Raw genomic sequence first — 69,092 nt, forward strand, 5'->3', positions numbered from 1 at the left:
TTTCTAGTACAAAAAATAATGAGAAAAAAAGAAAAAAAGAAAAAAGAAGGAGGAGGAGGAGATAGAGCAGCTCACTCTTCAAGGGTGGTCCCGGCCTCAAATCCAGGTGCCTCAACTTACTAGCGGTGTGGCTTTGGATGTGTTTTTTCATTTCTCTAAGTTTCAGTTTCTCTGTTTGTATTAAAGGGATAATAAAACCTACCTTGTAAGATTATTGTGAGAATTACCTGGGTGTGATGGTTAATTTTATGTGTCAACTTGACTGATGGATGCCCAGGGAGCTGGTAAAACATTATTTCTGGGTGTATTCCTGAGGTGTTTCCAGAAGAGATTAGCGTTTGAATCACAGAGTGAGTAAAGAAGGTGGCCCTGCCCTCACCAGTGATGCAGCGCCATCCAATCCATGGAGAGGTTCACATAAAAAACAAAAGTGAGGGCAAGTATAGAAGAGTACCAAGTAATAGCACCCAGGGTGGTAGGCACGGCAGAAATCACCAAGGTCAAAGTCGAAGGGAGTCTGGGAACAGGTGTGATAGGCCGGGGTCCTGCTGCTCCGCCTTGCCCCAGGGAAACTCCGTCCTCCTGGAGCGTAGGGCAGGTAAGGAGGACAGGTGAGAATGGGGGCCTTCAGTTTCCATGTGCCCCACTCTACTGGGGCAGCAAGACAGGTCTCACCTTCCCAGCCCTGCACCCAGCCCCGGACCCCTCCCCACTCTCCATGGAAGGAAGGACAAAGGCCGCCGGTCCCAGGTGTCCAGACACCCACCCCCAGCTAGAGTCTCTGGGGGATGGGAGGTGTTGGAAGCTCCCAGGTGTCCAGCTGGGCAGCTTTGGCTTATCTTGCCTTGGTGGGTCCCCACAGTGAGTCCCCGTTCTGCTGCGATGACACCCATCCCAGAGGGAGCACTGGGCCTTCCCTAAGACCTCCTGGCTGCCTGCCTGCTGCTGCTAACACTCTCAGGTCTGCAGCAGACTGAGGGCTCCCTTGGACCAGGACCCCGCACCTGTCCTTCCTTCCTGCTGGCTTTTCCTGCAAACCACCCTAGAGACATTAACAATCCTCTTAAATTTCCTTTAACCATTTTTCTGAATTACAGCCCCTGTACCCTGTTTCCAAGCTGTGATGTTGTGATTTATAATAAGGAAAGTATATCTGGTCTTCATCGCTGTTCCTGGTGCAGAGTTCCTAAAAAAAAAAACAAAAAAAAAAACCCCCAAAACAAAACTCGTGGAATTTCCTAAGTGACAAGAGTCACCCAAGTGGAATGGATGTCTTTTGTTATAACTGGTCCCTTTCAGCTACACCTGAATTTATATTAAGGAGGTGACTTTTGGGAAGCTCCTAGACAGCCTCAGGATGGGGGCTCATTGGCTCTTTCGGCCCCACCCCCAACCTTAGGGAGGGGAGTGGGGCTAGAGGTTGAGCTGATCACGAAGTGCCAATGAGCTAATCAACGACGCCTGCTTAGTGTTTGCCTGAAGTGACGGGGGGTGTTAGCTAACACCACGGGGTAATCATTTCGCCATATATGTGTGAATCAAATCACGCTGTTCACCTTAAACTTACACAATGTTACATGTTGATTACATCTCAATAAAGCTTGAAAAAAAATTTTTTCCCTATAAAAAATAAAAGTCTTGCCTCTAATGAAGCCTCCTTAAAAATCCTTAAAGTACAAAGTTTGGAGAACTTTCATGATTGGTGAACAAGAACACAGTCATGTGCCAGGAGGGTGGCGCACCCCAAACTCCACAGGAGCAGACGCTCCTGTGCCCGGGACCCTGCCAGGCCTTGTCCTGCATGTCTCATCACCTGCGTTCACCTCTTTATTAGCATCCTTTACTAGCCTTTGTAATAAGTGAGTCGTTTAGTAAGGAAAGTGTTTCCCTGCATTGCTGGGAAACAAGCTGCTGGACAACTAGCAGCTGGAAAGAAGCCACTCCTGAATGTCCATGAGCTTAAAATACTGTATTCACACTTACTTGCTTAAAATGCATATGCTTGCTTTGTTTTAGTGTTTTACACAGTAGATGCAATTTGTGGTGAGCAATCCTGACATGGACCCTAAGGGCACGAAGGAGGGCAGATACTTCCTTAGGGTGAAACAACAGACGGTCTTGGAAAGCCAGATCATCCATTAACAGAACTTGGTTTTGGCATGAAAGCTGCTGTTGAACCCAGGGGAAGTATCTGCTGTCTTGAGATGTCCCAGAGGCAATGACGGGATAGACTCATAACTACCTTGTCTGTTACTAGGCCAGCCAGTGGCCCAGTTGACGGCAGCGTCCCCAGCACAGGCCCCCCGGCGCTGGTCTGAAGGGCGTAGCTGTTTGGGTGGTGGAAGGGGGTCCTGCAGGAGAAAGGCCTTGGACGGGCTCTAACGTTTGCTGTGCCTTATAATGCATGGGGCTGCGTTCAGTTAGCACAAGGAATCCAGGGAGCTGTTTCCTGTTTAGGGTCTGAGGGAATAGAGGCTCAGGAAGCTTCCGTGCTGTTACATAACCAGCACCTGTCAACGGGCCAGGAGTCTGGGATCCAGACTCTAAATCCACTGCTCTTTAATCATGTCTTTTTTTTTTTTTTAAATCGAAGTATAGTCAGTTTATAATGTTGTGTCAATTTCTGGAGCACAGCGTCACGTTTCAGTCATACATGTACATACATGTATTCCTTTTCATATTCTTTTGCATTATGGGTCACTACAAGATATTGAATATAGTTCCCTGTGCTGTACAGAGAGACTTGTTCACCTATTTTATATATAGTAGTTTGTATCTGCAAATCTCAAACTCCCAATTTATCCCTTCCCACCCGCTTCCCGCCCCTGGTAGCCATGAATTTGTTATCTATGTCTGTGAGTCTGTTTCTGTTTTGTAAAGAAGTTCACTTGTGTCTTCTTTTAGATACCACATATAAGTGATATCACATGGTATTTTTCTCTCTCTTTCTGACTTACTTCACTTACAATGATGATCTCTGGTGCATCCATGTTGCTGCAAATGGCATTATTTTGTTCTTGTTTTATAGCTGAGTAGTATTCTCTTGTATACCACAACTTCCTCTTTTATTCCTACATTTTTTAATTGAATTAGAGTCAGTTTACAATGTTGTGTCAGTTTCTGGTGTAGAGCACAATTTCTCAGTCATACGTGACTATACATATACTCACTGTCACGTTCTCTTTCACTGTGAGCTACTGCAAGATCTCGTATATATTTCCCTGTGCTACACAGTATAATCTTATTTATCTATTCTGTATATACCTGTCAGAATCTACAAATCTCGAACTCCCAGGCTGTCCCTTCCTAACCACCCCCCGGGCAACCACAAGTTTGTGTTCTATGTCTGTGAATCTGTTTCTGTTTTATATTTAAGTTTATTTGCCTTTTTCTTCTTCCTTTTTTTTTTTTAGATTCCACATATAAGCAATCTCATATGGTATTTTTCTTTCTCTTTCTGGCTTACTACACTTAGAATGACATTCTCCAGGGACATCCATGTTGCTGCAAATGGCATTATTTTGTCATTTTTGATGGCTGAATAGTATTCCATTGTATAAATATACCACATCTTCTTTATCCAGTCGTCTGTTGATGGACACTTAGGCTGTTTCCATGTCTTGGCTTCTGTAAATAGTGCTGCTATCAATGTTGGGGTGCGTGTATCCTTTGAAATTAGAGTTTCTTCTGGATATATGCTCAGGATCGGGATTGCTGGATCATATGGTAAGTCTATTTTTAGGTTTTTTTGGGGGGAGGGATTAGGTTTATTTATCTATTTACTTATTTATTTTTAATGGAGGTACTGGGGATTGAACCCAGGACCTCTTGCACGCTAAGCATGCGCTGTGCTATTGAGCTATACCCTCCTTCCTATTTTCAGTTTCTTAACATACTGTCCTCCACAGTGGCTGCACCAAATTACATTCCCACCAGCAATGTAGGAGGGTTCCCTGCTCTCCACATCCTCTCCAGCATTTATCGTTTGTGGACTTTTTTTTTGTGTGTGTGGACTTTTGAGTGATGGCCATTCTGACTGGTGTGAGATGATACCTCATTGTAGTTTTGATTTGCATTTCTCTGATAATTAGTGATATTGAGTATTTTTTCATGTGCCTGTTGGCCTTTTGTTTGTTTTCAGTGGAGAATTGCTTGTTTATTTCTGCCCATTTTTGGATTGGATTTTTTTTTTTTTTGCTATTAAGTTGTATGAGCTGTTTGTATATTATGGAAATTAAGTTCTTGTCAGTTGCATCACTCGCAAATATAGTCTTCCTTTCTATAGGTTTGCATTTATTTCTACCGCCTGGGTAGACTGCCCTAGGAGAACATTGCTAAGATTGAAATCTTGTCTTGTTTATTTTTCTGTATTTTTGGGGCCCTGGCACGAATGCCTGGAGCCCTAATAATCCCAGGGCGGGCACCAGACAACTGGGTACAGCACCTATGCCCCAGGGCCCGCTGAGGTGATCCACACTAGCCAAGCCCAAAAGTGTCCATCTTGTGTCACCTGTTCCTTCCCTAGGAGGCCTCAGGAAAGGCTCTGCCCACAGGTCTCTCTCTCCCTTTGCTTCCTGAGTGACCCTGGTGCTTCTCTGTGGCGTCCCCCCGGCATGGTCTGTCCCCCTCCCCTCAGGAACTGTGAGTAACAAACCATCTTCAATGGCAGTATCTCCAATCTGATGGCCTCCCTAAACCTGAAAAGTAATATGTATATATATGCATGACTGGGACATAGTGCTGTACACCAGAAATTGACACATTGTAATTGACTATTCTTCAATAATAATAATAATAAAAAAATAAATAAAACCTACCTTTTAAAACAGGGATGTGGCTCCCAGAGGCCAGGAGAGAGAGATGTTTGCACAGGTGACCACCTGGGATGTACGTCCAGGCGGCAAAGTGTCATGAGTGGCCAGAGGAGAGGTCTCTGCACCCTCTGGATACCGAGGCTAGTGGCCAGTGCCGAATGCCCCAGGAAGTGAATACTGCTGTGGCCCCATTTGGCTGAGGAGGCTCAGAAAGGGGAAATTGTTTGCCCGCGAGAGCTGGGACGCTGAACCAGCTCACCTGTCTTGGGACAGTGAAGGGATCCCACGAGAAAACCCCATGTGAGCTCGGTAAACTCTCTTAATGACAAGTGTCATTCATACAGTGACATTGAAAATGTGCTGGTTGGAGAGGGGGCAGGGAGAACAGGTGGTCTTTAAGGGGGGTCATTGTCTGGGGTCACGGAGGGCGCCAAGTCCTGGCCTCAGTCCTGCCTCCTGAAACAGCCCCATCCTGGAGGCTCTTCTCAGCATCCTGGGGGTTTTAGTTCAATTTGGACATTCCTAGTAGAGGGAATTCCTCCTACAGGAAGATCGGCAGCAGGCGGAGGTGGGACGGGGGGGTGGGGCTGGGGGGTGGAAGGAGGGCCCATCAGACCTGGCTTCCAAACTCGGGCCTCAGGCTGGCCCTTTGGGAGAATGCCTTCTCTCAGATTCCTTCAGAGATATGGAAGGTTTTCTCCAGGAAAACTTTTCTTATCAGATGAAAGACCAGTTTCAATGTCAAGTTGTGGGCTGGACAATTAAATAGAGTCGGACCTTAAAGGGGCAGGCAACTCATGCATTTCCATCTGTATGCATTGCACTGGCCTGTGAGAAGAGAATTTTCTGGAAGGCGAGAAAGTGCCTGTGACAATTAGTCACAAACATGTCCCTGACACTGATGCCTACCCTTGCACACCCACTAGTGCAAAGCTAGGTGGGTACAGTTAATGCCCCCACTTTGCAGACAAGGAAACTGAGGCACGTACCACCTTGCTGGGGTCACAGAGGGAGGAAGCGGCCCTGCTGGGCTGACGGAGGCTCTGCTTTGAATGATTCCGATATCCCCTCAGTTCTTCACTTGTCCAAACTTTCAGCCCTGAGAAGACCTCCCTTGACCTTGGTTGAGAGAGGAGACTCTGAGGAGGGAGGGTAGAGCTCAGTGGTAGAACGTGTGCTTAGCATGCACGAGGTCCTGGGTTCAGTCCCCAGTCCCTCCATCAAGTAAATAAATAAATAAATAAACCTAATTATAATAAATAAACCTAATTACCTCCCCCACTCAAAAACAAGTTTGGGAAGGCTCGGCAGCTGAACAGCTCAGCCCTGGCCGCCCACACGGGAACTGGCTGCAGAACAAACACCGGCATGGGTCTGGCTGCCACCCAGACCCAGCGAGTCAGAACGTGGCGGGCCGGGGCCTGGGGGTGGCTTTTTTAAAAACTCCTGTGTGCACACTGGCTCCTCTGCCTGGGCGCCCCGGGAAAACAATACCTTCCAGCACCCCACTGGTTCTGGGGTCCTACTATAGGCGTCAACCCAACCTGCACCAGGTTTTTTGTGACTGAGAAATAAAAATTTCTAATGTCTCTTCGTGTGTAAAACAGTGAAAAGCGATGTTCCCCTGTGCTGGGCGGCTGGTTTACTGCACCTCGGCCGCCCTGCCATCGTCCGTGTCCCAGCCTCCAGCCCTGAGCTCCCACCCCCAGGACCCGGGAGCACTGGGCACCACCCTGCTCCTCTGTCTCCCCGAGGAAGGGGCTGCATCTCCCCCTCTTTCCCGATTTTTGCTGGCTCCAGGCAGCCCCCACGCCAGGTAATGATACTTTAAAACGATCCCTCGATGAAGTGATCTTTGTCCCTCTGAGATCATCCCGGGACAACCCGATAAAGACTCGGCAAGCCCTGAGTTTTTATCAGGAGGCGGGAGTAGGGCAAGACCCTATCTGGCCATCCTGTTCTGCACATCAGGGCCTGGAAGCCTCGGCTGTGCTCCGAGGGGGGATGGTGTGTCTCTGGCAGCCGCAGCGGGAGGAAAGGAAGGAACCAGATGGCGGTCTTAGGGGAGGTTAGGCAACCTGGGTGTGTCCCTGCTGGGTTGTCTGTCCAGAAAGTGGGTAAAAGGGCACCCAGCCTTCCAGGTGTGTGGCTCTTATCTCCGAGGAGCAGCCCCAGAGGGTTTGTGCCTGCCTCAGATGAAGTCCCAGGGCTGGAGACAGTGGGAGGAAGCTGCCATCCCGCCTGCGGGGACCAGAGCAGCCCAGCCTGCCCTGCAGAACAGTTCACAGCTTCAGGGCTACTAGGCTCTCTTACTGTGGTCCCGCCAGACGCCAGGGACTCCACCTCTTCCACAGAACCCCTAGCAGCCTTGCCTGACACCGCCGAGCAGGTTGCACCCACCCTCTTCCTCCCTCAGCCCTGGTCACCGCACCCAGCCCTACCCCCCAGCGTGGCCTGGGACCCCACAGATGTCTGTGCATCGTGGAAGGAGCCACTTCAGCCCTCTGGGGGACCAGCCCCTGGTCAGCAACAGTGCAGAATTAGCGATTTGGACAGAGACATGCAGGCAGCTGCATCCTGGCCAGGTGCCAGGTTCCAGGTGTGTTAGTGGATGCTGGGTACACATTAGTGAATAAACAGGTACATCCTTCCTCCTGGAGCTGGCAGCCCAGTGGGGGAGGGCACAGGGGAGAAACCAGGGACAGATAAATAGATACATGTGTGCAGATGCCAGGAAGAAGACAGGGAGCAGAGACAGTGTCCTGGGGGAGGGACCGACCCCCTAAGGTGGGATAGCCTGGTGGCCCATCTGAACGAGTGACACGTCTCAAATAACAGCCAGGCATGCTGGTTAGCAATGGAGTTGACAGTCTGATCAAAGCCCTCGTGCCTGTCCCTGGGCTGTCCTGCATCCCATTCCCTTCCAGGCTCTCCTTACAAGCAGCAGCAGCCTTGGAGGCCGTCTGTGGTTCTGAGAGGGTGGGCCCTGCAGTCCAGCAGAGCCAGCTGGGCAGGGGGATGGAGGGGCTGCCTGAGCTGGGGAGCTAGGTGAGGCTGAGGTTGTGCCAGCCGGGTGGGTGGCTGCATTCACAGGGGCAGAGGGGGGCACAGGGAGGCAGGTGGGTGCTTGGAGGCCTGGGTGAAGCCCACACTGCTGACCGAGCTGCAGAGTGTGTTCCTGTGAAAAAGGAAACAGAAACCCTGCCTGGGCATGCCCAGCAGGCAGCGGATGAGAGGCTGCGAGCGGTGGGTGGCCAGAGCCTCCTGCCAACCCCCAGGTGACCCGCAGTGTGTCCAGGTCACCCACTGGGAACAGCTGGGAAGGAACATTCCTCAAAGACAGCCACGTGGATCCAATTTTTGCTTTTTTCCCCAAGTCAAGTGATGTGACTCATTAACCTAGTTTGTTTCTTTTCTCTATTAAAAAAAATTGTAGTAAATATACATAACATACAGTTTATCAACCTAGTCATTTTTAACTGGCAATTCAGTGGCATTAGCAATATTCATAATGTGCAACCATCACACTGTCTACTTCTGGGCTTTTTCCTGACCTGAAACAGAAACCTTGCACCTAGTAGGCAATAACTCTCTCTTCCTCCCTCCCCCAGCCCCTGGGAACCTCTGATCTACTCTGTGCCTATGAACTTGCCTATTCCAGGGACTTCACATAAATAGAATCATACGGTATCCGTCCTTCTGTGTCTGGCTTCTTTCACTCAGCACACTGTCCTCAAGGTCATCGGTGCTGTAGCAGGTGTCAGAATGACATTCCTTTTTATTGGTGAATAATATTCCATTGTATGCATAGACTACACTTGTCCACCCATCTCTGGAGGGACACGAGTTATTTCTGCCTTTTGGCCACTGTGAATGATGCCCAGTCCAGTTCTGAAAAGGAGTGAACTTTCACCAGTTCAACACTGATGTTAATGCTTTGTAGACATGCCACCCGTTCCCAGAGCAGTGGCTTTGCCTCTTTGTAGAAACACAGATGGTGACTATGGGCCAAGCATACACTATTGTCCAGAGTCCTCACAGTGGTCCAGGGGGGTGGGTACTAGTATTGGCCCCACTTGAGGGGTGAGGATGTTGAGGTGGAGGGACTGGGCAACTTGGCCAAGATCACATGGGTCTCCTGGGGGTGGGTCTGGGGCTCATACCCAGGTCTGTCTGGATCCAGAGCTAGCCACCCCCTGCCCATGTCACTAAGCTGTACTGCCTGCCTGTAGCAGATGATTTCAGAATCTGCTGTATTCCAAGCATATGGATGTGCATAAGTTGAAGAATGTGGAAAGTGATTCCTGTCTTGAATGTTTTACTACCTGCACGTGGAAAAAGGACCACAGGAGAAGATGCCAAGCTGGCCGAAAGAACTGGGAGTCAGGCCCTGGGATCCAGAGCCTGGACTCTCAGATAGAGCGGTCTGCACAAGCTACAGTGTGTAGACCGTTATCACAGATCCCCAGCGTGGCAGCGTCAGGGAGGGCACTCCACCCTCTGAGGTCAGCCCACCACCCTCCAGCCCACCTGGGGTCACCTGCAGCCAGTAACCAACAAGGCCAGAAGCCAGGATCTCCTGGTCAAGGACTGCTGCCCCCTGCTGTACACAGAGGGCACTGCAGGAGAGGGAGTGTCCCAGGGGCCTGGCGGGCATCCCCGGGGTGACTGGGTGCCTAGAGGGGCAGGAAGAGGGAAGGGAGAGGGGGAGGCCGCCTGGTGCAGGTCCATCTGCCGTTCTCATTTCCACATCACAGGGACCAGCCCTCATGGGACTCTGGGAGGAATCTTGCAGAAGGAAGTATGAACTTATGGTTTGATAAAAAGTTTTATTGTGTCACTTGAAAGCCCTAATTACTCTTGGAGGAAGGCCTGGCCTCTGTGAATGACACAGAACAGGGAGCCTGGGCTGCCTGGGAGCCCCTTCCTCCCCACACTCACCCACCAAGTCCTTCCATTTGCCCTCCACCCCTGGCCAGTCTGGGTCTAGGATCCCTCCCTCTCTTCTTTAAAAATTTATTTATTTATTTATTTTTTGGGCGGGAAGGGAAGGTAATTAGGTTTATTAAACAAAAAAAGTTTTTTCAGTGGAGGTACTGGGGATTGAGCCTAGGACCTAGAGCATGCTAAGCATGCACCCCCTTCACATGTGTTAGCTGCCTGCCTGACCCACCCCAAAGCCCTCTGGGACAGGAGGCTGCTTTCAGGATTAAGTTCGAAACTCCCCTCGCCCCTCTGGTGTGTCTCTGCTTCCCGTCCCCTCACACTCAGTTCCCAGAATGTGCCAGGCTGCCCTGGCTCTCAGGCCCCAGGGCCCCACCCTGGCCACCCACAATCAGAAAGCCCCCCGCCAGCACCATGACCCTCCCTCCCTGCCGGAGCCGGTGGAACAAACCAGAGGCTCTGCGCCCAGAATGCCTGGTTTGAATCCCAGCTTCTTAGAAAAGCAAGTCACTAGAAACAGGTACCCCGGATGACTGGGCGTGGAATTTGCCCATGTGTCTGTCCATCTCTCCTGGAAGTGGAATCTAGGTCGTCTCTCCCGGCATCAGCGCCCGGGTCCCAGCTGCGTTCCCGCAGCATGCCCCTGAGGTCCTGCCGCCCGCGGTGCGGGCTGGAGGGCGGCCTGGCTCTTACGCAAGCACCCGGGCTCCAGCCCTGGGAGAGCCAGGCTTGTAATTCCGCCCCAATTCCCGGCTCCCCTGGATCAGGGAGGCTGTTGCTCACTAACCATGAGCTCACGGCCGCGGCGCTCAATCTAGTGCATCTGTAACAGGGCCGAGCTTTTTACGTCAGCCCTTCCTGCAGCAGAACACGGAAGCTCGGTCTCCTCAGAAAACGAGTTTATTTTCACACTTCCGTCAGTGTCAGCAGGGCGTCAGCACAAACGTGCAGCGACCTCAACGCTGTTTATCCGGAGGACGGTCTGGGGGTTCACAGTAACTGCGAGAGAGAGGGAACACGGGGACGGCGTGAACACGGGGTCTGACACTGTGAACGGGCTACAGCAAGACCGTCACCTGCCACTCTTCCCACCAGGGCTCTGCCTCGCACCGGCCCCCGCCACGTCGCACGTGCTGCAAATGCTTTGCCGCGACGGCTGACCGCCTGGCCGCTCACTGCGGGGGCCCCAGCAGGAGCTGCAGCCCCGGGGGGCCTGGAGGCCAGGGCTTTGCCTCCCCCGCGTGCCCAGGGACCCCTGCACTGCGTGGCGGGGACACCCCACCTGGCTACCTGGAGGCAAGCGGAGGCGGCGGAGGGTGAGAGAGGCTCCCTGCTGACCAGATTCTGGGAAAGCCGACGCGACTGTCTCTGATGTACTTTATGTTTACCACCAAGAACTGCGAGCGCTGTCAGCTGTCCCTCAGCACGTGCAGGGGGCTAGTTCCAGGACCCCCGAGGGCACCACAATCCAAGGATGCTCAAGTCCCTTACATAAAACAGTGCATGTTCGCACACAGCACGCACACACCCTCCCGTGCACCGCAACCCAGCTCTAGATGCCGTGCAGCACCTCACACTCTGTAAAGCTGTGTAAACAGCTGCACGTACAATGTGAATTCTATGTAAGTGGCTGCTAGCACAGTACGTTTTGCTTTGCTTTTAGGAAGTCTCTGCAATTTTTTTTCCTAAAAACTTTCGATCTATGGTTGGTTGACTCCAGATAGGAAATGCGGGGATACAGAGAACCAAGTACACATTTCTCAAGGTAGGAGTCTACAGTCGGCGAGGTCCTGGCCTGGGAGCCCCTACTTTGTGGGGCGGTGACTTCCAGTGGAGCCCTCGCAGGGACAGCTCTGTTCCAACCTGTGTTCCCACCTAGATGGGAACAAAAGGTCACCCAGGGTCGAGGAGAACAGGGAGACGCAGGCTGGGAGCAGCCGGGCACTCCCTCCAGGACAGGATAGCGGGAAGGGGGCAGTGATGGCCGGAACGAGAGCTGCTGGCTTCCCCTGACCCCGGGTGCCCCCCGCCCTGGTCCTGGCGCCCACCCCGCAAGGCTGGGCAGGGACACTGGGTCTCCCGCCCCCACTCAGGACACTCGCTCCCCTCTCGTCCCCGCCCGAGCCACCTCCTTCCACCATGCCCCCTCTGCGGCGTGGACCGACTCACCCTCTCCATCCACTTCCCACTGACCTGGCCCCTCTGCTCCCTCGTGCACTGCCACCAGGCCTCTGCCCTGGCGGCGCCCCTCAGACTCGCTGCTCCTGCAGCTCCACCTCCTGGCCACCGCCAGCCCCTCCTGCAGCCCCCTGCCGTGGCTTCAGTTCTGTGGCCCCCCCCACTAGAACCAGCATCACGCAGCTTGCTCTGGTCCACACAGGGGCTCTGTCCCTTCACCTCTCTGCCCTCTGACCCCACACCTTCCTGCCTCCATGCCCTCTCCCTTCCCAGCAGCCCCACCTGTGAAGCCCGTCACTAGCTCTTTAAACCGCCAGCACCGCACGCCCCTTCAGCTCGGGGACAGGATGGAGGGGCCTCCCGTCCCAGGCTTTTCACTCCCTGGGCTGGAGCCCACCCTCCTCGCTGTCCCGCCAGCCAGACGCCCTGACAACCACACCCTCCAGGGGCCACTGGACTTTAGGCCTCACCTCTGCCCGGCCTCCCTGGAGGCGGGTCCAGACTGCCATCCTCTGCTGGGATCCCCTCCTTCAGGCTCCAGGGCAGCCTACCTCCATCCTCTGAAAGCCTCTCTCACAACTTAAAACAAATCAGCCCTGCCTGTGTCTCCCAGCACAGTCCTGACCTCACACCCTTCCTGCCACCATCTCTTCCCTTTAGTCACCTTCCAAGGGTGCTGGCCCCACCCGCCTCTACTTCAGGGACAAACACAGAGGCCTGAAGCACCACAGAGAGGTGAACTTGGCACAAGAACCCCGCAATCCCTTCCTCCTCCTGCTGCCCCTCCTCCCCAGAGGGGCACACCCAAGATTCTGTGTGTATCACTCTTCCCTTAAGAGACGTGCACCGTGCACGCGTGTGTGGACACGGGCATGTGCCTGGCCGTGTAGGGCCAAGCACTGTCCACCTTTAGGTCGTGTAACATGGCATCAGGCTGTGTGTAACCGAAGATTCACTTGCGCCTCGGAGAAGGGTGGCCATCACTGCTCTGCTAGACTGTCTCACTGAGAGAGAATCTCCCATCTGTCTGTCCACTTCCCGAGGTGGACATGCGCGGTGCCGCTGGGTTTTCCAGCATGCCAAGCTACCACGTGGCGTGTTCCCGTGGGGCGAGTGGTCCCCTGGCAGCCTGTCTGAGGCTACGCAAACGCTGGGGCAGTTAAGGATGACCCCGCCTGCCCCTCCCCACCAGAGCCGGGAGACGGGCAGACCTGACTGGTCTCTGTGGCCCCGAACCCCCGGCAGCACCAGGCAGAGGGCAGACCTGGACTGGCCCAGTGCAGGACGTGGGGGTACCACCCAGACAGGACCCGAACGCAGCCAGCTACGCTTTTTCCAACTTACTTCTTTTCTTTCTGTAGTTTTTCCTTTTCTTAAACTTCATACTGATTTTTGGCCATGACTCTGTCTTTTCAATGACCGTGGCTTCTACTCGAACAAGATCCTTTCTAGGAGGGAGGAAAGTGAACAGCGATGCACCGTCTTGATTACTTTTCAGTTTTACTAATGCTTTATGTAAGAATTTCTAAATCAAGATTTACTTTCTTTCCTGCTGGTTATCAAGGCGATACGCCCTCCCTGCAAACACTGTGAAAACTACAGAAAAGCACAATAAAGAACAGTGTGGTCTCACGGCAGATCTCAAGAGGGCCAAACCACAGTGAGTCAGTAACAGACCCATGCTCTCCACTCGGGACACTAAGCACCCCCCCATTAGGAAGTGTAAGCACCGTGAGTTTGGGGTTGGCAGCGAGCGTGGTGGGAGCCCCTCTGCCTGGCCTCCCCAGCGCCCACCGCGCCCCCGGCCCAGCAGCTGAGAGCCCGTTACCTGAGGAGCGGCGTGCCGAGCAGCGTGAAGTCGTCGGCCCCAACCAGCAGGACCTGGAATCAAACAGGCTCGTTACCAACAAACAGCCCAAAGCTGCTAGGACAGGCAGTGACTTGAACACGCTGGGAAGCGAGACAGGCGCTGGCTACCTGCCATCTAACTAACAGCTCCCTTAACCCGGAACAGAGGGGACACCGGCCGATGACGCGGCGGTGCACGGGGGCGCCGGGCTGCCTGTGGAAACACCCGAGCCGTCAGACCAGGACACGTGTGACTCCACCACGCCTCCAGGTAAGCGGGGAACCTCCTATGGAAGCGGTGTCTTTGTTAAAAAACCTTTTATTATCTGAATACGTAATAATACGTACAGGGGGAAAATGTGCAAATCAGACTGTGGTGTTTTTTGAAGCAGTTCACAGTCCTCCTGACACTGCAAAGATTTAGGTTCAAGTGTATTTTCAGTAACTGAAAATCCCACACGGCCAAGCAGCCACTCCCGCCGCCGGGAAACTGTGATGCTGAGCATGGCCTCGGTGCGGACAGCTCTGCGCTCCAAGCGCGGTAGTGCTCTGCGACACGCTGGGAGACTGAAATTTTACCGATCAGAAAAGAATTCGACTGTACTAAACTTGAATAACCAAAGACAAAGCCTGTTTTACCACAGCACGTGTGCACTGTGCCTGCTGGGCGACGACCAGTGATGAAACACCAGTGCGGCGGCTCTCAGCAGGGCGCATTCTCCAAAGCCGGTCCCCCAGGTTCTGAAACACCATCTGCCTTGGGTGGGGCTTCCCGTGCTTTTGCTAGCATTGAGATGTTTCAAAATAAGATATTTTTAGAAATCTCACAAATACACTCCAGGAGTCTCTGGTTTATTTTAGAGGAAAAAGTAAATGTGCTTTTGTCCGGGAGCTCATGGTGGAGCCACTGGGGTTGCCAGGAAGGGGACGGCTGTGCTGGCGGCTGGGCCAAGTGGTTGTGCTTGGGTCACAGACCGTGAGGTCACCTAAGAAGTAACAAGCTGACGCTCTCCTGGATGTAAATGTGTGAAGACTCCATGATTACAAAGCAAGGGGGAGTTTTAAATTATAAGGAAAACCATATGTTACATTATCTTATATCAACAGTTAAATATGTCCCAGAAAAATGATCCAGTGTAGAGACCTTGTATTTTCTTAATAGTTTCTTAAAACATTTTATTGTGCTTTTTATTTATTTTGGTTTTTTTTTGGAGGAGGGAAGTAATTAGGTTCAATTAATTAATTAATGGAGGTACTGGGGACTGAACCCAGGACCTCGTGCATGCTAAGCACACATTCTACCACTGAGCTATACCCTCCTCCACTTTTATCTATAATTTTATAAACAGAAGTACAACAGGCAAAAACCAAATGGACCCCTAAACACGGCAAACTGGAGGGCAGACACTTAGCTAAGTGTGCAGGACAGACCAGGCAGCTCCGAACAGTCAGTAAGGCGACCAGCGCCCGGGGACAAGCCTCTGAACCAGTACTTTCTGTTCAGAACCAGCAGCGGCCGTCAAAGAAACCTAGCGTCAGAGGGATGTTCCAGCTGAAACTGAACATTTTCTCCTTCTAAACATGGGCGTGAAAATTCTTTACAACCTTAACTGGGATTTTCAATATCTGTGATCAGTTTTCTCCTGTAAGGATGTGCTAAGGAGACGTGAGACAAAGCCACAGACGGGAGGTGTGCTGGCTGTCTCCCTGGAAGGAGGGCCATCCCAGTCAGGGCCGCCCTCGGGGCTGTGGCGCAGCTCTGCCCAACCGCCCGGCCCTGCCCGCGCCCGCTGGGCCACCCGCCGCAGCCTGGGGAACGGTGCCACCTTCACCTCCGCCTTGAGGAAACCTCCCCAGAGGTGACCCTGCAGAGCAGGGACCAAGTCCCCGAATACACAAGAAACAGACAGTCTCACCTTCTCCAGCCGAATCCTCTCTCCACAAGCAACGTCTAACGCGCCTTCAATTAAAATCAGGTCCTCAGAGGTCACCTTCCACTGGTGGCCGGCAAAGTGCACTACAGCGAAGAGCCTGCCGTACCGGCCCGTGGCGATAAGCTCGTTCACCCTCCCCGTGGCCTCTGTGGGGAGGAGGGCGGTCAGGGTCACAGCCAGAAGGCGGCAGCGACGTCTCCACTCCCGGTGCCCTCCGCTCCCTGCAGCTGCACGGCTCCGAGCGCCACAGAGTGGGTGGCAGCAGGGCATGTGTGGGCTCCTCCTCACCCTCCCGGGGAGGGCCTGGTGCCCGGCACAGGGTGAGCCCACTGTCCCCAGGAGGGCTGGCACCTCGGCACGTGGGGCTCTTACAGATGGAGGCCCCCAGACGTGGCACCCTGTGGTCCTCTGGCCTGAGCACTGGCATGCCTGGCCCTGTTTCTCTGCTCTGGGGTGGAGAAGCCTTCACCATGTTTGGTTCCCAGTTATTACTAATAAGGAGCCAGGGGTCTGGTGAAGCGAGAAGAGAGGCCTTTGTGCAAACAAGGAAAACCTAGGATTCCACCTCGTGGTGGAGAGTCCACCTGCATGCCTCTGCCCACTAGGGATCCCCGCCCCGCTCTCCCCACCTCCCCTCAGGTCCCAGCCTGCCCAGCCGTGCCTGGGGCAGCCGCGTGGAGACAACAGGACACAGATCCGCCCTGGAAACAGGTAAGACCCCAGCTGCACCGGGTCAACAGGGAGGAGCCTGGTCCGAAGCTTTATTTATCTCGCACAGAATCCAAAACAGTATTTTAAAAAACTGGGGTGGGGGTGGTGGCAGATAGATAGTGGCGGAGCACATGCTTACCATGCACAAGGTCCTGGGTTCAATCCCCAGTACTTCCATTAAAAAAAAAACCAAAAAACAAAACCAACCAAAAACCTCAAACTGGAAGACTGGACAAATTACTATGATTTGCAGCTTTTGGAAGCTAAGGATCTCACACTGCCTCCTGGGGACACTGGACATGGCAGCTACACCGCCCTCCCCACGACACGTGCTCCATCTGACACACCCCTGCCCAGCACGTGGACGGGGCTGGTCCACTGACGACTGCACGCTGTTCCTCTTCCCTGAACCCACGTTTTCACCAGCGGCAGGAAGACAGAGCTAGGCCCAGCCCCTCCCCTCGCCCGCATCACCTGCCTGCAACACGGCTGCTGCTCTTGGAGGATTTGCTCAATGAGCGTGGGTTTCAATTCTAGTGCTGGGTGAGTGAACCTGAGTGTTCACACCGTGCCGTGTCTCGGGCACCCAGAAAGTGCGATCCTTGTTGTGTGGCCAGGGGGCCACCTCTGTGGCGGGAGGAGGGGTGTCACCCCCTAGTTTCTGCCTCTCTTACCTGCATGGTGCCTGGTCTCCTCAACAGGGTCTGGCAGAACCACCTCTGGCCAAGGTGGAGAACTCAGCGATGTTTTAGGAACGTATCTGTAAAAATATTTGGTGCATGCAGGTCACTCACGTGAAGAGACAGTACGAAATCTCTGAGCAAGGGCTGTGCCCAGGACACTAGCGGGGACAAGGGCCCAGTGCATCCTGGATGCTCACGTTGCTGGTGGGGTTGCTGCCCTTGTGGTCAACAGGGGAGCAAAATCTGCCACCCCAGCTGTCTCTGTGGCAAGTGGATTACTTCCAGTGGAAAACAATCAAGGCCCAAAAGACTCAGAAAGAAATCCTGACCGACGGGAGGCAGGCCGGCCTGGGTCTGAAAGGGCTGAGATGGAGGGCCTGCCCCGCAACACAGCATCACCACAGACAGCTGCCAAGGACAGAGGCCTCTCTGCATCCCGCGTCTGCACGGCCCAGCAAACACTTATTTACCAAGCGTTTGCTTTTCCATCTCCAGGTGAACTGCCTTCCCCTTGAAGTCCCAAAGCACTGCCGTCAACATCCTCTGTCTTTAGCTGGAGACGCTGCTCAAGGCGAGGGCTGCAGGCACTTTGACGAGTTACTCGTCTCTCCCTGGGTCTCCCCCGTGTGTGCGTGTTGCTGTTAACCTGTCTCCTGTCAGCTCAACTCTTGGATTAGCCAGAAGATCCCAGAAAGGCCCGGAAAGTTTCTTCTCTCTGACAGTCACGGTGAGGAAGACGTGCAGGAGGCCCAGATGCTGGCGGGGACGTGTCACACTCGCCCCCTGGGTGGCTATGACTGTCTAGCACAGACCCCGCCTTTGGTGTAATCCTGAGGACAGGCTCCCACGCATCCACTTAGAAGGGCCACGCATACTGTGCGACAAAGGCCAATCACCCAGTAATCAAAACAGGCATTCTAAGCATTCTGTTCCAGAAGAGACCCTCCCTGGAGTAGCTGAGGATCCCAGGCTGTGCCCCAGCCCACAAGGCTTGGGTTCCCGGTGTCCTCGGGGCACACTTCCTCCCAAGGCCCGGGCTGTGACGCCCCACCCTTCTCTCGCTTCCTTACACGACCCTCAACACAAGAGCAAGCAGCTCTCCCCGCTCGCCTGGCACCCAAGGGCCCAGAAAGTGGGGCGTTGATACCTTCCCCTCCCTCTCGCCCAGTGGGACCCCTTCCCATGTTCTTCCCCACCCAGTCACCCCAGCCTCCAACTCCCACCATGGAGGGGCCAACTCTTCCTTCAGGCCCCAGGGGAGGCAGGCAGGCCATGGTCTGCACCCCAGCTCTGCCACTGACCAGTCACATGGCTTTGGCAGGGATTTAACTACTCTGCATCCTGGATTCTTCGAGAAAGTGGGAGTAAAACCCCCTGCTCTCCAGGGCTGCAGGGGGCCCAGCGGGACGCGGCAGAGTTGGGGAGAGGAGGCCCACCATCGTCAACAGTCTGCCCCGCCCCACGTACTGATGTGATCGGAGTGGGTGCAGGGGTGGGAGAAGAAGGGGGGCCTGGACACAGAAGGGGGTGGGTCTCCCTAACTCCCTGACCTGTTTTGGACACGAATTCCTGGAGTCTACAAAGAAGGGAGAGGTCGGTGGGGCTCAAATCAAATTATTCAGAACCATTTTGAAGCTGTTGTTGCTGTCTGCCATCAGAAAGCAAAGGGCTGGTCCTTCTACTCCAGGGCTGGGTCAGGACAAAAACAGGGAATACCCCACCCCAGGGCCAGGTGCCTCGGTCATGGTCACGGCTGGTGCGGAGCCCAGGCCCGCGAAGTGAGCGGGCCCCCTCCTCACTGGGGCTCGCTGGCTGTTTTGGTGTCACCTGGCCTCTACATTAAATCCCCTCCCCCCGCCATGCTGTGTCGGAGCACCTGCTACCAAGATCTTACAGCGGCAACAGGAAAACTCAGCTAAGTTCACAGAAACACCCACTAGGTCTGCTGCCTCCGTCTTAATTCAGGGTTTCCCTTTCCCCTTTAGAGAAACAACAGAGCCCTGGGTCTCCCACTGCTGAGAATCTCAGGTGCGCAGCTCACCACGTGCCAGGAGCTGTGCTCAGCTCCTGAAAGGTAGGGATTCACTCGAGGCTCACGGAAACCCATAGAGAGCTGATAACATTGCTTCCATTTTGCCGAAGAGGAAACAAAGCTTTGGGGGGGGGGGGCACACAACCTTAACCCTGGCTCAGGGACCAGGGCGGGGCCGGGTTGGGACCTGGGCGGCTTCCTGGGGGCAGAACCACTCCCAGTATCACTCCTGTACATTCCCATTGAGTGCGACTCTGTCAGATTTACCTTCCTTGGTTTGTACTAGTTTTACGGTTTTTTTTTTTTTTAAGGACAAATAAAGACAAAATTTTACCACTGAATATGCCCTTTCAAGTCACATAAGTTTCTCCTAGAGATTCTGATACAACCTTTCTGTGATTTGACCTTCCCAGTTAAAAATGTCCAATTAGAAGTTAAGATTTTCGTTAAAAAGACACGTCTGTCCTTGGACTCTTGAGGTTCTCTCTGTATTTCTATATGTCAAGGACCTAAGAAAAATATCATCAAAAGAGTTGAAAGAAAATGTAAATATTTTTAAAAATCCAAACATATGAAGTTTTGACTTTAGAAAGACATAGGAAAAAGAGTCATCAAAACCCACATTTTGATATTACCCTTGTGGAAATGAACCGCTCTGTGAACTGAACCTTCGAGAAGCAGACCACAGGGAAGCTGAGGGAAGAAGAGAAACATGGGCGTTACTAACTGTGTGCAGACTGCCCCTCATGATGCTACGGGCGCGAGTGCTGTGACTGTAGCTGGTACCGGATTTAAACCACCACATCACAATGCGTCTGCGGAAGAATCTAGGCCAACACAACTCAAAGAACACCACTTAGAGTTACTGGTTGTTACTGCAAGCGTCAAGATGCATTCATCACACCATCCTAAAGGGCCTAAAGCTTAATCACCTACCCACTAACCCATTTCTTGACCACTAAGTGCCCACTGAGTTCAGGCTCTGTTTGGTACCCAGATGCAGAAGCAGCCCCCAGGATGGCCCGATGAACATGCCTCCTGGTGTTCGCACCCCTGTGTTGTCCCCCGTATGGAGCTGTGACAGGATGGCACTTCCAAGAGAAAGTTCTAGGAGAGTACTGCTGTCTTGAAAGCCCTCTCTCATCTCGGCTGTAGGGCCAGCACGCTGTGAGCTCGGAGGCCTCCTGCCAGCCCCAAGGGAGGGGTCTTGGAAGCAGACTTGGCGGCCCCAGCTGACAGCCTGACTTGACGCAAATGAGCGACCCGGAGCCAGGAGCGCCCGGCTGGGCTGCTCCGGCGTTCCTGTCAGAAGTGGTGGGACGTCATAAACGCTAGTTATGTCAAGCTGTGAAGTTTTGGGGTGATTCGGTACTCAGCAGCAGATGAGAAACCCATCAAGGGACAGAGGCGCTCAGAGTTTCTCGAGAGGGCTCAGCAGTAAAGTGCACAGCGCGTTAGTGCAAAAACAGAGGGTGCATTTCTCAATAACCACTTAAAAAAATTGAGCTCTAATCTACATACCATAAAATGCACCCCTTTAAAGCTCACTCATTAGCAGCTGTTCCCAATTCTTGATCTCCTGGGCTGGTTTCCCCTCCCTCTGCCATTGGTGTGCTTGGGGTTTAGACCTTGGACCTAACCTCCTCTTTACCTATGGCCATTCCTCTGGTGATTGGCTCGAGCAGAAAGGCTCTCAACATCACTGGTGACTCCCAAGTTCACACCTGCAGCCTGAGCTTGGATATGACAACCACCTGTCTATCTGCCGTCATCACCTGCGTGTCAAACAGGTACCTTGAAACCTAAGAGAGGCTCTTGGTCTCGCCCTCATGCCTGCTTCTCCCATGCCCCCTGCATCTCACACAATTGCCTCCTTCCAGGTGCTCAGGCCACAAATCTCAGTCACCTATGACCCTTCTCTCTCACCCCTCAGCCAACCTACTGGCAAACCCCCCGGCTGCTCTCCAAGAAATCCAGCTCTAACCACCTAAATCCCCCCATGCCGCCCCCACCTTCCGCCTGGATCATGGCTAACACCCTGCCCTCCATCTTGCCTCCCTCTTTGTACAGTGGTTCAAGTGATCCTGTTAACACTTAGGTCAGGTCATGTCACTATTTGGGGAAACTCTCCAAGAGTGTCCCATTTTGTGCAGAGAAAAAGCCAAAGTCCCCACAGAGGCCGACAGGGCGGTGGGCTGTGTGCTCCCCTCTGCTTCCCTGAGCCCACGGATGTCACGAGCTTCCCCTTAGTCACTGCACACCTGCCACTCTGGCTTCCTGGCTGTTTCTGGAACAGGCCAGGTACCAGAGCCTAAGCCTTGACTGCTCTTCCTTGGATACCCCCGCCCCAGGTATCTGCCAGGCTAATTCCCTATTTTCTCTGGGCCTCCACTCAAATACCATCTCAGCAGAGAGGCCTTCCCACCATCCTGTTTAAAAAGGAACACTTTCGTCCCAACTCATGCTTTATTTTTCTCCATTAAGACTTACCAACTTCTAATATACTATGGAACTTGCTTCTTCTTAAACATTGGCTGTCTCTTGGCACATCCCTCTCCCTCAGAAAGATAGGTCCATAAAAGCAGGGATTATTGTTTTATGTTTATAACTGATGTATTTGCCATACTTGGATGCGTGTTTGACACGTAACAGGTGCTCATTAAATGGTGAATGAATGAATGAATGAATGAAATCTACTCTGCAGAGCCATCAAATGAAGCCCCTGCTGGGATACTCCATGACTGGGAACTCAGCACCTCTCCTGAGAGCCATCCTGCTGTTGAAAGCTCAGCTAGAAAGTTTCAGCACCTGATCTGCTTCCCTGAAATTCTTACCTATGGTCTTAGCTTAACCCTAGACCCCACAGGTAACTAATGTGATCCCTCCCTTCGAAGGGGACCAGATCCTTTAGATCTCTAGATGGTGACAGCATCTTTCCCTCTCGTTTCCTTCATTCACTCTTCAAGGTCCTGCCCGTTCACCATTTTGGTCCCTTCTCTGTACTCAGTTCACTGCATCCATGTTTCTCTCTTAAAACGGTGGGTCTAGAATGCAGCATTCTGGAGGTGGTTTTACGTCAGCATAATGGAATAAGTCCCACAGCTTCTGTAGAAACACCCCTACCTGCTTAAACCCGAGTTTTATCAAGGACAATGGCAAGCACACCAGAGTGAAGAGAACAGAAACAGCGAGTCCTAAAGTGTCTCTCCCCAGATTCAAAGTTACCAGCTCAAGGCCAAGCTTGGCTCATTTACAATGGCCTCTGGCCCAACCTTCTGTGACAAGACAAGCCTTCTTTTAAAAAATACAACCACAACATCATCATCACACCTGAAAAGGGAAACGATTCTTTTTTCATCATCAAATAGACATTCTGGTTAGGATTAGGACATTCATCTCCATTTTCCAGATAAGGGCAATGAGGTTTTGAGAGTGGTTCGCAGCCTGGGGGCAGAGGTTAAAGTACAGGCTTTGGAGCCAGACCAAGTTGTCTGATTCAGTCCTCTCCACGTCCCTGCTGTGTGACCATAGGCAAGTTACCTAACTAGTCTGAATCTCAATTTGCGCCTCCGGTTAAATAGAGCCCATGTAGACGCTGGAGAGGTACTGTCAGTATTTAAGCTACTTAAATACTGTCAGTATTTAAGCTACAGTATTTAAGTTACTAAGCTAATAACCAGGCTCTGAACCCGGGTTTCCCCCGACTCCAGAGCCCGCGCGCTATATTCACCGCACCAAAAAAAGCAATCACCACCAAAGCATCAGGTCGGACAGAGACACACACGTGGCGGGACGGCGGGGCGCACTGCTCGCCCGGGTTCCTCCCTTCACCCCGCAGCCCGGGTCTCACCCGCTTCGGGCCCCGACGCTCTCAGGACGCTGCGGCCGCACGTAGACACCAGCCGCCTGAAGGTGACCGGCAACGCCAAGGCCACCACGGCCGCAGCCATCTTCCCACAGCCTCAGAGCCGAGAACGGAAGCGGAAGTGGCGCGAACCCAGTGCGTCGACGCACCGGGCCCGGCCGGAAGCACCGCCCCGTGCGGCAAACGGACCTCCGCGGCTCCACGCCCGGACCGGGCGGCGGCCATGGCTTCGGCGGCTGTGGAGAGCTTCGTGACCAAGCACTTGGACCTGCTGGAACTCGAGAGAGACGCGGAGGTTGAGGAGCGCAGGTACGGCCGCCGGCCCGGGCCTCTCGGGGTCGGTCCGGCGGTTTCCCCAGCCCCCAGCTCAGACCCCGGGCGGAGCCTCTGTGGAGCTCGGCCTGACCGGCCAGGGGCAGGGATTTGCTCTCCTGGCCCCTCGAGTCCCGACCGCGGCTGTGAGGAGGCTCGGCCGCCTCCGGGGATGGAAGCCTCTTCACCCCCAGGGCAGCCTGTTATGTTTTGGGGACCCTCGGGAAGCCCTTTCTGTTCCCCGCCTGAAGTCCCCTTCTGAACTTTGACTCGTAGATTCTGTCTCTCTCCCCAGTTCGATCCCCAGCGTGTTCTCAGCCCTCTTCCTTATTCGTCCACCCGATAAATGTTTGTTGCTGTTCTGTGCCAGGCCCCGAGTGAGGCAGAGTCATGGATACGGTCACCTAGAGGCTGGGTGTGAGCAGAAGGGGCAGATGGAAGCGTAAACAGTTCCCTTCCAGCGTGACATGCTAACGCTGTGTGTGTGTATGTGTGGAGACAGTGCGGTGGGAGCGTGGAGGAGGAACATCTGATCCTGGGGAGCATTAAGTTGAGGGTGGCTTGCTGGAGGAGGTGGTCCCCGAGCTGCGCTTGCAGAACAACGGGAGTTAAGGTGGATGCGGGGGCGGAGCATTTCTGGAAGAGATATGGGGACCAAGGGCAGCCCTTCTAGCGAAGTCGGGAGCCCTGGAGAGTTGGGCTTGTTTCTGAACTACTGAAACATTGAGAGCTGACACAGGGCTGTAAAAGCACTTGAGGTACGTTAATTCCTTTGAAGCTCATGCCGGCCTTGTGAAGTATGTTACTGTAATTCTCCTTTTATGTCTAAGGAGGCTGAGACATACAGAGCCTAAGTAACTTGCCCAAGGTAACACAGGTTGGGTCAGGATGTGAGGTCAGGCAGGCTGATTCCAGAGTTTGCATTCAACTGTTGCACTACAGAAGTTGAGAGGATTTGTTTTAAAGGTTTTCGATTACAGAGGTTAAGAGCATTTGCAGTCATACTGACCTTAGTCGAATCCCGCATTATGTGTGGCTGTGTCACTTGGCAGCCTTAGTTATCCTGTCTGTAAAACGAGATCATTCTCACTGCAAACCAGTGAGGCGAGAATACAGTGATTTCTAAGTAAAGTGCTCAGCCCGGGGCCGAGTGCAGAGTCAGCACCTGTGGAGACATGGACAGGGGTCGGTTTGAGAAAGGCCTTGCAGAGAAGCTTGTGTTATATTCTTATGCAGAGGACGGCCCTCAGTGCAGTTGAGCAGGTCCGGGAAGTGAATCGCTTTGCATTTAGGCTGCCTCTGGTGACTGGAAGGGGAGGACCCAGAGGTAAGGCAGTTAGAAGGCTCGGTTTAGTCTGGACGATCAGTGATGTGGGCTTGAGCCAGAGCTGTGGCAGCAAGGGAGAGGCAGAAGTGGATTCAGGGTATAAATGGAAGGGACCTGGTCGGACTCAGGGACATGTGGGACCCAGGATGTGGGAATGAGAGGAGAAAAGATAAGGGAGAGTGAAGGGTCTGTCTCAGGGTGCACTGGGGCTCTTGGAGGAGCAGGTTTGAGGGGGGCTGATTCAGAATTTCCCTGGTCAGATTTAGAGCCTGTGCACAGATCTCCATCTGTTTTTTTTTTCTCCCTTTTGCCTTCCTCCTGCCTGGTTGGAAGTCAAAACTGGAAACGTACAAATACTGAAGTCTCCACATTGGGTGTCTCCCAGGTCCTGGCAGGAAAACGTGCCTCTGAAAGAACTCCAGAGCCGAGGCGTTTGTCTGCTGAAGCTGCAGGTGTCAAGCCAGCAGACCGGGCTGTACGGACGGCTGCTGGTCGCCTTTGAGCCCAGGAAATGCGCGTCTGCCGCCGTGCTTCCCAGTAACGGCTTTACTTCTGGTCTGTACATTTTGTTTCGTTTTGTGAGGGGAGGTAATTAGCTTACTGCTGTTTGTTTGATGGAGGTCCTGGGGACGGAGCCCATGGCCTCCTGCGTGCTGATCGAGCACTCTGCCGCTGTGCTGCGCCTCCCCCGCTGTGCGTTTTCAACATGGGCATGCACTGAGTATTGCTGTCTTGAGGTGTGGATTGTGAAGACCGGGTTACGTGTGATCAATTGGAGAGGAAAGCATGACAGTAGGGAGTTCTCAGTTCAGCCATCACGAGGCTTTTGGTCATCTAGACCTGTGTCCATCCCTGAGCCAGTCACTGGCCAGGGGGTATGTGGAGCTCTGATGGGCTCAGGTGTGGATGGTGCGCTCTGTCCCTGGCATTGGGGGGGCCCCTCAGACTCACCTGGCGATGGGCGAGTCCCCAAACAGTTATCACAGGAGTGAGAGGTCCAGCTGAGGGGGCAGCAAACCACCACTGGCCCCCTGCCACCAGTGCTGTTTCCCCCTGGAATGTTCTCCCCTACATGTGCTTCACTGAGAACCCACCTACTGACCTGTCACCCCTCAGAGAGGCCTTTCCCACACTCGAAAATGGCACCCTCGTCTCCTCGACCCAGGGCTTCATCTTTCCTGAGGCGCTCGGCACTGACACCTGAGAGGTTTTTGTATTTATTCCTCTCCTCCCTGACGTGAGGGCAGGGTCCATGTTTTTTTCTTAATACAGACCAGTGCCTAGAACAGTGCCTGGCACAGAGTAGGCACTTTAAATATTTTATTGACTGTTACATTTGTTTTCAATATTTTATTGAGCTCAAGTAAATTTTCATATGTGATGTTAGTTAAAAATGTCTTTTCTTACTGCTGCCGATTGCATTTCTAATGAAACTAACAGATGCGGTATTTGAAATGTGCTGAAATTTATTATATGAGGTATTCACATTGAACTTTGTTCTGTGTAACTGGCCTTTGTGTCTGCAGGCGATATAGTAGGTCTATATGACGAAAGTGGTCAGCTGGCCACGGGGATCCTGACCCGGATCACCCCAAAACTGGTCACGGTGGCCTTTGATGAGTCCCATGATCTCCAGTTGAGTCTGGACCGAGAGAATTCCTACAGACTGTTAAAACTTGCCAATGACATCACTTATAAGCGACTGAAAAAGTAAGTGTGTGTGACTGGCAATCACAAGTAACGTTTTCCCTAAACACATCTCACTCCTGCTGGTCGAAAGCAAGCAGGCATGTCTGGACTGGGGTCGGTCGCGCACCCCTCGCATGAGACGGTGGGCTGCGGGTGGCCGCATTGGGTGGGGACTTGGCTCTGAGTTCATTGCTGGTTCTCACTAAGCGCCTAATTTTCATTTTCTCCCCTGGCAGGGCTCTGATTACCCTAAAGAAGTACCATTCTGGCCCTGCATCCTCACTCATAGAGGTCCTTCTCGGGGGAGCAGCCCCCTGTCCCGCCAGTGAAATACGTAAGAGCTGTGGTTTTCTTCTTCTGATTGAAATCACTGTGGACAATATCGAGAATGCTGTGACCGTGGGCTGTTTTAGCAGGGGTTTGAGGATGTGCAGTGAGAAGAAATCTACCTTCGTGTCTCCTTATAAGTTTCTTAGTGTGACTTGCTTGAACTAACTCTGTCCTTCAATGTCAAAGAAGTAGCTCATTTCACTGGTTTTTTTTAAATGATTTTTTTCTAATATGTCTAAATATTTTATTTTAAAATGTCAGGACTTTTCTTCCAGCTCAGTGCCCTGTGAAAACGGAGGCTAGCTGATTGTACTTTACGCCTGATGGCATTTTTTTGTGTGTATGTGAAGTCTCAGTTCCAAATGCATTTAATTATTTTCTCAGCATCCTTCAAATTGAAGACAGCTTATTTCTAGTTGTAAGAGTGATATGTGTTCGTCGTAGAACTTCGGAAATAAAGAAGCGTATCAACGAGGGAAACAAATCACTCAGAAACCTGCCGTTTAGGGTTAGCCTCACGGGTGTGTGTGTATTCTTCTGGTCGTTTCTCCACATCTGTGTACACACACACACACACAGTGTGTCCTCTGCACTCTCATCTCCTTCAGTGTCTTGAAGAACCTCATGCTGAGAGTTTATCATCTCATTAAGCAGCTGCCCAGAATTTAACAGTCGTCTAGATATTGGGCTTTGCCGATTTTTACAGCATAGCCTCAGTCACTCTAACAGCAAGGCCACCCTGCACCCTCTTCCCGTCACACCTGTGCTAATACACTGGCCATGTGACGGCTTTCAGCTCAGGGCTGCTTTGTACTTTCTCACGTCCCAGAAGCACTCGTGTTACAGTAATGTTTTATTTCTGCCAAATATCTACTGAGAGGCTACTGTGAGCTGGACACAGAATTAGCGCTTTATTTGCTGTGTTTTAAGGGACACGATGTGTCCTGGTTATTGCTAACGTCTTGTCTAGGGGAGAAGGGACGCGGAGTGGGACACAGGCTGGAACTTTGGGTTGGATGCTCTATTCCTTTTTCCAAGTCAGTTTCAGTCTTACTTGTCTGGGTCAGCACCAGGTGCTCCTGGATCCCGCACACTCACCTCTGTGCGACCAGCACCGCGTGGTGGGGCTGCGGGCTCGAGGCTGGGACAACGGTGTCTGCTTTTGAAGCACCGCACATACAAAGCAGATAACTGTTTTTTTTAAATTTAAGTATAGTCAGTTACAACGTGTCAATTTCTGGTGTGCAGCACTATGTCCCATTCATGCACATACATACGTATATTCATTTTCATATTCTTTTTCATTAAAATTTATTAAAAGATATTGAATACAGTTCTTTGTGCTATACGGAAGAAATTTGTTTTTTAACCTTTTTTTAAATGTATTTATTTTCTAGCATGTCTTTAAAATTGAAATATCTATTTTTATATATAGTAGTTAATAGCAGATAATTACTCTTGGTCGCAGAAGATTCAGAGCAGACACAGGTCCTGGATTTACTAGTAATTCTTTTTTGTCATTTGTTTTTGTCATTTCATGGGTAAATAAAAAGGGATAATATGGTAGAAATGAACATGTTCTGAGAAATATTTACTGCAGAAAAATCTGTTATTCTGGAGCAGGGTTTGGCAGACTTTTTCAATAAAGGGACAGATGGTAAATATTTTCAGCTTTTTGGGCTGAAATATCAGCAAGCAGCCAGGGACAGTGTGTGAGTGGGCGGGCGGGGCTGCATTCCAGCCAGACCTGACTCGGGAAGCAGGCCTGTGGTCCCCGGGCTGCAGCATCCAGTTCCAGGAGAGAGCTTGTGGAAACAAAGCAGGTTTTGTGTTGACCGGCTGAGCTCTGGGCAGTCCAGCTCTGTCTTTGGTGCCTTGCTCGCCCCCATCTGTGCAGGTGTAGGGAGGAAATGCCGGGTGGTGGTGGTGGTGGTGGGGAGCTGGTCCTGACTGCCGCTTCTCCTGCAGCCCCGCTGACCTTCTGCAACGCCTCCCTGGACGCCTCCCAGAAGGAGGCAGTTCTGTTCGCACTATCCCAGAAAGAACTCGCCATCATCCATGGGCCTCCTGGCACTGGGAAGACCACCACGGTGGTCGAAATCATTCTTCAAGCTGTGAAACAGGGCTCGAAGGTGGGCAGTGGGCACTGGGTCCCCATCAGCACCCATCGCCCTGGGCTGCAGCTCACAGGTGCTCAGTGGGGCCCTGGCCTGGGCTCGGGTGGGCTTGGTCCGGAGCGATCCTGAGTGTTTTCTGACTGAGTGCTGGGCTGGGCCCTTTTGACTTCTGGGATCACGCTTGGGAATGTCTGTCTGGGGTATTGAGGTCCGGGTTACTGTAGACCAGGCCATCGTCCAGGACCCGTGCTCTGTGTCCAGGCCCTGCCTGGCATGCTGGGTATGCCGTGGGCATGGGGGCGGTCAGAGCCTGTCTGTGCCCTGCAGGAGGAGGCCCTGCGGCAGGTCAAGGGGGACAGACGTGTTTCAGTTAATCAGATGGTCCGGTTAATTGATACCACTGGTTTCTGAGATGTGGAATATAACATCCACGTATATAATAGATGTGAACAATAACATTATTGTTCGCTTATATTTTTAATGGTTGAGAAAGGATCTTTTATCCTCATCTGCATCAACACGAGTCATCATGGGTTCTAAGCACGTGGAAAGCTTTTTAAAAAAATTTCTGGTTCATAAACGTTGGCTACTGACTTTTAGGGTGACACTGGGTGTTTCTTACAGACCAGGCATCATCCTAAGCTTTCCCTTGTGCTGCTCCTTTGACCTGGTGCAGGGACTGTGTGGCCCCATTTACAGAGGAAACTGAGAAGCAAGGTCGCGTGTGCTGTCACTCAGCAGTGAGTGGCAGAGCCGGGGTTGAACCTGGGCTGACCCACTCCCAGAGCCCTTGCTCTGAGCCTCGCCTCTCTGTGGGCAGAGCTGCGGCCCTTAGAGCTGCAGGGAAGTGTGTCACTTGGTTACAAAGCCACGTCCAGTGCTTTCCCACAGAGTGTCTTGGCACAGATATTTGAAAACTTGTAAAAGATGACTTACTGGCGGGAAGCAGATTTGGGGGTTTAATTGGGTGCTTCTGTGGCACCTGTGTGCCCGCTGTGGCGCAGATGTGCCCAGGCCACCTGGGTGGGGTGGAGGCGTAGCCAGGGTGCTGGGAGGGCTGGCCGTGGCCTCCTGCTCTAGGGGTGGGCGTGGGTAGGGACTGACCCCTCCACCTCCTCTGCCAGCCCCACCCCACCTAAGAGTGGGACTGCAGTTCTGGGAGCAGGATTTGAGCCCATTCAGAAAGGTTCCACTTTGTCAGATGATAAAATGGTTTGACTGGGGGTGAGACGGATGTCCCACCCTGATTGTCTCTGGGCACATTCCTTCCCGTTGCAAGTCGACTTTCCTGGGCTTGGAAGGCTCACAGGCTCCTGAGACTGAGGCCTGGTTGCCCGGAAGTCATGTCGGCTTGCAGCGACGTGCGCCTCCAGGCTGCCTTCGTCCGCCCTCTCCGCTGTGCGTTTCCACTTCCACTTCCCCACTGGTGCGCGCTCCATCCACCTCTCTTGCAGACTTTGTTTGCTTTAATGTAAACTTAAGTGATTTCATTAAAAAAGAAATCACGAGCCTGAGTTTGAGCTGTGCTCCGCAGGTTCTGTGCTGCGCCCCCTCTAACATCGCCGTGGACAACCTGGTGGAGCGTCTGGCCCGGTGGAAGCAGAGGATCGTGCGCCTGGGGCACCCCGCGCGGCTCCTGGAGTCCATTCAGCGGCACTCCCTGGACGCGGTGTTAGCGCGCAGCGATGGCGCCCAGATCGTGGCCGACATCCGGAGGGACATCGACCAGGTCTCTGAGTGCGACCCCGCTGTGTCCGCGCTGCGTGCAGCGTGTGCCTCTGCCGTCGGTCCCGGAGCGCGGGACGTCTGCCTGTGTTCCTCTCGCCCTTCTCTGGCCTTTGGCGAGTCACTTAATCATTTCAAACGTCGGGACGCCCACGTTTGACAGAGACCTGTGCTCAGCGCTTAACAGGGACTCACCTGTCTTCAGGTAGTTTCATGAAGAGGAGAGCAGGTGTCTTACGGGAAACATTCCTCTTCAGGGTCCTGAACAGCCTCCCCCCACACCCCCACCCTTCACTCCCTCTGTGAGTACTGATCCTGTTGGCTGGATAATATTGACAAACAAAAACAGGCAGACTGAAAATGAAAATTCGGAAAATATGTATTGTCCCTAATTTTTGGGTCCATTTTACGTGATCCTTGTAAAGAGAACAAGGTAGGTGACAAGCCAGTTTGAGACCGAGTTTCCTCGGGCAGTTTAGTACTTCTGAGCTCATGGGTCCTCTGGTTTACACGTCCCCACATCCCCTTAGGTGTTTGTTCACTGTCCGCTGGTCTCACTGCCTCACGTTCCTCTCCTCGGAGTCCTGGCCTCACAGGCCTGGTGCGGAGAGGCAGGTGTTCCCGTGGGCCTGTTAGTAGCGGGAACACCAGGGGCGGAAACCAGGGCACACGCATGTCACTCGGGGTTAAAGGTGCTGTAGGAATATGCAGTGATGGGATTTGTGCTCTCACAGATGTGAGTAATTCCGTTTCTTGTTCCTTTTTAAATCAGTTCTTTTTGGAATTTTCTTTTCTGTAAGTTAGGCACCCCTCCTGTCACCCCTGCCGGACTCCGTGCTCCAGGCAGACGCCACAGATGAGGAGAGGGTTGCGTGTCTTTGAGTGTGGAAGTAAGGCAGGGTCCAGGGAAACACTTTTTGGGTTGAAGAAAATACTTTAATCTCTTGACAGGTGAGGGATACTGAGAGAAGCTCGGCCTCTCTTTGTGTAAAAGCTGCTAAAACCCAAATCCTGGCGTGGGCAGGTGCTGTTTCTTCCCCGAGAGCAGGTCTGATGACTCTGTTCAGGGCGGGACTGGGGCTGAGGTCCGACCGCTGGTCTTGGCTCAGGTCCCAGTTGAGAACGCCGTCTGCTTCGTGGACCTCACTCTCCCTTTCTCCCTCCGCTGTGCAGGTGACAGTGGTGCTGAGGTCAGGATGCCACTGCGTGGATCTGTTGCTCCTTCAGGAAAGATTTTTGACCTTTTAGCGCCTTTTAAGGGACTCACGGAAGTGGAGCAAGTGACCATAAATAAAAGCCCTTTGCAAATTAAAAAGAGCTAAGTAAGTCTGAGGTCGTATCAAAATTCTGATGTTCCCTCTGCTTTTCTTTGTAGTTGAAAAACAAGAAGACCCAGGACAAGAGAGAGAGGAGTGATTTTCGAAATGAGATCAGGCTGTTGAGGAAAGAGCTGAAGGAGCGGGAGGAGGCGGCTGCCCTGCAGAGCCTGACGGCCGCCTGCGTGGTCCTGGCCACAAACACAGGTGAGGCGCAGCCGGCAGGCGTGCCCCGCTCCTGGGTCTCCTGGGACCAGTTTGTGGAATTGTCTTTGAAACTGGGTAGAATGTGCCAGTGGGGCTCTTCTGGGCCTGGAGTTTTCTGTGTGGGCAGGTTTTCAACTGCAAATTCCATTTCTTTAATTGAAATGAGATATTCAGTGTGTCTCTTCTTGAGTGAGCCAGCCTGTGTCTTTCAAGGAATTTGTCCATTTAATCTAAATTGTTAAATTTATAGGCACAAAGTTGTCCGTAGGGCCCCCTGTGATTTTGAAGGCGTCTGTGGCGTCTGTAGCGATGTCACTGCTTTCGTTTCCGATATCGGTGATTTGTGTCCTTTTCTTTTTTCCTGACGTGCTGGCAAGAGGTCTCTTAATTTTATTGATCTCAGAGAACCAGCTTTTGGCTTCACTGGTTTTTCTCTGTTGTTTTCCCGTTTTGTGTTTCGTTGATTTCAGTGTTGATTTTTACTGTGTCCCTTTCTGCTCACTTGGTTTTAATTCGCTTCTCAATTTCTGTTGTCTTGAGGTGGGAGCTGAGGGCATTGGCTTATGCTGACTTGGGACCTGCTGTCTTTCACACTGTGGGCATTTAGTGCTGTACGGGTTTCCGCGTGTTTGGGTTCATGACACCCGTAAATCCTCATGTGTTTTCATTTTCATTCATTGTGAAACAATGTCTCATTTCCCTTTTAATTTTTTTGGACCCATGATTGTTTAGAAGTGTATTTTCTTCCCAAATGTTTGGGGATTTTCCGGTTATCTTCCTCTCACTGGTTTCTGATTTAGCTCCTTGTGGGCGGAGGACATACTGTGTGCAACTTGGGCCATTTCCTTGAGACCTACTTTATGGTCCAGAATATGGTCTTTGTGAGTGTTCCACGTGCACTTGAGAAGAGTGTGCTCTTTGGTCTTGCTGGAGCAGTTGTCATGGCTGACGGCGCATCTGCGTCCTCGCTGATTTCTGTGTACGTGTCCTGTCGCTTGTTGAGAGAGGGGTGTTGAAATCACCTGCGACTATTTGGTTTGTCTGTCTCTACGTGAAGTTCTGTCAGTGTTTGCTCCATGTCCTTGGTCGCTCTTTTATCAGGGGCGTAAACGTTGTGTTCTCTTTATTAGTTAGCCAGTTTTTCATTGTGGAACGACCTTCTTTATCGCTAGTCATGTTCTTTGAAATCTACCATGTCTGGTCTAAAAGTAGCCGCTTAAGCTGGAGACAACTTTTAGCTGCTTTCAACCTTTCTAATGTGGCCACTTGGTTCTTAAAAGCTAGCAAGCAACAGTCTTCTAGCAAGCTGGGTTATAACCTTGTGTAATGTTATCACGACGTGACACCCCATCACCTTTGCCAGGTCTTGTGGGCTAGAAGCAAGGCACTGGGGGTCATAGCTGGTGTGAGTACCAGGAGGCCAGGGGCACGGGGGTCGCCTTGGGGTCTGTCTGCCGCAGCCTCTCATGGGACCTGCGCTAAGGAACAGAGTCCGGGTTCTGCTTCACTTTGTGATTATTGCTTTGTCCAGTTGTCTTTTAAATCAGACAGGACAAGAAGAGAGCTACAGAAATACTGTGCCGCCGCCTTCTGTGTCTCCCTGCGTCGTTGCCCCTGGTGGCCTCTTCGCTGCTTCCTGTGGACTGGAGTTACTGTCTGGCGTCCTTCATCTGCCCCTGAAGGACACCCTTCAGCACTTCTTGAAGGGCGGGCCTTGGCTTCCCTCTTTCTGGGGTGTCTTTTTTCCTGTCTGTGTTTGAGTGTCTGTTGGAGGCAGAATTCTCGGCTGACAGCCTCCTTCTTTTGGGCTGTGAACATGTCCCCGCCGCCTCCTGCCTGCGCGGTTTCTGGCGGGAAGGCAGTGTCCGTCGCACCGAGGACCCCCGTAGGGACAGGTTGCCTCTCTCTCGCTGCTTTCTCTGCCTTTTGGCCGTTTGACTATGAGCCTCGGTGCGGCTGCCTCTGAGGGAACCGCTTGGAGTGTGTTGAGTCTCTTAGATGTGAGCATTGTTTTTCATCAGATTTGGGAAGTTTTCAGTCATTTTTTTTCAGATGTTCTCTCGGCCCCTCGCTCTCTGCTCTCCCTCTGGGACCCCTGTTGAGTGTGTATCGATGTGTGTGATGGCGCGACGGCGCGCCAGGGTCTCTGAGGCGCTGCGCGTTTCCCTTCGTTCGTTCTTCTTTCTGTTTCTCAAGACTGAATAATTCAGTTGACCTGTCCTCAAGTTCGCTGGGTCTTCTGCCTGTTCAGATCTGCTGTGTAGCCTGTCCAGTGAATTTCAGTTATCGTGCTTTTCAGCTGCAGAGTTTAAAAAAAAAATCCTGGCCCTTTATGGAGAGTCTCTATTTGGTGAGACGTTATTCTTACAGATTCTTTTATTTCATCAGCTGTGACTTCCTTTTGCTCTGATCATATTTAAAGTCACTGGTATTAAAGTCTTTGCTTGGTAAGCCAGCACCTGGGCTTTCTCAGGGATGGTTTCCGTCAGTTGCTTTTTGTCCGTATCTGGGCCTGACTTTGTTTCCTTGTGGGTGATTTCTTTGTTGGAGACTGAGTATCTTGAAGAACAGCGTGGTGGCTCTGGAGGTCAGGTTCTCTTCCCTCCCCAGGGTTGTTGCTGCTCCTTGTTGTTGGTGTTTGTCTAGTGGTTTTCCTGAGCTGGCTCTGTGAAGTCTGTGCTCTGCGTCCTGAGTGGCCGCTGCAGCCCCTGCTCACTTGGCTTTGTGGTCAGGCAATGGTTAGATAGATGCCCTTGAAGTCCTGGGACCAGTAAGTCTGCTGGTCTTTGCCGAGAGCTCTGTGTGTGTTGGGGAGCACTGTAGCGCTCAGCCAGGCGACTTCTGACCCAGCCTTCATCTCCTGTTGGCACAGAGCTGCGGGGTGAGCCAGGTGTGAGTGCTCAAGGCCCCCTTGGGTCTTCCCCGAGCAGCACGCGGCCCTTCATGAGTGTGGCCTTCTGCTCCAGCTGTTATCCACTGCCTCCCAGAGCACTGGTGTGCAGCACTGGCCTCTGGTTGCTTTCCACCAGCAGTCCTGGGGAGAGGGCTGTTTGCAGTGGCCAAGCTCCAAGTCAGGTCAGATAAAGACGGTCCTGCCAGTGGGACCTTCCAGGGAGCCAGCAGACAGCTCTGATGGTGGCAGTTCTTTGGGGATGGGGCTTGGAAGGAGTTCTGTCCCCCCATGAGTCAGGCTGCTGATTGTCACTGTGATCACAGGCCATTTGTTTCTAGGCCACCAAGGAGCCGGGGAACAGTGCCTGTGCGTAGGGACCACAGAGCCCACTCGTCCTGCCCAGGGTTAGCCATTTTTTGGACTAGATGCTCCTGGATTGCTGCAAGCCTTTGGTTAATTTCTAGAGTTCTGAGAAGGTTGGTTCTGATAGTTTTGCCAGTGTTCTCGTTGCTTTATTGGAGGGGAGGATTTTTAGAGGTCCTTACTCAGCTGTTTCTGCTGACATCCTTCTCTGACTTTTTAAAAACATTTTTTGTTGAAGTATCGTTGATTTACAATGTTGTGGTTAGTTTCTGGTGTACAGCACAGTGATTCAGTTGTACATATATACACAATACATACATATACACATGTATGTATTCTTTTTCAGATTCTTTTTCATTATCGTTTATTACAAGATATTGAGTATAGTTTCCTGTGCTCTACAGTGAGACCTTGTTGTTTATCTATTTTTTTATATAGTAGTTTGTATTTGCTAATCCCAGACTCCTAATTTATCCCTCCCTCCCTTCCCTCTTTGGTAACCATAAGTTTGTTTTCTATGTCTGTGAGTTTGTTTCTGTTTTGTAAATAAACTCATCTGTATCATATTTTAGATTCCACATGTAAGTGATACCATGATATTTGTCTTTTTTTTGTCTGCGTTCACTTAGTATGACAATCTCTGGATCTATCCATGTTGCTGCAAATGGCATTATTTCATTCTTTTTTATGGCTGAGTAATATTCCACTGTATATATAGAGTACATCTTCTTTACGCAGTCATCTGCCAATGGACATTTAGGTTGCTTCCACGTCTTGACTATTGTAAGCAGTGCTGCTATGAACATTGGTGTGCACGTGTCTTTTTGAATTAAGAGTTTTCTCTGGATATATGCCCAGGAGTGGTATTGCTGGATCGTATGGTAACTCTATTTTTAGGTTTTGAAGGAATCTCCATACTGTCCTCCATAGTGACTGCACCAATTTACATTCCCACCAACAGTGTAGAAGGGTTGCCTTTTCTCCACACCCTCTCCAGCATTTATTGTTTGTAGACTTTTTAATGATAGGCCATTCTTTTTTTTTTTAAATTGTTATTATATAAATATATTTTGAAATATTTATACAATTATATACTTATACGTAAGCACTTAAACAGGCTTAGAAATGATGGCCGTTCTGACCGGTGTGAGGTGATACCTCATTGTAGTTTTGCATTTCTCTAATAATTAGCTACGTGGAGCATCTTTTTATGCACCTGTTGGCCATCTGGATGTCTTCTTTGCAGAAATGTCTATTTAGATCTTCTGCCCTTTTTTTGATTGGGTTGTTTAGTTTTCTGTTATTGAGCCGTATGAGCTGTCTGTATATTTTAGAAATTAAGCCCCATCAGTTACATTGTTTGCAAGTATTTTCTCTCAGTCTGCAGGGTGTTGTTTTGTTTTGTTTATGGTTTCTTTTGCTCTGCAAAAGCTTTTAAGTTTAATCAGGTCCCATTTGTTTATTTTTGCTTTTGTTTCTGTTACTCTAGGAGACGGATTCAAAAACATTGCTGCAATTTATGTCAGAGTGTCCCGCCTGTGTTTTCCTCTAGGAGTTTCATAGCATCCGGTCCTCCCTTTAGGCCTTTAGTCCATTTTGAATGTATTTTGTGTATGGTGTTAGAGAATGTTCTAATTTCATTCTTCTACACGTAGCTCTCTGACTGACGTTAAATGCAGCCCTGGCTGGAAATCACAGCTCCCCCCAACACCTTGCTGAAAAGGTTAGCACGTGGCCTTTTAGGTCCCTCCTGGTTGGACCGGGAAACCAGAATGAGTTTCCTAGAAATGCTTCCCTTTGCACCTGAAGTCACATCCATAATCTGAACACATCTCTTCGTTATCCAGAGCCCGGTCCACATTCTGCTTCCTCTACAGACGCTCTCCCTGGCCGTCTCTGAAAAGCCAACCTCAGGACATTTATCAGCATATAGATCTTAGTCATAAAGCAATATGTATGCATTTATATTTACATATGTGTGTGTGTATATCTCAGTGTAAGTAACCTAGGGAAAAGGGCAAGAGCTAATGTGTTTAGCATTTACTAAAGCCCACCTTCTTGTGGCAGGCACTTCACACGTGTTATGTGATACACATGCTGCATTTTTGTATATGTACTTAAACATCGTGTGTGTGTTACAGGGCACCTGTGTGCTGTGTTAGCATGTGCCATCCTAACAGCCCTGCGAGATACAGGGGTTGCCCACTTTGGCAGATGAGGCCCCAGGGCTGGCTGGCTTGCCCAAGGCCCCACCACTGTTTGCGAGAGTTGGTGTGGGGTGGGGCCGGGTCTCGCTCACACCTGACCTCGTTCCCCTGTCCCGCTCTGTGTTCCGCGTCAGAGCAGTCGGGGTGGTGGTCTCATGTTGTCAGACACGTGGGGGTTTTTCCCTGGGTGAATGCTCAGCGGTTAACGTTCTGTGTGTCCAAGAAAATACCTGAGAAGAGAATTAAATTGTAAATTTAGAAAATGATACAGAGACAATATTTAGAATTAAGACAGCCTTCCAGTCACCCAAAGGGGTGATTAATTTTGGTGACTGAACGCTGGAGTGGCCCGTGGCTAGGGACACTCCACTTTACCCTTAAACACAGGTGGGCTGGCACCACGAGCTTCTGTATGTCCTTCCCAAGTTTTGTCCCGAGATGCAGACATACTACTCGCGGCCTTAGCGCGAGGCTAGATTATGAAACAGCGGCTTGTTGCGTGTCTCTCTCAGCATGACGACAGCTGTTATGACATAGCCAGTGCCTTCTGTAGAGGCTTACAGTTCTGATTTCCATCAGGCGCCTCTTTGGACGGCCCTCTGAAGTTGCTGCCTGACGGCCACTTCGACATCGTGGTCATCGATGAGTGTGCCCAGGCCCTGGAAGCCAGCTGCTGGATCCCCCTGCTGCAGGCCAGAAAGTGCATCCTAGCTGGAGACCACAAGCAGCTGCCCCCCACCACAGTCTCTCACAAGTAAGACCCCTCTGCCTGGAGTGCCCTTCTCTGCCCCTCACCCACCACCCCCTTGTCTGTCCTCCAGGAAGCCCTGGGCTTACCTGGAGCTCTAGGTTGTGTTGGGAAGCCAGAGCTGGTGTATTTAGTTAGGGGTATGTGCCGGGCAGGCAGCTTCCTGGGTGTCTGAGCTCCCGCTCTGGGGAAGGGAAAACCCTGGGGATGTTTTGGTTGAAGGCACAGTTCAGTCCACCCACACAGAAGAACCTATTCCAGAAATGGGGGCTCTTCGAGTAGGGAGGGGCAGCCATCTGTCCCAGGTCACCAGCGAGCAGGGCGTGGGCAGCAGGCAGCTGACCGATGGCTTGTAGGTGGTGGGGGCAGAGGTCATGAACGTGCCCAGGGCTGCACTCTAAGTGGCGGTTTTAGAAGGAATCCTGAGCTCAAGTCCTTCTGTGAACGTCCGGCCTGCTGTGTGAGCAGGTGCTCGGGCTGTGCAGTGCTGGGGCAGCAGCCCAGCGGGGCAGGGCGGTGTTTCTGGTCACGCTGGCTGTGCCGACCTTGGTGCCTCTCCTGCTTGCATCCCCTGCCCGGCTCACTACCCTTCCTTGTCCAGACATAAGCTCTGCCAGCCTGTGGGCTCCTGGAGGCCAGGGTTGGGTGGTGTGGTCCTTGCGGCCTCAGAACCTGGTGCACACTCAGCCCCTACTTGTTGAATTGAAGTTCCCTCGGTGCGGCCACGTAAAGTCACATGTTCTCAGGTCCCAGGACTAGGACCAGATCAGAAGTGGGGAACAAGTTGCGTCTGAGGTTTGGGGGCTGCTTTCCTCCATCGTCCCCAGTTTCAAGGTGGACTCGGGGGCTCAGGCCTTCCTGCCCTGTTCTCTCCTCCCCGGGCACAGAGCTGCGCTGGCGGGGCTGTCCCTCAGCCTGATGGAGCGCCTGGCGGAGGAGCACGGCGGGAGCACGGTGCGGACACTGACGGTGCAGTACCGCATGCACGGGGCCATCATGCAGTGGGCCTCGCAGGCCCTGTACCGTGGGCAGCTCACAGCCCACCCTTCTGTGGCCAGGCACCTCCTGCGGTGAGTGACGCAGTGTCTGTCATGCTGGGTGCTGGGCTGGGCTGCTCTACCTGCGGCTCCTCGTGCTGGTTGTGCGCCCCGCTCTCCTGTGGGAGGGCCTGTGCCGCGGGGAGGAAGGGAAGTGCGGGCTCTGTTTCTTGGACCCCAGAGCTGCATTATCGCCGTGGCCTCACATGTTCTGTCTCTGGCCGTGTGCAGAGATCTCCCGGGAGTGGCTGCCACGGAGGAGACGGGCCTTCCTCTGCTGCTGGTGGACACGGCCGGCTGTGGGCTGTTTGAACTGGAAGAGGAGGATGATCAGTCTAAAGGGAACCCTGGTGAGCTTGCTTGGAAAGGGTCAGCTGTTTTGTTTAAATAGACCTGAGTTCCTCTTTAAAAACGGAAGCCCCTCTAGTTGCCCACTTTGGGGAGGAGCTGAGTGAAGGGAGGGGGAGAGGAGGTGGGGGCACATGGCCGGGGAGCGGGCAGGGGTCCTGAGCCAGACGCCCGCAGAGGTTGGGCATGATCAGTCTTCTCCTAAATGGACAGGCGGGACCGGTTCAAGAGAGCGGGTCAGCCTGGGCAGCATCGTGTATTCTCGCTGTGGACCAAGCGGCCTAGCACTGCCTGGCTCGGCCTTGGGATGAGACCCTCGCTCACAGGCCTGCCAGGGAAACAGGATGCCTGGTCCAGCTTCCGTCAGAAAGGAGGCGCACTTCAGCTGGGCCTCCTGCGTCCTGTACTCCATCTGGCAGCCCCTGCCTCAGGGTACTAGCTCCTGGGAAGCTGCCTCAGGCACAGGGCAAGGTCATCGTAACAGACAGCACAGCACCTAGGAGGTCCAGCGTTGATGCTAGGGTGACGGGTGTCAGCTCACGCGGCCCTCGTACTGAAGACTGCTCACTCCCCAGGCGAAGTGCGCCTCGTCAGCCTGCACGTCCAGGCCCTGGTGGACGCTGGCGTCCGAGCGGGCGACATTGCTGTCATCACTCCGTACAACCTGCAGGTGAGAGAGCACACCCCTCCCCACTGCCGTCTCTGCACGTGTCTTTGCCACTTAGCCACCCCAGGGGGGCTTAAAGAAAAAGGGTGATTTCTGGGCTCTTGTGACCAAAAACTCCAGGCTGGGATTGACACACCAGGACCGGATCCAGGGCTCAGATGACGTCAGCAGGAGCCTCTGTCTGACCTGCCCCGCCTCGTCTTGAGCCCTCGCCCGGTTCCCCACGTTGGCTTCGTCGTCAGCCTGCTCTCCCGGGTGGCTGGGCAGCCTCAGGCTGACGTCGTCCTGACAGGCAGTCCTGGGGGGCAGCCTGTCTTTTTACGTGGTTTCCCACAGGAGTCCTAGCTTTGAATTTTCCTGGTCTGGCTCAGGTTGTCCCATCCTGGAGCACGTCATGTGGCTGAGAGCCGGGTCCTTGCCCCTCCCAGCTTGTGGAACACCGTAGGGCTGAGCACGGCACTTAAGGAAAGTCGGGTGCCGCTGTCGCCTGGAGAAGGGTGCAGGTGGTGGGCCAGCAGAAGCAACAGGCGTCGCCCTTCTCTTGGGTTTTCTCACGTTTTCCTCTTAGTGTCTGTGTGCTTATGAAGCAAAGCCTATCTCCTTTGGTAGGAAAAATGCACCTGCTTCAAAGGACTATGAGGCTGGTGGATGCTGGCATCCTGGTTTAGAGGCATCTTATGTAGGGCTGTGTGAGGGGATGGTCGTCATGAGCCAAAAGAGGTGGTGAAACGTCAGTGTCGGGGTGTGGGGTCGCATCTGACCCTTTCCGTGTGTAATTTTGCCGGTTCACGTGCGCCTGGGTCTTGGAAGCCGTCACCCCGAGGCTCCTGCTGGGCTTCCCCAGGGACTTGGCAGCTCTGCTGTGCGAGGCCTCCGCTGAGTTGAAGGGCCGGGTGTCCAAGCCCCCTGACCTGGGCTGTGAGGAGGCCACGGCCTTGCTTTGTTTTCAGGTGGACCTGCTAAGACAGAGCCTGGCGCACAGACACCCCGAGCTTGAAATTAAGTCCGTCGATGGCTTCCAGGGCCGGGAGAAGGAGGCCGTGATACTGTCCTTCGTCAGATCCAACAGGAAAGGTGCGTAGTGCTCGTCAGGGTCCTCCAGGGGAGCACAGAAGGAAGGGTTTCTGCTGCTGCACGTGTGGCGGTGGAGGTGGTCTCTGTCCTCCGAGCTCAGCGTCAGGCGGGAGAGCGACGGGACAGCCGGTGGTGAGAGCGGCGTGCCGAGGGCCCCTGTGGTTACCCGCTTGGGACCAGCGCCCAGTTGGCAGAAGTGGTCCTAGGAGGTGACCTGAGCCCAGCGCGGCAGGATGAGCCACGTCGGTGGGTGGGGAGAGGTGTTCCAGCAGGAGGGACAGCGTGGGGGCCTAGAGACCGGAGGGGGCTGTGGGCTGGGAGCTCGGCGTGCTGGGGGGGCCTGGGCTCCCCGCTGCGGAGGTGCGGCCCTAAACCCAGAGCTTGTCCTTTGGCCTCAGGGTGCATTTAGCCTCAGGGCACGGCTTCATGCTGTCAGGGCTGGTGCCTGCTCCATTTGGTGAGAAGATTGTCCCCAGGAACAGTTGTTGGTTCAGGGGCTTTGTCACTCGGGTGCAGTACAAGGTTGGAAGTGGATGAGAAGGAAGGTACTGGAACGCCCCTTGCATTGCCCTCGTGTCTCAGCCACAGCCCGTCCCTGGGGCTGTCTCCCAGGCCAGGGCGTAGGGAGAGGCATTTGTACTAACTGGAGAGGAGCCCCCTCAGGTACTGTGGCACCGTGCTGGAGGCGGTGGTGCGTGAGTGGACGTGGCCCCATGGTTCTGTAGGGGCGGGGGGCATGGTGCCGGGGAGGCTGACGGAGTGGCGAGATGGGCCTTCTTGGGTGATGGTTGCTGACTCGGGGGAAGAGCCCGATTCCTGTTCCTTAGTCTCTGCTACCCTCCACCCACCCCGGCTCTTTTGTAGGTGAAGTTGGTTTCCTTGCTGAGGACCGACGCATCAACGTCGCCGTCACCCGTGCACGACGCCATGTGGCGGTCGTCTGCGATTCCCACACTGTCAGCAACCACGCCTTCCTGAAGACCCTGGTGGATTATTTCACGGAGCACGGGGAAGTGCGCACGGCCTTTGAGTACCTGGACGACATTGTCCCTGAAAACTACTCCCACGAGAGTCCCCAGGTCCACGGCCAGGCTGGGGAGAAGCCCCAGGGCTCAGCTGTGCCTGCCAGGAAGGCCCCTGGGAGCCAGCAGCCCGTGGGGGCCCGGCCAGGCCGGAAGAAGCCGGGCGGGGTGCCCTTGGGCTCCAAGGCCCATGCTCAGCCCAGCGTCAATGCAGGTGGCCCCGAGGGAGCCCGAAGAGATGGCGCAGACCACTTCAGGGCTATGATAGCGGAGTTTGTGGCGAGTGAGGAAACGCAACTGGAGTTTCCTGCCTCCCTGAATTCGCACGACAGGATGAGGGTACATCAGATAGCAGAGGAGTTGGGGCTGAGGCACGACAGCTCTGGTGAAGGGAAGGAGAGGTTCATAACTGTGAGCAAGAGAGTCCTGCCAGCCCCTGCAGCTCCTCCGCCTCCAGCTGGCACCGACAGCAAGGCCCCAGTCTGTCCGGAGACCCCCAGCCCGGAGCAGACAGAGCCCCCCAGCCTGGAGCAGACGGAGCCCCCCATCAGGGGCCCGGGCAGCCGGGACCAGCTGGACCTGAGGGCCCTACACCTGGAAAGGCTGCAGAGGGCGAGGGGCCGGCAGGAGCAGCAGACCAGGGAGGGGCCACAGGCCGCGGGCTCAGGGCTGCGGAAGTTACCAGAAAAGAAGAAGAAAGCAAAAGGTGAGTCGGTCAACTGGCGAGAACACAGTCGTGGGGTCCCCTTAACCAGGGATTTGCCCCACCCTGCTTGCGATCCACCTGGTGGTGCCGTCTCCCTGATGCTGCGTTTTGTGTGTGGTCTGAGCTCCCTGAGGGCAGTGACTGGTTACAGTGGCCTCGTGCAGGGACTGGCAGGTTGGAAGAACTTGGAGGGCCTCCACTGCAGGGCCAGGGCCTAGAGGAGCAGGCGGGGTGGGCACGGGAGCCCTCCGGATGGGAGGGCGGTCACGGACCCCAACCCTCCTTCCGTGGGCTCTCACAGGGTCCCAGGCAGGCTGCGTGCCCTGCTGTCACATCCTGTGCCATGCTGGCTCTATGCGGGGTCTCCCGTGGGCCGTTTGCTCTGCCCTCAGCCTGCACTGTGATTGAACATCTGTGGGCATGGAGCTCTAAGACCTGGTGGTCACAGCCTGGATTTTCTGGAAACTTCTGTGAGCTCTCGTCAGAGCCATTTCCCTCTTGGCAAGACCGTGGAGCTGGTCTCCTTCTCCGTGTCACTTAATTCCTCTGAGCAGAGCTGCACAAGTAGGCTTCTTGGTTTCAGAGCCGGCCTCCCAGGGCCTGAGGTCCCGTCTACGACATTTAGTGAGCGCTCCTGCGTGCCAGGCTTTGTTCTGGTGAGCAAGGCTGACGCCACCTCGCCCTCGGGGAGCGGGGATCTGGCTGGGAAAGAGATGCTCCTCTCCTCTTTAAACCAGGCTGAGAGCCTGTGAGGGCCCTGGGGGCGGGAGCCGGGAGTGTGAGCGGAGGACCTGCCTGCCTTCCGGAGGTCGGTGTGAGGTGTGGTCATTTGAGGACAGAGCGCCCAGGGGAGATTATGTCCCATTTCAGGGATGCTGGCTCTGCTCGGTGTTTGAAGCGTTTCTTTGAGCAGCCACCTTCAGAAGCCATCTGCCCCTCAGGCTCGTATGTGACCTGTGCAGTCAGGGGTCTCCAAGCTCTGTGCTGATGTCCCAGCAGCTGAGAAGTAGGGCGCAGCCTAAGTAGACCCCAGGGCCACGGCTGGAGGCCCACCAGCAAAGCGGCGGCCGAATGGAGCCCCTGGCTGCCCCGTGCGTCTGCATGGGCCCTGCCCGGGGGCTCCGGGCGGCCCTGCCTGTCCTGTGGGAGGGTTGGGCGGGTGTGAGTCCTCTAGGACAGCTGGCCAGCACCACGTTTACAAGACTGTTTTGGATTGTGGCCTGATCACTCTCTTCCATGGGTGTCTCCCGGGCTGTCTCTTGCCTCCTGGAACTGCTCTGAGGGGCGTGGCCAAGCATCAGCTTCATAGCCCATCTGGGGGCACAGGGTAGGGGACGTGTCCCCATGGACAGGTGACCATGGCTAAGTAGTGTCTGCCTCGAAGGACTGCAATGGCCACCGTGGACGAGGCAATTGCAAGTGAATGGGGCTCTGGGAGGCATCACAGTTCTCCTTGTGTGCCCCCTACCTCCCGAGGTCAGCCGCTGGGACCTATGTTCTGGCCACCTCGGGGCCCTTTACGGAGGACAGCTGGGAACGTGCTGCGCCAGCGCGTCCTGCCTCTTCCTCCCCAGATGATCCGTGTCAGCTGCTGGGAGACTCCTCCCCATGGTTTCCTGTGTGTCATCCCGTCTCCGAGTCTGTGTCTATCACACGTGTGTGTACGTTGTAGAACTACGACTATACGTAATCGCGTCTCTTTTCCACTCTTGAGCGTTTTCCTGCAACTTTAGGAGATTTCTGTGCATCTGGTTATAGACGTTACAGTGTCCTAACCCCGGGGCCTGTGAACAGGCCACAATTCACCATTTCCCCTGTGTGGCACCCTCATTTGTTTAGGGTTTTTGTCTTGATAGTTAATGACAAAGGAATATCTCCTTATTTAAGTGCTTTTCTGGATTTAAGAGGATGCACTTTTCAGAGGCACGCTGCGTGCCCTGCCAGCCTCTTCCAGGAGCCCGTGCCCAAGCTCACACCGCCGGGCGCCTGGTCCTTGGCTCAGTGAAGGGCAAACACCATGCTGGAGTGAGTGTGCAGCTGCTCGCTCGCTGTGACCCCGAGGGCAGGAAGCCACCGCGGGCCCAGCAGGACTGTTCTCCTCTGCTGCTCTGTCCTTCCCCATCTGAGTGACGCCCCTTCCCCGCAGGACTCACAGCCATGGATCTGCCCGCCGAGGAGGACTTTGACGCCCTAGTCTCGGCCGCCATCAAGGCTGATAACACCTGTGGCCTTGCCAAGTGCACAGCCAGTGTCGCGACCTTGGGCCAGCTCTGCCAGCACTGCGGCCGCCGGTACTGCCTCAGCCACCACCTGCCCGAGGTACGCAGCCCACTGTGGGCTCAGGGTGTGGCAGGGGTGGCGGGCTTTGTTCCCCGTAGACGGGCTCCAAATGGAGACGGAAGCGGGTTGTGAACTCTCAGTGTCTCAAAGCCGACACCGACTCATGATTTGTTTAGAGCACATCAGGGCACAAGCAAGTAAAACACCAGATGCGCTGAGTTACAGCCGAGTTGGCGGGAGCTCAGGCACAGGAGATTTTATTCCAGTGTCCTGGGGACCGATCAGTGGGTTAACTTAGCAGAGGTGGGAGGGGGCCTCTGGCCCACGGTCTGAAGTGGGCTGGCAGCCTGGCTGCATTTTCATTTGTTCCTTGAGTTCATACGAGTGGGAAGGGCCTCTGCCAGGCATGGGGAGCTGGGGGTCAGAGCAGACTTCATCTCTGCCCTGGGAGGTGCAGGGCCCGGCAGGGAGCCAATAAGAGGCCAGCACATGGTATCGTGTGCTCCAAAGAGGGACCCAGGGGTGGCAGCAGGGAGCGGGGCTGCCCAGCTGCCCATCAGAGTGGACTTCTTGGAGGAAGTAACATGGGCTGAGACCTGACAGGTGACAGGCAGGGAACTGGGCTGGGTGGCACATGTGGAAACCCTGGGGAGAAGCTGCAGGGCATTTGGGCCACTGGGGGTCATGTGTGAGGGTGAGAATCCAGACCCAGGAGGGCCCAACAAGCTGCCTCGAGGGGTCAAGCCTCGTCCTGAGGGCAGTGGGGAGCGTTGGGGGTTCAGCAGAGCTGTGAGCCGGAGACTCAGTGGCCCTGCAGGTGAGGCCAGGAGGCAGTGGGAAGTGACTGCAGGGATGTGGGCCAGAGACCTCGAGGGTCTCCCTGGGGATGGGGATGAATTTGGAGCTCCTTGAATTGGTGGTATGTCAAGGATGAGAAGAGGTCAGAGACCCAAAGTGGCCCTTGGGTTTCTGGTTTGGGTGGTGGGAGGGTGGCAGTGGGGCTCTTGGAAGGGGGAGGAGGGGCAGGCGACGCCGTCGTGGAGGGGCTAGGTCTGTCCCAGTGAGTCTGCAGGTCGGGGGGCGTGGCTGCCGTCCACTGGGTGGCTCTGCTCGTCTCTGAACCCAGAAAGCCCGGGGTGAGAGGCTGGCCCTCCTCCAACAGTGGCGTGGCCTCTCCATGGTCAAGCCTGTTCATAAGGTGCACGGAATGTTAGACTTTTATCTGGAACGTTTAGAAATGGTCAAGTGAGGGCTTTGGGCGCCGGCTCCCGTCACATGCATGGCTTGTGCTCCTCGGTGCTGCTGTGAGGCGGTGGGTTTGGGGTCCTGGGCCACGTGGACGGGGTACCACTGCACGTCTGTCTCTGGGGGCTGCGGGCGGGGGCGCCCAGAAGGGGCAGAGGAAGGACGGGTGCCGGGGGGGTGGGGGGGGCGGGCCCAGGGGGCTCGGGGAACCTGCACGGGGCCAGAGGAGCCGACCAGCTGCCTGTCCTGGGATCTTGCTGGGTCTGAACATGGGACCCACCTCGCGGTTTCCAAGGCAAACACCCTTCCTTTGGGCAGCGGAGGAAGCACAGGCTTTAGTGGGTTCAGGCTGCTCCTCCGCTTTCTAGAAGGAATCACAGAACACGCGTGCTGAGCACTGGACGTGGTGCCGGCACCTGGAGAAGCCGAGTGAGCTCTTCCCTCCTCCCTCCTCCTGGAAGGAGTCGGGCTGGAGCTTCACTGAAACGCAGTGTGTGACACCCGCCCGCAGCGGGGACCCGTCAGCTGGTGCGAGCTGTGGAGCACTTGGCACTTGGGTCATGAGAAAGAAGTGTTTATCCGTAGCTGACGATGCTCCTCCTCGGGAGACGCGCCCGTGAGCTAATCGGGCGGAAAGGCGCTTGACCCGCACAGTGCGGTTTCCGCCGAGTGTGCTGACACCTTAAATGCCACCTAAGTGGCATGACATTGCCCTGCCGGGGAGGGTGGGGACTTGCCCCGCACTGGCCTCGGCTCGGAGGACTGTCTGGGCTGAGCCGAGGGCAGGGCTGCAGGATGGGTTTTGGGCTCCAGCCGCCAGCCCTGCCAGGGTGGGGGGTCCCCTCCCTACTCCCCCCGGCAGCCTGCAGGCGAGGGTCCATGTGCAGGAAGAGTAGGGAGCCCTTCCGAGGTCTGCGCTGGGGCTCAGTGGTCCCCAGCCCTGTGATAGCAGCCCTCGGGGCCTCGTCCCTACCCGGCCTGGCACTGACTGTCCTGTCCTCCCAGATCCACGGCTGCGGGGAGAGGGCTCACACCCATGCCCGGCAGAGGATCAGCCGGGAAGGAGTCCTTTACGCTGGTAGTGGGACCAAGGACAGGTCCCTGGACCCTGCCAAGAGGGCCCAGCTCCAGAGGAGGCTGGACAGGAAGCTGGATGAGCTGACCGGCCAGAGGAAGAGCAAGAGGAAGGAGAAGGGGAAGTGAGGGCTGGGCGTCACACACTGCCCTCTGTTCCTCGTAGCTGCTGCTGGTGACAGTGTTGCCACCAGACCTGCACCATCTCCCCTGGGTGGCGGGGTGAGGTGCCTGTGGGCGGACGCGGTCATGAGCCTCTCTGACGTGACGAAGGTGGCGGAGAGGCCTGGGGACACGCAGCTGGGGCCTGTAGCCCTTTCTCAGTGCCAGTGTTGGGGTGGGCCTGGCAGTGCCACGCCCCCTCCTCACTCCTGCCCTGGACCGTCCCCCTTCCTTGCGTCCTGGTCCTGCCATCAGCTTCCTGGGCTGCTGCCCAGGGTCGGGGAGGTTCTGTTCCCTTGGAGAGGCGCCTGGGCCTCAGGCTCTGTACAAGTGACGACCCCACTGTCCAGGGCTGGCCAGCTTTCAGCTTGTCAGGTGAGGGCGGCACCTGAGCACTCAGTTTGTGCCCTGGGAGCCGGTGCCTGAGGACGCCCAGCCCTTCTCCCGCGTGTCCCCGTGCGGCCGGCTCACCCTTCATCGGCGCTGTGACTTCGCCGAGGCCGCTTCTGTCTTCCGTTTCCATGGTGGCTGCAGTGATCCCGCCCTGGCCCCGCAGGGCAGCAGACACAGCTCTGGCCGTTCCCAGCTCCAGGGAAGCCTGGAGGTCGGGCCTGGCGGGTGTGAGCCTGGCCTCGGCGCCGTGCCCGGTGGTGGTCTGCGGAGAGAGCCGTCCCCGAGGGCGGAGGGGTAACACTTGCAGTCCAGAGCCCTCTCGGAGGTGTCCTCCGGGGTCCCTTGTTGAGAGAACCTCAGACGGATGTATTATTTTAGTCTCAGAGTTTTATTTGTTTCAAAGGGATGTAAATTATTTAAAAATTAAATAAAAACATATGCACGCGGCTCACAGTATGTTTGTGTCTAAGTGAACATTCTTCCCCTCTTTGCTCAAAGTGTCACTTCTCTGAAGTGGCTGAGAGCTCAGGTGAGCCAGTGTTTGCTCTGAATACTCTGGTTGCTGGGGAAGGTGGGTGTCAGGCCGCAGCCGGGAAAGTTCTGGTCCTGTCATAGGTGATGGGGAGAAGACGTTACTGATCTGCTTGACTTTTACACCGACTAGAATGGAAGTTTCAGATTGGCAGGTTGAGAGCTGTAAACATACGAGGGAAACACAAGGCCAGGCTCGGTGGAAAGATAGTGGGGAGGAGGGCACTTTGCCTTCGAGCCGCTGCTGAGAAGAGGGCCTGGCATCAGGGCGGGGGCCTCTTCGGCACCTGGGGGTCCACCCTCCGCCGTGGGCCTGACGCCTTCCCCGTCACCTGCTCAGCCCGAGGGCTCGCCCCTCCGCTCTCGCCCTCCCGACTTGGGCTCGCCCCCGGATCCCTCCCCCTAATTGTCATTCCAGTCTCGGGGCTGTCCCGGTGACTGGTGTGCAGGGTCTGTGCTTCGGGCCGCAGTTTCTCGGGGGTTTTGGTGCCATCGGCCCCTGAACACCATTTGTGTAGCACGATGGAGCCCATCCTCCCTGCCAGGCCCACACACTTGGCCTCTCCTCTGTCAGTGCTGGGCCCGCCCCCCACCCCAGGCCTGGCACCCCTCTGTGTCACCTCTCATGGGGACCCCGGCCCATCCCCATGTCCAGGCCCCCTCCTGCCCTGCGTGTGGGTGTCTTCCGTGTTTGCTCCTGCCAGGTGGTTTCGGGACTGAAGTTTTCAGGAAGAGGAAGGAGCGGGAACCCCATCGCACTGTGTATTTAAGAGCCACACACAGTCCGCACGGAGCTCCGTGTGCAGGGCAGTGTCGACGTCACCCACAGTGCCCACTGCCCTCGGGGGCCCATGGCTTATGGGAAACGCGGACATGATTACAAGATGACCAGGTGTCTGGTTGAAGTGTGGCTGCGCAGGGGCACGGTGGCAGCTCTTTCTCCTGCTGAGGACACCAATCACCCTGTCTTTGTGGTCATGAGCCCTAATCCCCTGCCACAAGGAGTTTCTGGGTCCTCAGCTTGATCTGTCAGAGAAACCCTAATGGCCACGCAAGGCCAAACAGGGCTCATCAGGGTCCACACACAGTTGCTGAAAGATATGTTGGTTCTACTTCTGTTGGGGATGACCAACCGCCACCCTCCCTGCCACCTAGAGGGAGCCTGTCTGCAGGAGAGGAGGCGGTCAACACAGGAACAGCCACAGCGAGCATGGGGGGTGCCTGATCACAGCTGAGCACCCGGATCCAGCCACACCTGACCCCCATTCCATTCTTTTCGGTGTCCTGAACTAAGAAATCCCTTTCCAGCTGAAGAAAGTCTGCCCGGGGTTTCTGCCAATCGTGGCTGAAAAGGATCCTTGCTGATCCAGTTGTGCCCGTCTGCGTATCTTACTGGGTCTACCCAGTCCCGGCGTGGAGGTGTTGGCCAAGTCAGTGCACCTCCCCTCATTAGGGAAAGAGCAGGCCCTGTACCTTCGTCCACCTGCTTTTCCCAGTGGACCATCCTGCCAGGAAGAGCTCAGAGTGGAGGAAGGCAGGCAGCACCATGCAGTGGAGTGGTGGGGAGCCAAAGGCCCTGTGTCTGAAGGCTGGCTCCACCGCCCATGGCTTCAGCAAGTCACTCCCCTCTGAGCCCAGCTGCTCATCTGTCACGGGGCCTGGAACCGGCCCCCTTGCCTGTGGTGCTGAGAAGTCAGCGGAGTAGGGGTGGGCAGTGTGTGCTGGCGAGAGCCCGGGCTGGGTTAGCGGGCTCCATGGCTGTGCCCGGTGTGGTTTGCCCCAGTCGCCGTGCCCACCTGCCCTGCACGGAGCCTTCACCCTTCCACTACGGACCTCCCTCAAGCCAGTTTTGATGCGTCATTAAAGTGTCATGAATTGAATGAAGGCTGCAACCCCAGAAGTTTCCATTTCTCACCCCAGAGAGACCTTGTTGGCTGCTTAAAAAATATCCTATACTTCGGCCAGGACAGGGTAGCCCCCCAAAAGTCAAAACCATCCCAAGCCAAAGGGGTGTGTCTGCCGGCATCTGCAGGCTGCACCCTTCCTGAGGGAGCCGCCCAGTGTTGAGGAGCCCCTTCCATGCAGGTGGGCTGTCTCCTCTGTGGGGGCACCAGCGAGGGGACCCTGCTGTTTTCTTCCTTGGTGGCGGGGGCAACACGGCGCAGGATGGAGCCCTGGCTTCAGAGTGTGCCGCCCCTGGGGCACACGCCCAGATTTACCATGTGCAGGCTGTGCGGCCCCGGGCCTCAGTTTCCGTGTCTGTGAAATGGGGAGGTAAGAGGACCTGTCTCACAGGGTTGCCGTGAACAGTGAGTGCTTTAAACTCACAAGGCCCTTGAAACGGCCCTTGGCACTTCAGCGCTCAGGAGGCTCCTGCTGTCCTTGTCACCGTCTTGCAGAGCTGCCCTGAAGGCGACACGGGGCGGCACGTGGGGCTCCTCCTACAGGTTCAGCAAATGGTATTTCCTGCTCTGGGCCCAGGCCAGAGTGCCCGGGGCCCGGGAGCAGGTCTGCTGCCAGCCCACGTTGCTGGTGGGGCGAGCGCTGCGCCTCACCGGGCACCCGGACTTCTTCCCGGCCAACAAGGCTCACCCTCGCCCCCTGCCGGTGGGCCACGGCGGGCCACCGGGCCAGCCCTGCTGTGTTTCCCTGGTTTGTTTGGAGTGTTACCAGGGGACCAGAGTGGGCCGATGGGCACCAGGCTGCTCTGGGATGTTTTGGGCCCGAGTTACAACCTGGCATTTAAAAGGAACTGTGTTCCCTGCCAGGAGCATTGCAGAAGCTGCAGCCTTATTTGGTCTGGAAACTTCTTCACTGGGAGGAAAAGTGGAGCGAGCGGACTCATCTGGGTGGGCAGAGTCAGCTCTGCCAGCTTGGGTCGTCCAGTTGGTGACTTCTCTTCATCTCTCCCTTGTCTCTCCATTTTGGGCTGCCTGCCCGTCTCAGCAGAGGTCCCCCTGCCCTTCTCCGCTAGAAGCCCCGTTCAGCCCTCTCCCCCTGCCCTCATCTGTCAATAAGCTACTTTGTTGCATGACTTTATGGAGGCGTGATCGTCACACCATAAAACTTACCCATTGCCAGCGCACAATGCAGCGGATGTCAGTAACTGCCCAGGGCCATGCCTTCCTTCACCCCCGCCAAGTTCTCTGCCTCCCGATTGCAGCATCATGGGAGGATGTTCCCTTAGTTTGCTGAGTTTTTGTTTGTTTACTAATAAATTTTTAATTAACTCTCTAATACTTTTTTGGTTTTTTTATTTCGGGGGGGAGGAGGTAATTGGGTTTATTTATTTTTTAATGGAGGCACTGGGATTGAACCCAGGACTTTGTGCGTGCTAAGTGTGCGCTCTACCGCTGAGCTATACCCCCCCCCCCAATTAATGTTTAAATTTTTAAATCACAAATAGGTTTTGGACTTTGTCATATGCTCTTCTGTGCCATGGTGATGACCCCAAGAGGGGTTGTCCGTTGTTAATATGGGAGATCACGTTCGTTGATTTTCGAATGTTAACCAATCTTGAATTCCTGGGACAAATCCCACCCGATCACAGTGCGTGAATTTTACACGTGCTGTTGATGGGAGTATATGATCAGAAACATTCAGAATCCTGTTCTGGGGTCTGCGGCAAACTGGAAGTTGAGTCTCCCTATGGGGCAGGCGTGCTTGGAGTCTCTTCATGCAGTGAGAGATTCCAGGGCTCAGAGAAACAGAAACCCAGCGAAGGGTTTCTCGCGCCCCTCTGTTCCCCGTGAAACACGGGGCCCACACCATTCTGAGGCTGTAATGCTACTTGCTTTTGCCCTCAGCCCCACGTGGAAAACTGCAGCCGGCAGAGTGGTCCTGCCCCTGGGCTGGCCCTGCTCGCCTCCCTCGGGGTGGACGGCAGCAGGCCTCTGTGTGGTGCTGTGCAGACTGGGCTTTGCTGGGGGCGAGCTGGGGCTGAAACCCATCTGTGCCCTGCCTATCAAGTCTCGTGCACCGGCTGCTGTTCCCAGCTTGCCCAGAGATGCTGCTCGTGGCCTTGGACACACAGAGGTTGTGGGTGGGCGTAGGGTGGCCAGGTCTGGATCACACAGCCGAGCCAGGGCAGGGAATGTCTGGTCGCTCCTTTCAGTGAATGGAGGGGTGTCCTGGTGTCTTTTACACCCTCTCCTGGAGTGAGAGGATGGAGACTGCGGCTTGCAGGTAAGTCTCCTCTCCCGGCCTCCAGCACTGAGATCCATGGGGCTCAGCCCTCGCAAATCCTGTCCTGACTGCTGGCCCCTCTCTGAGTGCACAGGGAAAATACTTTAATGCACAGAAGTAGCAGGCAGTTGAACCGGGGCCTCAGCCGGGAACGAGCCTGTCTCCTGCTCCCTCGGGGCAGGCAGCCGTCCTCCAGGCCATGGCAGGACCCTCCGCCTCAGTGAGCTTGCGAACAGTGGTCGTACCATCTCGTTCTTTATTCTCCCAGGGGAGGCCACGGGAGGGGCAGTCCCCACGGGGCCCCCCTGACCCCCATCATGAAGGGAGGAGGGCAGGAGGCACAGAACTGAGGCTTCCAGTCAAGATGACATTGCCAGGTTTGGGGCCCAGCTCCTCACCCCCACCTCTGACCCAACACCTAGAAGTCCTAATAAAATGCAAAAAGAATTTTAAAAACAAGGAGCCACACCCCCCAAAGATAAACATTCCTGTGTTCCAGAAAACAGACAGAAATAGGGCAGTCAGAGGGGCGAGAGCTGCAAGCCTTCTAGGCTCCTGGTCTGGCAAGAAGCGGGGGTGCTTTTCCTGTGGGCAATGGGGACAAAAGGGCCAAATCTGAGGTGGGACGGGGGCCAGGGGCCAGGGGCCAGGGTCACACTGAGTTAAACGCCTGTCAGGGCTTTCCCATTCATCAGAGGGGGGAAAAAGGTGGTTCCCATTGCCATGGCCACATAACAAATCTACCCAAAACTCTGTGGTATAAAACGAGCATTCATCGTGCTCATGGGGGCTAGGGCTCAGGAATTTGGAGAGAGCACAGCAGGACACAGAGATTCAAAATGCCGGCCCTGGCCTCGGGGGCGGAAGGGCCCTGGTGAGATCTGCATCCCAGCTTTTGTGGGTCAGGCAGGTGCCTGTCTCCTTCCAAGACCTCCTCTTCGCTTAGCCCCCCTGAGCCCGCCTGTTTCCGCACCCTCTTCCCCTGGGCGTCCTCTCCCCCCGAACCACAGGCACCTGAGTCCCGGCGCCTGCCTGCTTCTGGGCCTGGGCCACTCACTCCGGGCTTGCCATTCCCATTACCTGCGGGTGGCTCCCCAGGACCGTTCTGCCATCTTCCCCTAGCTCCAAACTGAGGCCGACTCACACTTGCACTTGGACTTGGATATTTAAGAGGCATCTCGATCTCAGGATGTCCCAGTCTGAGCACCTGGTCTGCCCCTCGGTAGTGAACTGAATGGTGGCCCCCAAAGATATACCCCCCAAGTAATTCTTTTAAAAAACCAAAAAGAAAAAGCTACACCCACATCCTAATACCCAGAACCTATGAGTAAGGTGTTTTTGGATGAAAGGTCTTTGCTGATGTAATTAAGGACCTCAAGAGGGCATCATCCTGGTGGCCCGTGGGCCCTGAAGCCAATGACGGGGTCCTTATAAGAGACAGAAGCGGACAGACACACAAGGAGAGGAGAGGGCCACGTGGAGACGGTGGCAGACACTGGAGGGATGAGGCCACAGTCCCGGGAACACCGGAGCCCCCAGAGGCAGGACAGGCAGGGAGGGTCCTCCCCAGAGTCTTGGGAGGGAGTGTGGCCCTGCTGACACCTTGATTTAGGCCTCTAGAACCATGAGCGAATAATTTTCTGTGGTTTTAAGCCACCCGGGGCGTGGTCATTTGTCGCCGCCCCAGGACACTGACACACCTTCTAAACCCGTAGCTCTGTCTCTGAGGTTGCGCACCCTGAATCTCACAGTCACCCAAGCCCCTCTTTCTCTTATACCTACAGCGGCCAGCCAGCAGATCCTCTTTGCTCTGCCTTCACAACACGCTCAGACTCTGACCGTGTCTCTCGTGTCTCCCGCTCCCTCTGCTGCTGCCCTGTCCCCCGGATCCTGGCACAGCCCCCTCCCCGTTTGCTGGGCTCTCCACCCGGGGATCAGGGATCACCGGTTGTTACACTGCGCCTTCCTTCTCCACACTCGCTCTCCTCTATCTTGTGGTGCTGGGCCCACACCCGGCCAACCACATTCTCATCCGCCTGCTCTGCCAGTGGCAGGCTCCAGAGGGAGACTGGGAGATGGAGGAGGGACCTGGGTCCCCTATTTTCCTGTTCCTCTCAGTGTCACTCCAGCAGCAGCAGCTGCCTCCCCTCACAGGCTCCCTCTGGTGTCTCCAGAACCAGCCTCTTGCCTGTTCTTCCTGACTGGACCCCACTGGTGCCCTGGTTTCACAACTTCCAGCCTTGTGCCCGGCAGCTGTTCTCAACAAGGGCAGGGGGTCCTTGGGAGTTCATCTGGCTCCTCGCTTCTGCCACATGGAGACAAGGGGCCGGGAGTCTGTTGTCAGAGGGAGGGCGGGCTCTGGGATTCTGGGATGGAGGGGGTTTCAAAGCTCAGCAAAGTGGAACCCATGAGACTTGACCACGACAGCCTTACAGTATCTGCCTCCCCCTCTAGCTTAGTGTTTTAGTTTTCTTCTTCCTTCCTTTTTTTAAAGTTCGTTTTATCTTGGTGGGGGCGGGTGGAGTACGTAGGTTTATTTATTTATTTAAATGGTGGCCCTGGGGACTGAACCCAGGACTCCGTGCGGCAGGCTCTCTCCCCCGACCCTCCCTCCTGGTCTTTCTTCTTAACTGTGGGTCACACCCCAACAGTGGGCTGTGAAATCAGTCTGGTGAGTTGTGACCAGGGTTTTAACCAAAATGCAATGAAACAGAATAGAATAAACGAGACTGGCAGCTATCAGAGTGCGATGAATCCCGTCCACGTGCGCCTCGTTTGATGAAACTTTTGCTCAGGGCTTTGTGTGTCCCAAGTGGTGACGGAAACGCAATTCTTTCCCTGCGGCTCAGTTTGAAATGTTTATAAAGCTCCCGGGGGTGGGTCTGCCCCCGGGGCGCCTCCTGGAACTTTCCCGGTGCGGCCAGCGCGGCCAGCGCAAACACTCTTTGGTGGCTCTGTCCCCTGGGGATTTTCTTAGGTCCTTTTGCCGAGCAGTTCCCTCTTTGCGGCTTCTCCCCGCCCTGTCCCTGGGGCTGCTCTTGGATCCGTTTTCTCATTTTCTCACCTCCTCGTTCTCTGCCTCTCGGTCCTTTGCTTTCTTTCTGTGAGCTGTTTCTCAGCCTTGCGTGCCCAGCCGTTCTATTTGCCCACGCGATCGCGTGGTCACGGTGTAAGAACCCCCCTTGTCCTTCCTTTCCACCTCGCGCTCTCCTCCCTCCCTCCCTCCCTCAGGCGCTGTTTGCTGCTGTGCTGATCGACGCGTTCCTCTCCCCGAAGCGTTCGCGTCACGTTGCTTTCGTCTGCCCTCCGCGTGACCTGGTCATTATCCGCGTGTACCTGGTGAGGCTTGAACCCTCCGAGCGCCCACGGGCCCGCCGGCCCCGGGCCCTGCTGGAGAGTCAGCTGCCCGGAGCTGGGGGTCGGAGGTCGGCCTCTGCCTTTCCCCCTGGACTTGTCGGACCCTCGGCGGCGGCGGCGGGGCAGGCGCGCAGCCCCAGCCGTTCCTTCGGCCCTGGACGCCCACCCGGCTCTCCGCGCGGAGTCCCCGCCCCCACTGTGCCCTGGGTCCCAGCGCAGGGGTGTCCGCCTCACCCACCGCAGAGAGGGGACCCGCACTGAGTCTTCCCTCAGGTTGGGAGGATATGAGATTTGACGGCGTCTTTTTTTCCCCACAAATTCTGTTTAAAATGTGCTTAACATAGAATTGATCATCTTAACCACTTTGAAGTGTACAACTCAGTGGCATTAAGTACTTACACAATATTGTACAACTATCACCACTGTCCGCTTCCAGAACTTTCTCATCTTCCCAAAAGGAAACTCAGTCCCCATTCAACAATCACCCCCCACGCCTCCCTCCCCCAGGCCCTGGGAACCTCTGTTCTTTCTGTCTCTGAGAGATTGCTTCTCCAAAAAGCTTTCATCCAGCCCCCTGTTTCATCACCCACGCACCCCACCATGCAAGGCCCCAGACTCCCAAGCCTCGGTGGTTCTGTGGACTGGGTCTGTTGGACTCGTGGGTGAGTTTCAGATGAGGTATGTGTTTGGTCTGCCCTCTTTACCCAGAAGTTCTTCCATAATAATTAGGAATTCTTCTTTTTGCAGATGTCTTTGTAAAATCAAACAAAATCATTTTACAATCACATTGTGGAGTCACTTTGTTAATGTTTAATGATAAAAGCAGGACACCAAACGATGTATTCAGCATGCTTTAGCTTATGTAAAACACCGCGATGTGCATAAAAAAGATGGAAAATCATAAGGTCAAATGGTAACCGTCTCCGACCTTTGGGATTTGGTAGGATTCTTGGTATTTCATGTGCTCCTTTTGGGATGTTTAGTTTCCCACGATGGTGAGAACTGGTCTTGTAGCCACAACAGAACGATCCCTGTTGGGTCTGGGGTCTGCCACGTGCTTCCTCCGTCTTGGGCCTGTGCGGTCCTGGTTGGCTGGAGGAGGGCGCCTGGGTCCCACACGTGCGGGAGGAGGGGGAGGTGGGCCTCATGTCAGGGGAGAGTGGCCCCATTTGTGTTCTAGAAAAATCCCTCTGGGGACAGCCATGCGGAGGACGTGTCCGGGGTGGACAGGAATCGTGGTGGCAGGGCCACGGGGAGGGGTCTGGAGGGCTGATCGGGTGGGGGTGGGCACAATACTGAACATTCATGGGTTAAATCATCAGAACTTGTTGTCTGACCCACCGTGGGGTGAGGGACAGGGAAGAATTCCTCGTTTCTGGCTTGGGTGACGGGTGACTTAATGGCTCAGGAAGTTCTGTCCAAGTGTTCTTAATAATAATTGTATTTGTCTCGTTTTTAACTCACACATGGAGCCCAGAAGTTGTGCATGCCTGGGAATGTGCGAGTGTGAGGAATTCTGGATTTCCCAGCCTTGTCGGGTGGCTGACTGGCGTTTGCGGGCTGCGTGCTCTGCTGACCTTGGAGATGCCTGTGTGCATCTGCTGGACGGAAGCCTCGCTGGGTGTGTCTGTGTGATGTGCTGGTGGTGACAGCTCTCCTGTTCTTGCTGGCACTGGTCAGCTGCCGTGTCCACCCCTGGCCAGCTCCCCCTGGACTTCTTTTTTAGGTAAAATTCACATGACATAAAATTAAACCATTTTAAAGTGAGCAATTCAGGGTTATTCCTTTTATTTAATTCTTACTTTTTATTGAAGTGTAGTCGGTTTATAATGTTAGTTTCAGGTGTACAGCAAAGTGATTCAGTTATACATACACATACCTCTATTTTTTTTTTCAGATTTTTTTCCATTACAGCTCATTACAAGAAACTGCATACAGTTCCCTGTGCTCTACAGTAGGTCCTTGTTATTTACCTATTTTACATATAGTAATGTGTGTCTGTTAACCTCAAACTCAGAGGCACTGGAGGTAGAACCCAGGGCCTCGCGCATGCTAAGCACACAGCCTACCACTGAGCTGCTGCTCTCCCCCAGTGGCGTTCTTAATGTGTTACACCTGTCATCTGCATCTGGTTCCAAAACATATCAGCACCCTAGAAGGAAGCCTCATGCCCACCAGCGGTCCCTCCTCATCCCTCTTTCCAGCCCCTGGCAACCACGAATCTCCATTTCTATGGATTTGCCTGTTCTGGGTGGTTCATATAAATGGAGTCATAGAGTATGTAGCCTTGTGTGCGTCTGGCTTCTGTCTGGGCAGAATGTTTTCAAGCTTCATCCATGTGTTAGGGTTCACCCCTTACCGTTGAGCGCTGATTTATGGAACGGGTAGACCACATTTTTTTTCCATCCATAATCATCCCCTCAGCTGGTGGACATTTGGCTTTTTCCACTTTCCGGCTGTTGTGAACAGCACGGCTGTGGACGTCAGTGAACACATTTTCACGTGAAAGTGTTTTCACTCCTCTTAGAGTGGAAGTGCCGGGTCATATGGTCACTCTGTGTCCCCTGGATTTCTTCTTCATTTTTTTTAGTGGAGGTGCTGGGGATTGAACCCAGAACCTCATGCATGCTAAGCACACACTCTACCACTGAGCCATACTGTCCCGCCTCCCCTGGACTTCTTGAAAAGCCTTCTAGCCTGCCCTTGAGCTGGACTATTCATAACTTGCATCTCCTTTGGCCATCATTGTCCTCTGTGCGGGGTGGGGTATGGTGGTTGTCTCCATCTGAGGTGAGGAAGCAGAGGGCAGCGAGAGGAGCTGGGGGCCACCCCCACCCCCTCATCGGCCACCACTGGCCGGTCTGGCCTCCAGCCTCTGCTCCGATGGAGGCCACCTCCCTCTGATGGAGGAGCTGGGTGAAAGCTGGTGAGGGCTAGGCCGGCCCCGGGAGAGCTCGCTGGCTGACCACAGAGACGCAGGAAACAGCTGTGAGGGAGGTGCCTACAAGGGACAGGGGCCTCTCTGTCCACAGTTCCCACGCGCCGAGCACCTGCTGGACGCTCCACCCACAACCCCCCACTCCCCACTCGCAGCTTTCCTAGAAGAGGGGCTGAGGCTTGGCGCGAGGACCAGAGCTGGTGCAAATCCATTTCTGGCTGAAAGTTATTTTAATCACTGACTCTGCTGCCCCTTCCAACCTCTGGAATCTCACTTTAACAGGAGCCAAGAATCACAGTGATCCTTCTTGAAGAAAAATGTGAAGGCTAATGATAAACTCCTCCTCTGTGCTTACCCAGCACAGCTCCCTTAACAGGTTGCCGATTACCCGCCACGTGTTTGCATCCTTCTAACAGATGTCGTCAGGCTGTCCGGACCCTCGTGCGTCCTGCTTTTTTTCACTTCATGGGTCATAAACATTTTCCTGTCTTTTTTGGTACTTGTCACCATTATTTAAAACCACCTCATATAAACAACAAGTTCCTACTGTACAGCACAGGGAACTGTATTCAATATCTCGTAATAGCCTATAATGGAAAAGAATAGAAAAGGAATATGTGTGTGTGTAACTGAGTCACTATGCTGTGCGCCCAGAAACCAGAACAACATTGTAAATCGACTGCACTTCAGTTAAAAGATAGAAATAAAACCACCTCCTAGCACTACGTCATGGAGCTCTTTAAAATTCAGTAAACCTGCTGTTTTCATTTATTTTGGTAGCAATTATGAACATCTTATTTCATTTTATTTTTTTTACTGAAGTATAGTCAGTTTACAACATTGTGTCAGTTTCCGGTTGCACAGCACGTTTTAGTCTTACATACACAAACATATGTTCCTTTTTATATTCTTTTTCATTACAGGCTACTACACGATATTGAATATAGTTCCCTGTGCTGAACAGTGGGACCTCGTTGTTTATCTATTTTATATGTGGTAGTATCTGCAATCCCTGACTGCCAATTTACCCCCTCCCCCGCTGGTGACCACAGGTTTGTTCTCTGTGTCAGTGAGTCTGTGTCTGTTTTGTAAGTAGGTTCACTTGTGCCCTCATGTTATTTAAATTGGGGGTTGGCGCATTGTAGTCTCCAGGCCAAATCTGGCCTGCTGCCCTTTTTTTTTGTACAGCCCCCAAGCTAAGAATTAGTTTTACATTTTTTGATGGTTGAAGAAAAATCAAAAGAAGAATCCTATTTTGTGACCTATGACACTGGTTATAAAAAGCAGCTTTCAGTGTCTCTCAGTAAAGTTTTGTTGCAACACGGCCCTGCCATGGGACTAAATGGGCCCACCTGGGAGGCAAGTCAGAACAGAGAAGGGCCACAAACTCCGATTACATTTCCTTTCTCATACAACTTTGTTTCTCATAGAGTTATTAATTGCCTTTTTTTTTCACTTGCTTAATTATCCATGTACTTTCATGAATTCATCCCCAAACACTCTCACAAAACTGAAGCACCCCTTTTTTTCTGGTTTTTGCTGTTGGTGACTTTCTGAGAGAGTGAACGGAAAGCAGATTTTTCTGAGACCCTTTCTTTTCATCCAGCCTCACACTTAGACTGATGGCGTGGATCCCAGGCTGAAGATAATTTTCACTCCACAGCTGGAAGCCACTGTATCCTGCTGCCATGCCTGCTTTGGCACCCGGGGGGGGCCCGTTCCCTCTGAGCTCCTTTCTCCTCCTGGTTTTAGTGCCTTGTCTTTCATGTTTAAACTTTTCTTAAATATCTGTAGATCCAGGACTCTATTTTTATCTTAGAGTGCAGCACTAAGCTGATGGAAAGCTCTGTGTGTCGGGGGGGTGGGGGGAGGCAGAGTGAGTTGATTAATGGTTTCACTGTCAGTTTACGGGAAGGGGACCATTGGTTACTTTGGGAAAACCTTACATACTGTCTGTATGTCTTGACTCCTGGGCAGGCCATCTTCCACAGTGCAGTAGACAGTCCTCCGAAGGTGTTCATGTCCTAATCTCCAGGACCTGTGAAAACGTGACCTTACATGGCAAAAGGGACTCTGCAGATGTGACTAAGTTAAGGATCTTGTGATGGGGAGATTATTCTGGACTGTCCAGGGGGGCCCAATACATCCTTGAAAGAGGGAGGCAGGCCTGGGAGAGACAGAAAAGGTGACACGGTGATGGCAGCTGACACAGAGAGGGCTTTGAAGATGTCATACTGCTGGCTTTGAAGGTGGAGGAGGGGGCCACCAGCCAAGGAAGGTAGGTGGCCTCTAGAAACTGGAAAAGGCAAGGAAATGGATTCTCACCTAGAGCTTCCAGAAGGAATGCAGCCCTGCAGACCCATGTTAGACTGCAGACTCCCAAACTGCAACGTGATGAAACTGCATTGCTTTCAGCTGCGAAGCTGGCGGTCATGTGTGTTTACAGCAGCCACAGGGAACAAACACGCCCAGTCAGGAATCCTCCAACCTTCTGCCCCGGAAGCTGGGGCTCCCCCTGACCAGCAGGGATCTTCACTTTCTCTCCGGTTTTCAGAATGAGCCTTGTCCCTGCTCTTAGTCTTGTCTGGGTCACTGGATGCAAACCTGAGGTTGGATTGTTTCGGGATGGAGAACACTAAGGGTTCACGCCCTGCACCTGTTTACCAGCTCGTGTCTTGGTGCCGGGGTCCGGGTTTGCTGGAGCATGCAGTGCAGAGAAGACTGGCTTTCCCACGTCAGTGCTGGCTCTGACCGGCAGGATGGCACGTGGGTTGAGCTCACAGGCTCTGGAGCAGAACGCCTGGCCTCAAAGTCCACTCCTGCTGCCTCCCGGCTTCGTGACAAGCCCATAGGTGCCCCACCACCTCCGCTGCCAAAGGAGGGTGCCCGCGGGACCACCTGCTGGCGCGATGGGGGACTGACTGGCTCGTCTGCATGGTGCCTGAGACTGCGCCCCTGCCCCTAGTGAGGGCCGCCTGTGTCCAAGTCATGACCAGTTAACAATCACATTTTGAGTGGGTCTTTATTTTTTCTTTTAATGGAGGTGCTGGGGATTAAACCAGGGCCTCGTGCATGCTAGGCATGCACTCTACCACTGAGCTGTACCCTCCTCCCTTGAGTGGGTCTTCATGCAGGGGGGCCTCATCAGGACACGGTCTTCCCTGACCTGGCTGGGGCTGGGGGAAGCTGGTCTCAGGTACCCCTGGGACTAGAGGCTCAGGGTCCATGGGAGCCATGGTGAGGCCATGAGGCTGGCAGCAGTTTGCATGAGGGGCCCCTCGGCTTGGCATGGGGCTCTAGTTTGGCCTTTGAGCTCCAGGGCCCCCTGCTACATGCCTCCTTCCACCCCAGCCAGGCCCAGGCCTTCCTCACCGGTGTGGGCTTGACAGGCCCTTTTGGGGAGTTCTTTTGGGATGTGGAGAGTGGGGCTTGGGGCTGGGAGGGGCCTGGAGGCGGGGCTTTTCTGGTGCAGGGCAGGCTTGGGGAGGAGCTTATCTGGGAGGGACATGGTGGGGTGGGGCTTGCCTGGGCGGAGCCTGGTGGGTGGGGCTCGGTGGGTGAGGCTTGCCCAGGGTCCTGATTCTGTCTCCTTTCCGGTTACCACGTTTTGTTTCCGCACAGAACAGCCTGGTCCAGTAGAGAGGCAGCCTTGGAGGTCCAGGCACTCTGCAAGCCGGTCACTATCTGGGGATTGGTCCATGCACCTCTTTGGAGGAGCAGGAGATGCCGCTTTGGGCTTATACATCCCACTGGGGATGTTCCGGCCTCTCCTCCCACACCCTGCTATTGCTACTTAAAAAGGCAGGAGTTTGGGGAGGGAGGAAGGTTTGGGAAGGTGACTGAAATTTTCTTTATCTCCTTGTGTTTCCCTCTTCTGCCTGTTCCTGGCTGTCCCTGAGTCAGACTGCAGTGAGTCAGATCTGGAAAAGGCAAATGTTCCCTTTGGCAAAAGGGAGCTGAGAGGAGTCTCTGGGGGTCAGGAGGCCTTGGCAGCAGAGTGGACTGGAGCAGACTGGAGTGGAGGCTGCCTGGCCAGGACGGCGTCACCTTGGCTCCCCTGGTCACCTTGGCCTCTCCTGGTCATCCAGCCCCCTTGGTCATCCTCACTGCCCTGTTTACTACCCCTGGATGTCTCTGGCATGAGTGTGCCCTGGGCTCTCCAAGTCCGAAGTGGAACTCCTGAGCCAAGAATTGGGTACAGCCCTGCCTTGGAAAATGCAGCACAGGCTACGTAAGATCCAAGCAAGTCCCGGCCTTATTTGGGATGAAAGCTCGACCTCTGAGATCCTGTGAGTCCCTTTGGGGGTTGACATCTTTTCCCTAACCCTTGGTGGGCCCAGGATGGAGGGAGCCTGGGATGGCTCAGGCAGGGCTGGGCTGTGCCCCACACCTCTAATGCAGTGCAGGCCAGCTCACTGGAAGGCCTAGGGTTCCACCTTAGGGATGACACGTCTCAGTGCCCACTGATGGATGGATGCAGGATCCGTATGTCCCTCTGTACAGCAGCCTGGTAGCAGAGGGAGGTGGTTGTCCCCATATCACAGATGAGCTCAGAGAGGACAAAGGTACCCAGGGAGGTGGTGGAGGAGCCAAGGCTCAAAGCCAGAGCCAGTCCTTTCCCTGATTGCTGGGGCCCCTCAGTGAGGGCTGGGCCTTCTTACCTGCTCACCTGTGCAACCCCTCAGGAGTGGCTCTTGGGTGGGATAGGGGAGTCAGGACACACAGGCCCACTCACTGCAGTGGTGGGTTTAATTTTCAAAGTTGCAACTCAACCCAATTCTGAATTGCTTATAAGTGATACATCCAACAGATAAACACCAACACTCCCACCCGGGTATGGAGGACCCTCATGGGTGTGTCATTTGAGGGGACTCTCTTAGAGATGAGTGTGGACTTGAGCCACCTGAGTTACCACCCCCAGGCCTTCCTGCCAAGTGGGGCACTCCATAGACATGTCCTGGGCCCCTCCCTGGGCCAGGCCTCACCTTAGGCCTGGAGCACAGCAGTGACTGAAATGGACCCAGCCCCTTCCCTGGTGGTGAACACGGATCAGTGGTGAGCACACAGGGAAGTGAAGCAGGTGGGATGATCAGTGCTGGGGGTGTTGCTTTATTTTATATGAGGTGGTCAGGAAAGGCCTTTTGGTAGAGGAGACATTACAGCAGTAACCTGAAGGAGGTGAGGGAGAGAGGGCCTCACACAGTGTGGGTAGGAGCATTCCAGGCAGAGGGACTGGCAAGTGCAAACGCCCTGAGGTGGGCTGGAGTGAGTGTTCCATGTTGTAGGAGATGAGGGCAGAGGGGGTGGGTAGTCCTTGCTGCCAGGGGTCTGTGCAGAAGGAGGCAGGAAAGGGCCCCAGAGGAGAGGGTCAGTGAAGCCAGGACACACATGTGGGCACCCTGTGAACATCAGGCTCAGAGCAGGGCAGCGTGGCTCGCACTCGACCAAACAGGTATTAAATGCCTACTGTATGCATGGTCTGTGCAGCGTGCCCATTGGCATAGGGTGTAGCTGAGCAGAAACAGCCCCACTCTGTGTCTCCTGGGGACCACTGACCACTGGGGGGTGGCCATCCCTTGGGGGTGAGCCAACCCAGGTCTGTTCCTGGCCTGCAGGCCTCCATGTGAACAGGGCTGGCACAGAGACCCGTTGCCCTGATGTCTCACGTGGCCCCCAGTGCCCCTCCCCTCACAGCCACCCCCGCCCCTGGCCAGGTCTAGAAGCTCAGATCCAGCCCTGTATCCCAGGCTGCACGCCTCTGCCCACCTGCACCGCCCTCCTGGGCCCTCTCTCCATTCGCATCTCTTGCCCGCTGCCCCCGGCCCACCCCAGGCCCCTATCAGGGCCATCTGTGCCACTCACGTGGCTGTGCATGGGCTGCCCCTCCCGTCCTGTCACCCAGGCTGGCGCTCAGCCTCCGAGGCCATTAAAGTCCGGGACCATCCTGGTACGGTTGATGACTTGCCCTTGCGCCAAGCCCCCTGAGCACACTCATTGGCCCAGGTGCTCAGCCTCCCCCAGGACCCCCCAACCTCTCCCTTGATGACCCAGCAGCTGACAGGCTGGCACCTGCCAAGGCTGGGGGTATCTAATAGCTCAGCGCTCAAGCCCGGCTGCTGTCAGGTTTTACATGTCCAGGCCCGGGAGCTTGGCCCCCTCCTCACTGCATTCCGCTCCATCCCCAGGACCTGGCCCACACTAGCTGTTTGCCTACAAAGTGACCGCTGGACGCTGGGGTCAGGAAAGGGTGGGAGCAGGACTGGGAGCTGGGAGGCAGGACTGTGCACGGCTGGCAGGCACAGGCAGCACAGGGCAGGGGTGCGGGAGGCTCTCAGATCCCCGCCTGGTTGGTGCCGATGGAGGGCACCTCCCTGGATCCAGCTCGGGCTCCTCCTGCAGTGCCCGGTGGAGCGTGGTCCCCAGGGCCTCCCATGGGCTCGGGCTGCGCTGACTGCCCACCCTGGAAGCAGATGACAGGCTTGGTGCTGCAGCTCACGGACAGAGAGAGGTGTGTGAAGTGGCCGAACAGTCTTTGTCTTCTAGGGCGGGTCCAGCCAGTAGAGGAGGAACCCGGAGATGCCGAGGGGCAGGGTGCAGACGAGGAGTACAAAGACGCAGACCAGGGTGACCACGTAGAGTCGCGTGGGCCGCCGCTGCCGCGGCCGGGGGCTTTTCTGAACCTGGATGAAGAGGCTCGTGCTGGACAGCGCCATGAGGGGCGTGAAGCTGACCAGTGTGAGGATGTGGAAGATGGTGTCCACCGTGGAGCCCGACTGCAGGCGGGGGCTCATCAAGGAAATACAAGGCCAGTGTGGTCACCAGGAGGGCCAGAAGCCAGAGCACACTGCACACCAGGGTCGACAGGTGCGGGTGCCAGTGGACCTGGTTCCAGGCAGGGAAGAAGCCAGAGGCAGGGCTGGGCACTGGCGGCCGTCAGCAGGCTCAGGCCCTCCATGTAAGCCAGGTACTTGGCGCAACTCACGGCCAGGAGGCCCAGATGGTGCACGCGGGCTGCCCAGGCGGTGGCGTTCAGAATGGTCAGGACGGCCGAGCAGAAGAGGAAGAGGAGGTCGGCGGCCGCCAGGTGGAGGATGTAGGTGCCCATAGTGCCCCTCTGCCCGCAGACACCCAGCAGCCAGACCACCAGGCTGTTGCCCGCGATGCTGCCCACGCAGGCGAACAAGACCAGCACCTCCGCACCTGTGTGGGTGGGCACCTCCGCCAGACAGCAATGTCCAGGCTGCGGCTCCTGGAGCTGCTGCCATTAAGCAGGGCGTCCGCCGTCCCTGCAAATGAAGCAGGGAGAGATGGAGGGCCCGCTGGAGCCCTCTGCCCGGGGAGCTGGGGCATCTCTGCCTCCTCCATCACCTGTGTCCGAGCCCAGCCACTCAGCGGTGGGGGATCTCCCATGCGGTGAACCTGCCAGGGAGTCTGAGTCACTGATGCGGGCGGAGTGAGCCTCTCCTGGCATCTGCACCTCGTTCTTCCGATCACAAGGTGATGAAAAATGACGTTCTGTGCTCTGAGCAGCCCCTTGCTTGAGGATCCTTCTGGAATGTTGTTGGGGTTTCTTACCACCACCCTCCTGGCCCTGATGGTCCTCTTTGCCCCTGGTCCAGACCATTCTCCACAGCCTCCACCCTCATCTATGTCCTCTGGATTTACCACGTGCCACTCCTTGGAGCTGTTGCCGGCCATGCCAGGTCACTCTCTCATGCCTAATTCAGGTTACCTGCTCCCAGCTCTAGGGCAGGCCAAGGCCCATTTCTGTTGCTGGCCATGAGGGTGGCCAAGCTTGGGGCAAGGCTCCCTGAGCAGCTGCCCCCAGCATGGCCCGCAGGCTCGGCACAGGCCTGGCCTCTGCCATGCTGGGGGCTGGTCCCTTGGGGCCCCCAGGTGCCCACTTCTGGGCCCTGCAGCAGTCAGCATGAATGAGCAGAGTGGCTGCACAGGGTCACTACACTGTGCCCCCCGGGGAGCGGGGGGAGGCGGGGAGCACTGCCCCTCCCCAGCTGGGATTCCTGGGCCTGGCGCCTTGCACCCCATCATCGTGAGGGTACCATGTGACATGCTTGGCAAACAGCGGACTCATAGCGCACCATCGGCAATGAGCCAGTAAGCTCCTTGACTCCTCCCAGGTGCCCGAGGGCGTCCTGCGGTCAGCGCGGCCCCCTACCCGCCGGGTCCCCAGCCTGCCTGGAAGGCCCTCTTGCCCACCCATCTACCCTGCTGCAGAGCTCACCGGGATCGCAGTCCTGGTCCTGGGGAGGGATCTCCACAAACCTGTGCTGCCCGACTGACGGCCGGTGACACCGCTGTGCCTGGCGTTGGCCTGCACTCTGATGGGCCAGAGTGCTCCTCCCCCGTGGCTTCCTTTACTCCCTTTGCAAATTGCCTTCTGGGTCTAACCTCCTGGCCCCCAGCATGCCCTGCCCGGACGGCTCAGAGACCCAGGGGTGGAAAAGCTCAGGGCCTGTCAGGCCTGGCTGGGACCCGGGGTGCACTCGGCAGCCTGGGGCTGGGGGGGCACTGTGCTCACTTGCTCTGCCAGCCTGCAGTGCCCGGCGAGGTCAGTGTCGTCACACCCACGTTACAGGTTTCAGCTCCGTCCTCGGAGTCCAGACTGCCGCGGTCTGCTGAGGTCCGTGCACACTCGGAAAGTCTGTGGGTGTGGCTCCGGCCTGTGGGGGGCGCCCCACCACTGGTGGCAGGCGCTGCTTCTTTATTTTATAATGATCACTTCTTTCTCTACTAGTGATGTAATGGATTGTATTGTTTATTACTGGTATTCCTATTACTGATCACATTGCTTATTATTGAACTGGTCACCTAGGGCCAGGGTGGGGGGGGGTGGGACCTGCCCCAAGGGGCTCCCACCTCCTCCGCAGAGTTGGAGATCTTCTGCTTTAGGCTCTGAACCCTCCACTAGATTGCTTTCCTTGTATAAATGTGCGTGGGGGACAGTGTGGGGAGATCTGACCTCCAAAGACTGAGAAGGGGTTAAGGGACCCTAGAGGGCAGCCCCCGGGGCACACAGCCTTCCACTGGAAAAGTCCTGCTCTCCTTCCGCCCCTTTGCTGTCTCAAGGTCTGTCCACCGTCCACCAAGCCTCCCATTTGGCTCAGACACCCCTGTGTGTGTCCCCGCCTATCTGTGTGTCCCTGCCCGTCCCAGTGCCCACCCTGGAGCCATGTGACCCTGCCTCTGGCCTTGAAGGCCCCTCCATATTTGCTGAAAGGGCCATGTGGGTCTTTTGCACCATGGTCATCAAGTAGGGCAGAGACGTCAGGGGACGGGAGGCCAGCCAGCCGCAGCTCCCTGGAGTGCTTCCTGGCCTGGATGCCCTCCCTGGGACGGCAGAGCTAGGCACCTGGCAGGCGAGGGTCTCCAATGGCCACCTGTCCCACGAGGGGAGCAGCTCAGGCCACCAGAGTCCCTCCTGTCCCCAGCACGCTCGGGGCACTGAGAGGGCCGTCTGTGTTCACCTCCTGACCTGGGGGAGCCCTGCTTGGTGCCCAAAAGATGACTGTGCAGAGCAAGAGCCCCGGAACCAGGCTGTTCCGTCACCACCCACCCTGCGGGAGGATAAACTCACCTGGACCTGCCAGTGCTGTCTCCCGTCTTTCCCACAAAAGTGGAGAGTTAGAACTGTCCAGGCCTTGAGTCTGGGCTGACCCCGGGCTATCCACGAAAGGTGGGCACGTGAAGCAGAAGTGGCCTTGCTAAGGGTGTGCTTGTGTGTGTGTGTGTGTGTGTGTGGGGCGGCCTCTGACCATGGACTGAAGCAGCGGCCCTCTCACCTGGCCCACCTGCGCTGTCTGATCTGGCAT

General features: G+C 54.8%; 2 protein-coding genes across 2 annotated transcripts; one reads left to right on the forward strand and one right to left on the reverse strand.

Annotated features, from left to right (window-relative positions):
- Window positions 1-9,629: 9,629 nt before the first annotated feature.
- MRPL21 (mitochondrial ribosomal protein L21) lies at window positions 9,630-23,151 on the reverse strand. Its single transcript, XM_006173556.3, has 7 exons — window positions 22,995-23,151; window positions 19,780-19,837; window positions 17,104-17,189; window positions 15,701-15,864; window positions 13,765-13,817; window positions 13,281-13,384; window positions 9,630-10,757 (listed from the first exon to the last, which is right to left on the reverse strand). The coding sequence occupies exons 1-7, from the start codon at window positions 23,092-23,094 to the stop codon at window positions 10,693-10,695; spliced, it is 630 nt and encodes a 209-aa protein (XP_006173618.1). The 5' UTR covers window positions 23,095-23,151; the 3' UTR covers window positions 9,630-10,692.
- A 12-nt stretch (window positions 23,152-23,163) lies between these two features.
- On the forward strand, window positions 23,164-48,702 carry IGHMBP2 (immunoglobulin mu DNA binding protein 2). Its single transcript, XM_032490060.1, has 15 exons — window positions 23,164-23,318; window positions 25,034-25,203; window positions 26,175-26,358; window positions 26,574-26,671; window positions 28,636-28,799; window positions 30,319-30,513; window positions 31,885-32,032; window positions 38,075-38,249; window positions 39,131-39,313; window positions 39,512-39,630; window positions 40,204-40,298; window positions 41,246-41,369; window positions 42,234-43,097; window positions 45,244-45,416; window positions 47,628-48,702. The coding sequence occupies exons 1-15, from the start codon at window positions 23,233-23,235 to the stop codon at window positions 47,823-47,825; spliced, it is 2,976 nt and encodes a 991-aa protein (XP_032345951.1). The 5' UTR covers window positions 23,164-23,232; the 3' UTR covers window positions 47,826-48,702.
- Window positions 48,703-69,092: the final 20,390 nt, after the last annotated feature.

This window comes from Camelus ferus, chromosome 10 (genome assembly GCF_009834535.1).
Source record: "Camelus ferus isolate YT-003-E chromosome 10, BCGSAC_Cfer_1.0, whole genome shotgun sequence".
In the NCBI taxonomy this organism is placed as follows: Eukaryota; Metazoa; Chordata; class Mammalia; order Artiodactyla; family Camelidae; genus Camelus; species Camelus ferus.

Bases quoted from the DNA above. Each gene is read 5' to 3' on its own strand.
- MRPL21 (XM_006173556.3), bottom strand. From the start codon at position 23,094: ATGGCTGCGGCCGTGGTGGCCTTGGCGTTGCCGGTCACCTTCAGGCGG. The intron at 19,838-22,994 runs GTGAGACCCGGG...TTCTTCCCTCAG, and splicing joins AGCGTCGGGGCCCGAAGCGG to CTTCCCTGTGGTCTGCTTCT. The intron at 17,190-19,779 runs GTAATATCAAAA...ATATTTTTACAG, and splicing joins AGCGGTTCATTTCCACAAGG to ATACGTTCCTAAAACATCGC.
- IGHMBP2 (XM_032490060.1), top strand. From the start codon at position 23,233: ATGGCTTCGGCGGCTGTGGAGAGCTTCGTGACCAAGCACTTGGACCTG. The intron at 39,314-39,511 runs GTGAGTGACGCA...GGCCGTGTGCAG, and splicing joins GTGGCCAGGCACCTCCTGCG to AGATCTCCCGGGAGTGGCTG. The intron at 43,098-45,243 runs GTGAGTCGGTCA...CCTTCCCCGCAG, and splicing joins AAAGAAGAAGAAAGCAAAAG to GACTCACAGCCATGGATCTG.